The sequence below is a fragment of the Zea mays genome, chromosome 4 (genome assembly GCF_902167145.1).
Source record: "Zea mays cultivar B73 chromosome 4, Zm-B73-REFERENCE-NAM-5.0, whole genome shotgun sequence".
NCBI lineage: Eukaryota > Viridiplantae > Streptophyta > Magnoliopsida > Poales > Poaceae > Zea > Zea mays.
This window is the reverse complement of record NC_050099.1, coordinates 136,978,924-137,051,012: the sequence shown is the minus strand read 5'-3', so window position 1 is coordinate 137,051,012 and position 72,089 is coordinate 136,978,924. Positions and strand designations below refer to the sequence as shown.

At 47.7% G+C, this 72,089-nt stretch overlaps 1 protein-coding gene across 1 annotated transcript; it reads right to left on the bottom strand.

Annotated features, from left to right (window-relative positions):
- Positions 1–45,505: 45,505 nt before the first annotated feature.
- Positions 45,506–46,528, bottom strand: LOC109945818 (uncharacterized). Its single transcript, XM_020552175.1, has one exon. It carries the CDS (start codon positions 46,526–46,528, stop codon positions 45,506–45,508), a length of 1,023 nt encoding a protein of 340 aa, XP_020407764.1.
- Positions 46,529–72,089: the final 25,561 nt, after the last annotated feature.

Below are 72,089 nucleotides of genomic sequence, written 5' to 3'. Positions count from 1 at the left end.
GAGCAAGTGGTTTTTGACATTGTTGACATGGAATACCCATATAATGCAATCATTGGTCGAGGGACACTTAATGCCTTCGAAGCAATACTTCATCCAGCATACTTATGCATGAAGATACCTTCGGAGCAAGGGCCCATTGCTATTCACGGAAGTCAAGAAGCTGCTAGAAGGGCTGAAGGAAGTTGGACAGATTCAAAGGCAATACATAACATAGATGGAGCTGAAGCTTGTCAACAATACAAACACAAAAGAGAGAAGGATGCTTCGGTAGACCAGCCAAAGCCTATGCTTTTATGTGAAGATATAGTAGATCAAAGGGTACTGCTGGGATCTCAGTTATCTGATGAGCAGGAAAAAACCTTGATAAGATTTTTATTCAACAACAAAGATGTCTTCGCTTGGACAGGTAATGATCTATGTGTTGTCAACAGAGATGTCATCGAGCATTCACTTAATGTGGACCCATCTTTCAGGCCAAGAAAGTAAAGGCTTCGGAAGATGTCTGATGATAAAGCCGAAGGTGCTCGGAACAAAGTAAAGACACTTCTCAGTGCTGGTGTTATCAGAGAAGTAACATATCCAGAATGGCTAGCTAACACTGTTATGGTGAAGAAGGCTAATGGCAAGTGGAGAATGTGTATTGACTTCACAGATCTCAACAAAGCATGTCTAAAGGACAAATTTCCACTACCAAGAATAGACTCACTTGTAGATGCAGCAGCTTCTTCAGAGCTCATGAGTCTATTGGATTGTTACTTAGGCTATCATCAAATTTGGATGAAGAAGGAAGACGAGCCAAAGACTAGCTTCATAACTCCTAGTGGCACCTATTGCTATCTTCGGATGCTTGAGGGGCTCAAGAATGCTGGAGAAAGCTTTAGCAGAATGACAGCCAAGGTCCTTCATTCTCAAATAGGCAGGAATGTACTAACCTATGTTGATGATATCATAGTGAAAAGCACGAAGCAAGAAAATCACATTGTTGATTTGCAAGAGACATTCGCAAATTTCAGGCAAGCTGGCCTGAAATTAAATCCAGAAAAGTGTGTTTTTGGAGTGAAGAAGGACAAGATCCTTGGCTGTTTGGTATCAACGAAGGGAATTGAAGCCAACCCGAGCAAGATTGAAGCTATCCTTCGGATGGAGCCACCAAATTCAAAAAAGGGGGCTCAACGATTGGTAGGAAGGCTTGCGTCATTGAATAGGTTTATATCAAGATCAGCAAAGAGAAATTTACCATTCTTTGAAATTCTGAAATCAGCCAAAGTTTTTCAGTGGGGTCCGGCTGAGCAAAAGGCTTTTGAAGAGTTGAAGCAATACTTAATAGATTTGACAACTCTAACTCCACCTTTGCCAGAAGCTCCATTGCTCCTTTATCTAGCAGCTTCTCACTCTGCAGTTAGTGCAGCGCTTGTACAGGAGAAGCAATATGGCCAAATCAAGAAGCAGGTTCTAGTATACTTCGTCTTCGAAGTTCTAAGTTTATCAAAGAAAAACTATACAGAATTGGAGAAGGTACTATATGCTGTGTTGATAGCCTCCAGGAAGCTTCGACACTACTTTCAAGCATATCATATAATTGTTCCTTCGTCACAACCTCTGAAGGACATAATGAGGAACAGAGAAGCTACTGGAAGGATTGGAAAACGGGCTACACAACTTAACGAATTCGGTATTGACTATGTACATAGTTCCTCAATTTAGTCCCAGGCGTTAGCAGACTTCATTGCTGATTGGACGCCAGGGGCTCAGAAAGAAGAAACAAATAAAGACGCCGAAGCTTGGACAGTGTTCTGCAATGGTTCCTGGGGAACCTTCAATGCAGGAGCGGATGCTGTCCTAGTTGCGCCTTCTAAAGTCAGAACATGTTATGCAGCAAGGCTTGACTTCAGTTGTACAAATAATATTGTTGAATACGAAGCACTCTTGTTGGGGCTTCGGAAGTTAAAGGCAATGGGAATAAGAAGGGCCATCCTTAAAACTGACTCTCAAGTTATTTCTGGACATGTAGACAAAAGTAGTAAGGCAAGAGATCCGAAGCTTGAAAATATATGGATACAGTTCGAAGGCTGAAGGCTTCTTTCGAAGATTTTTCCGTCAAGAATATTCCAAGAGCAGAAAATGAGCACGCAGATTTGTTAGCCAAATCAGCGGCACAGGGGCTCCCCCTACCTTTGGAAGTATTTTTTGAAACAATAAAAGCACCTTCGGTTGAACTTATGGAGAGGGCAGTGCTTGCAATTTCCCCTGTACATAGTGAAGATTGGAGGACTGAAATTATATATTTCCTCCAAGGTAATTGTCTTTCGGATGACGAAGCTTATAATAAGAGAATGGAAGCAAGGACAAGACCGTATGTGATAATAGAAGGGGAATTATACAAACAGGGAGTCTGTTCTCCACTGCTCAAGTGTTTATCCAGAACCGAAGGTATAGAATTAATGAAGGAAATACATGCAGGTCTGTGTGGATCACATATTGGGTATAGACCCTTGCTGGAAAAAGTTTTTAGACAAGGATTTCATTGGCCGAAGGCAGCTTTGGATGCAGCAGAGCTGGTTCAAAAGTGCGAGAATTGTCAAAAATGAGCAAGAGATCAGAAGCAACCTTCGTCTCTCACGCAGCTGATACAGCCTACCTGGCCATTGCAAAGATGGGGCCTGGATTTGTTAGGCCCACTTCCACTAGCGCAAGGTAATTTGAAATATGTTGTGGTGGCTGTAGAATATTTTCTAGGTGGATTGAAGCAAAGCCTTTGGCTACAATAACTTCGGTTACAGTACAAAAATTCTTCTGGCAAAATATAGTTTGTCGCTTCGGCGTGCCAAAGGCTATAACTGTGGACAATGGAACACAGTTTGATGCCAAAACGTTCAAAGAGTTCTGTAACCAGATTGGTACGAAGATCCATTTTGCATCAGTTAGGCACCCGGAGTCAAACGGGCGGGTAGAAAGAGCAAATGGCATTATAATGACCAGAATAATAAAAATAATCTTTAATCGGCCCAGAGGAAAGTGGCCAGATGAGTTGATTAAAGTGGTGTGGAGCCACAATACAACCATGTCAAGATCAACAGGATTTACACCTTTCAAACTATTATTTGGTGACGAAGCTATAACTCCAGAAGAAGCTAAAGCAGGATCAATAAGAACAATAGCTTTGGCAGAAGACGAAGCTGATTATCATGTAACAAAAGATACTATAGAGGGGACCAGACTTCAGGCTATAGAGAACATCAATAAGTATCAAGTCGAAACAATAAAATGGCGTGACAGAAAAGTTCGATTGAAAAATATCAAGCCAGGACATTTGGTGCTTCGAAGAGTAGCCAATCCAGACACAGTAGGCAAATTGCAGCTGAAGTGGGAAGGACCTTTTCTGGTGGTATCTTCGTCAAGGCTCGGTTCTTATAGATTGAAGGATATGGACGGCAACGACATACCCAGATCTTGGAATGCGGATGAGCTTCGCTGATACTATGTGTGATATTGATGTAATCTTTTTTTTCATTTTTTCTATGGTACCCTTTTCCTTTCAAGAGGGGAGAAAGGTTTTTAATGGGGCCATAGCTCGTAATTTTTCATTCTTATTTAGCCCCATGAGGGCCAAATCCCCCAAAAGATGTAATATGTAAATCTGAGCACGCACCATCGAGTGCAAAAAAGGAAAACAGGGAGAAGCTCAAAAGACGTCCCCAAGGGGATGCAGAGCATGACGAAGCTACAAAAAGTCGTTCCTAAGGGAGCGCAGCGTATGTTTTCTGCTAAAACGTCGTTCCTAAAGGAATGCAGAACCAAATACCGTCGAAATATAAGCCGAAGAAGTTCAAAAGTCGTTCCTAAGGGGATGCAGAACTTATACCGCCGAAATAGAAGGTGAAGAAGCTCAAAAGACGTTCCTAAGGGGATGCAGAGCTTAAGACTCAAAAGACGTTCCTAAGGGGATGCAGAGTCTGGTGTGGCTTCGTGTGCGTGTCTTTGGACATTCATTTGCACATTACATTACATCATTCATTGCATTCATACACATTCATGTAGACATCCGTAGGATCATCATCATAACATAAAGTACAAACAAATACTTTGGCTTTGATGACAATGCTTCGATGAGCATAAAGAAGCAAAGATACGCTTCGTTGTGTACGAAAAGAAGGGAAGGTGTTTTTCGCCTTCGGCTCAAAAGATACAAGTTTTGTCCACATCAAAGCAATTCACACATGATTGGAAAGGTAAAAATATATTACAAGGTATGGACAAATTTACAGAGTAATGTTTGATTCCTAAATTACAATATCTTTTACAAAGATAATTCAAATGTCTCTAAAAGCTTTGTGCAGCAGCTTCATCAATCTTCGAAATGAGCTTCGGACTACTGACCTTTGGCATCGTCATCCTGTACACGGCAACACAGTATAAGGTAAAAAGTATTTACAAGAAAGCAAGCAACAGGTAAAAGTATCTGTCGGCGTTTCGAGACAGGGGGGTCCCTAAGCCGACGAGTGAGTGTGCTGCATGCCCCAGCCCAGATGGGTCGAGCGCGTGGGCGAGCGCGAAGGGGGGAGAGGCGAGGTGGCCGGAGTCGAGCGTGAGAGAGGTGGAAGTCCCGCGGCCTTCGTGTTCGTCCCGCGCCCAGGTCAGGTGCGCTTGCAGTAGGGGGGTTACAAGCGTCCACGAGGGTGAGGGAAGCGAGCGGCCCCAAGAGAGCGCATGTCCCGTCCTCGGTCCCGCGCGGCCAACCCTTTCTAAGAAGGCCCTGGTCCTTCCTTTTATAGTCGTAAGGAGAGGATCCAGGTGTACAATGGGGGGTAGCAGAGTGCTACGTGTCTAGCGGAGAGAGAGAGAGCTAGCGCCCTGGGTACATGCCAATGTGGCAGCCGGAGAGGTCTTGGCACCTTGCTGGCGTGATGTCGTGGCTGTCGGAGGAGCGACGGAGCCTGGCGGAGGGACAGCTGTTGGAGCGGTCGAGTCCTTGCTGACGTCGCTCTGCTGCCGTAAGAGAGCTAAGAGCCGCCGTCGTCACAGAGCTTGGGGGGCGCCATCATTGCCCATCCGGCGGAGCTGGCCAGATGGGACGCCGGTCTTGTCCTTCGTGTCCCAAGTCGGCTCAGGGTAGGTTGGTGATGGCGCTTCCTGTTGACGTGGCGGACCTGTGCCCTAGGCAGGGCGACGTGGGGGCTCCTCCGAAGTCGAGGTCGAGTCTGCCTTCCGTTGCCGAGGCCGAGCCCGAGCCCCCGGGTCGGGCGAGGCGGAGATCGTTTGGCCGAGGCCAGGGCGGAGTCCGAGCCCTGGGGTCGGGCGAGGCGGAGATTCGCCGTCTTCCGGGTCTTAGCCCGAGTCCGAGTCCGAGCCCTGGGGTCGGGCGGAGCGGAGTTCGCCGTCTTCCGGGTCTTAGCCCGAGTCTGAGCCCTGGGGTCGGGCGGAGCGGAGTTCGCCGTCTTCCGGGTCTTAGCCCGAGTCCGAGCCCTGGGGTCGGGCGGAGCGGAGTTTCCCATGGCGCCTTTGGCTGGGCCCGACTGCCTGTCAGACTCACTCTGTCGAGTGGCACTGCAGTCGGAGTGGCGCAGGCGGCGCTGTCCTTCTGTCAGACTGGTCAGTGGAGCGGTGGAGTGACGGCGGTCACTTCGGCTCTGCCGGGGGGGCGCGTGTCAGGATAAAGGTGTCAGGCCACCTTTGCGTTAAATGCTCCTGCAACTTGGTCAGTCGGTGTGGTGATTTAGTCAGGGTTGCTTCTGAGCGAAGCCAAGGCCTCGGGCGAGCCGGTGATGTGTCCGCCGTAAAAAAGGGGGGCCTCGGGCGAGATGGAAGTCTCTCGAGGTCGGCTGCCCTTGGCCGAGGCTAGGCTCGGGTGAAGCGTGATCGAGTCACTCGTGTGGACCTGTAACGCCCCGAATTTTGCAGTTGAATTTTTTCTTTTCTTTACTCGCCAAAATTCGGGCGTTACCTTTCCCTTTTCTTTTTCCCCTCGCTAAACCTTGACCTTTTTCAAAGTTTAGCGGGATTCGGTTTGGAATTCCCGTAGGTATAAAAAAACCCTAAATACTTTATGTTGTTTGATGCACCATGCCGCCCTTGCATTTTTGGTTGTTTGAAAGTGCAATCGCATTCATCTAAAAGATCGGATTTCGAGAACAAGCGGAAAATCTTTTATCTTTCTTTCTCTCTCTTTCTCTCTCCCCTTTCTCTCTCTCCCGCGCCCTGGGCCGACCCCGGCCGGCCCAGCCGCCCCCTGGCGCCCCCCTTGGGCCCAATTGGCCCATGCCGCCCCCCTCCCTTTATTTTCCCCAAAACCCCCCAATCCCTCTCCCTCTCTCTCATTTTCCCTCTCTCTCCCCTAGCGCCGCCCCTACCCGCCCCTGCCCTAAGCCGCCGCCGCCCCCTGCTCGGCCGCCGCCCCCTGCCGGCCGCCCCTCGCCGTCGCTCCCCAACGCCGGTGAGCCCCCCCTCCTTCCTCTCTCCTCCCTCCCTTTCCCCTCGCCCGCTCGGCCCCTTGGCCGCGCCCCCGGCCCCCCGCGCGCGCCCCCATGGCCGGCTCGGCCGCTCGGCCGCCCCGCGCCCTGCCCCGCGCCCCTGCGCGCCCAGCGGCTCGGCCGCCCCGCCCCCCCTGCTCGGCCGGCTCGGCCGCCCCCTGCGCCGCCCGCCCTCGCCAGCCCGGCCGCCCCTGCGCGCCCCGCCTAGGGCCGGTTCAACCGCCCCTAGGGCCGGTTCAACCGCCCCCCCCCCCTCTGTTTTTTTTATTTTTTTATTTTTATTTTATTTACTTTCTGTGATCATAATTACTGTATTTTAAGTAGGCTAATCACTGTTCATGCTATGGGAAAATAGGAAGTTTAATTTAAAATTCCGTTATGTTATTGATTCACGTAGTTAATTGTTTACCCTGTGCAATGTTGATCAACTAAAAGTGATTAGGTTTCCATTAGTATATATAAATATATATAACAGAATTATTTTGTTAAAAACCAATTGTGTCATTAGTGCATAAGATTTAACCCCCTGCGAGACCTTTCCCGTTTCTTTCTAACCATAACAAATGCGTTACCGAATGTCATACTTGATGCATATTCGCTTTATTTGTTATCTTGTATGGTGTACTGTTCTTTTGTATTAAATATGTGGATGGATGTATGTATGTTTGCGCTCGCATAGAGAACGATCCGGTCGAAGAGCCCGAGGAATTTGCAGGAGAAGCCCCTGAGCAGCAGTCGTTTGGTGGAGGCAAGTGTCCTTTGACCTATCTCTGTCCTATTCATTCTTTAATTCACCTCCCGCATTACACATTTATACCTAAGGATTGACTAGCTTTTGTTATCCATGTCCTTGTTTACCTATTTGGGTCGGATTATTACTACTTAGTCTGATGCTATTGCTCAACTCTAATCAATGAACATGATGTGATTATCTATGATACGCTGTTTTCCCGTTCTTCTTTATGATTATACTTGTGGTTTTCAAGGGGACTCGAGCGGTTTCTCGAGTGCCTCTCCGTAAGGACCTGTTCTATGGATGACCGCCCGGGAAAACAGTGCAACCATGAGGGTGGAATGGGGTGCCCTTAGCTGAATAATTAGAGGATCCGGGATGTAGTTCACTTAGCCGTCGTGCCGTCAATGGGGCTCGGTGTATGCGGCTCGCTCTGCCAAGTTTGGGTTCGCCCCTTGGGGAGGAGTGCGGTGCATTTAGGAAACCTAACGGGTGGCTACAGCCCCGGGGAATCTTTGTAAAGGCTACGTAGTGAAACCCTGCCTATTCACCTTGGTAGTGTTTAAGGGTTTGATCGGCCCGAGGCAAGAGGGAATCACGGCTTGTGGGTAAAGTGCACAACCTCTGCAGAGTGTTATGAAACTGATATATCAGCCGTGCTCACGGTTATGAGCGGCCAAGGGAGCTCCAATGATTAGTGGTACTTGATCAGAGACGCTGTGGTACAGGTGGTTATGAGATCGATGGTTCTGGTTATGATTATGGTATTGGTAAGTGGTATTCTTTCCGTTTGGAAAGGATACATTGGGTTAATAACTTGGGTTAATGTTAAAACCTGGCTTTCTACTAGTAAGTAATAACCTGACCAACTAAAAGCAACTGCTTGACTTATCCCCACATAAAGCTAGTCCACTATAGCCAAACGGGATGCTTGCTGAGTATGTTGATGTGTACTCACCCTTGCTCTACACACCAAACCCCCCCCCCAGGTTGTCAGCATTGCAACCACTGCTCAGGCGAAGATGAAGCTGTGGAAGGAGACTTCCAGGAGTTCCAAGATTACGACGAGTTCTAGGTGTGGGTTAGCGGCAACCCCCAGTCGGCTGCCTGTGAAGGCCGCGTTATCTACGTTTCTTTTCCGCACTTTGATTTATTGTAAGAACTATATGGACGTCTCAGACGTATGATGTAATCGACTATTATTTCCCCTTTTAATACTATTTGAGCACTGTGTGATGATGTCCATGTTATGTAACTGCTGTGTACGTGAATAACTGATCCTGGCACGTACATGGTTCGCATTCGGTTTACCTTCTAAAAACCGGGTGTGACATAAGTGGTATCAAAGCCGTGCTGACTGTAGGACCGCTAACCTAGAGTAGAATGGTCGTTCTAAGGACTATAGACCTCTGTCCCTACCTTGACTTTGATATCTCTTCAAAAGTTGGTCCTACCGACCAAACCTATGTTCTACTATATATAATACCTTGCTGAAAATCATGTTTTATTCTAATCCTTCATTTACTTATTACTTGCTGGTCATATTAATTCTGTTCTCACCCTTTTGCTTGCGATGTCTTTTGTAGATGGCTCGACTTAGACACACTGCACGAAAGTCAGTCATCCCCTTCTTACCCTCCCGCCTTGCTGAGCGTCCGCTTCGCCGTCCCGTGGCCGGACAGTCCAGCCACTTGGAGAGACTACACCACCGCCTGCGTGAGGAGCAGGAGCGTCGACGACAGGAGCAGCAGAGCTCTTCCTTCTCGCTCCACCAGGAGATAGAGTCTGTGAGGAGCTGCTCCCCTGTGCTTCCTCTGGAGCCGCCCCCTGCACCACCACTGGGCGCCCCAGCTTCTGGAGTAGCTGCTGGAGGAGACCCAGACGACGGAGATGGCGACGACAGCTCGAGCCACGACACCGACTTCTCTGCTAACCCTGAGCCGGAAGGATGGGTTGCTCGACCCATCACTCGCGACGCCGCTCGCGGGTGTCACTTCCACGATGCGCTCGACACCCTGCTACGTCGGGCATTTGACCGGCATACTTGGTCCGTCGAGTATCGCTGTGTGGTCTACCAGCACAGTCGCGGGGTCTACCCGGATCGCTGGGAGGCAACTTGCTTGGTGCGCTGCCCGGAGAACAGTCTCCAGGGAGCGGAGGCTTGCTCAGAGCACTATTCTATCTCTGAACGGGACTCAGCTGAGGCAGCCATGCAAGATGCTGCACGGCGTGCGCTTTCGCACTACTGCTCGGTTTTCGGTGGGGCAGCTGACGGTCTTGACCTGAAGTATTACCCCCGCCGTTCATCTGGCAGCACAGGAGGCGTGATTGTCTCACCTGTCGGTGAGGGCAATCCTAGGTTGAGCAGCACAGTCAACCTAGCCGCCGTGCTAAACACGGAGCTGGACCATGCATTAGACGAGCTGAGTAGGGCTCGTGCTGAGATCGCCCTGCTGCGGGCTGAGCGCGCGGAACGTCGTTATTTGGACGGTGGTTCCCCCGCTCCCGTTGGGACTCAGCACCCGTACCGCTCACCTCAGCGTGGACACCAGTCTTATGGCAATCCCGCCTGCAAGACCAAGATAAATCTAGAACCATAGATCGTTAGAGTTGGATCTTGTAATTAATACGAAATAAATATATACATGGAAGCTTCGGTCTTAGCGTTAGTCTCGGTCTTAGTTAGTTTTAGTTAGACAGGGTAGTTTGCTATATCCTGTGCATTTATGTTTGTCATGATGAACTATGTTTGGTTTGGATCTTTGTAATGATTGTCACCAGAGTGTGGGTATCCCCTGCATTTTGGTTTACATACTATGTCAATAAAGTTAGTTATATAGTTGGGAAAACTTTTATTCCACTTTCCTCTTTATCTGAGAAGCTGTGTGGTCTGTGTTGGAGATCAGTGAAGATGCTCATCTGTTCAGTGCTATTGAGGAATTCTCTTCTCTTCTCTTATGCTGCAAGATTTGCCAGATCAGTTCTGATGTGTGGTTGCATTCTGCAGATGTCAGAGAACAGGCGTAGAGGAGGAAGGCGTGCTCAGCAGGAGCGAGCCGCTCAACAGGAGGAGGTGCCCCAGCAGCAGCACCTGCCGCCCCCGCCCCCGATGTCCATCGAGCAGATGTTTCTGATGCAGACTCAGGCAGTTCAAGCCATCGGTCAGACTCTGGCCGCCATTCAGCAGCAGCAGCAGCAACAGCAGCAAGCACCACCCCAGCCTCAGATGCCTCAGATGCCCAGAGACAAGCGTGCTGAATTCATGAGAGGCCATCCACCAACGTTCGCTCATTCTTCTGACCCCATGGATGCTGAAGATTGGCTGCGCACTGTGGAGCGGGAGTTGCATACCGCTCAGTGCGATGACAGGGAGAAAGTTCTGTATGGTCCCCGTCTGTTGAGAGGAGCAGCCCAGTCATGGTGGGAGTCTTACCTCGCCACCCATGCCAACCCCGACACCATCACCTGGGAAGAGTTCAGAGGTAGCTTTCGTCAGTACCATGTGCCTGCAGGTCTGATGACAGTGAAGAAGGAGGAGTTCCTGGCCCTTAAGCAAGGGTCATCGTCTGTCAGTGAGTATCGAGACAGGTTTCTGCAATTGTCTCGCTATGCTCCTGAAGATGTCAACACCGACGCCAAGCGACAATACCGTTTTCTGAGAGGCTTGGTTGACCCTCTGCAGTATCAGCTGATGAATCACACCTTCCCGACATTCCAGCACCTGATTGACAGAGCAATCATGACAGAAAGGAAGCGTAAGGAGATGGAGGATCGTAAGCGCAAGATCAGTGGACCCCAGCCTGGAAGCAGCAGTCGTCCTCGTTTCTCAGGCAATCAACCTCAGCAGTTCAGGCAGAACCAGCGTCCACCTCAGCAGCATCAGCAGCGTCAGCAGTATCAGCAGTTCCAAAGGCAGTATCCTCAGCATCAGTACCAGAATCGTCAGAGCAATCAGTCAGGAGGAGGTCAGTTTCAGAGGCAGAATCAGCAGACACCTCGTCTTCCTGCCCCAGCAAATCAGCAGAACAGTCAGGCAGCACCAGCTCAAGTTGGAAACAGGGCATGTTTCCACTGTGGAGAGCAGGGCCACTGGGTGATGCAATGTCCGAAGAAGGCAGCCCAGCAGCAGTCAGGCCCCAATGCCCCAACAAAGCAGAATGTGCCTCAGCCTGGATCAGGCAATCGCCCTCAGCAGCGCTATAATCATGGAAGGTTGAATCACTTGGAAGCTGAAGCAGTTCAGGAGACCCCCGGCATGATAGTAGGTATGTTCCCAGTCGACTCCCATATTGCAGAAGTGTTATTTGATACTGGAGCAACGCATTCTTTCATTACTGCATCATGGGTAGAAGCACATAATCTTCCAATTACTACCATGTCAACCCCCATTCAAATTGACTCAGCCGGTGGTAGAATTCGAGATGATAGCATTTGTTTAAATGTAAGTGTGGAAATAAGGGGGATAGCGTTTCCCGCCAACCTTATAGTAATGGGTACTCAGGGAATAGATGTCATCCTAGGGATGAATTGGCTAGATAAGTATCAGGCAGTTATCAGTTGTGATAAAAGGACAATCAAGTTGGTGTCCCCACTAGGAAAGGAAGTGGTGACCGAGTTAGTCCCACCTGAGCCGAAGAAGGGAAGTTGTTATCAGATGGCTGTCGATAGCAGTGAAGCAGACCCAATTGAGAGTATCAAGGTTGTGTCTGAATTCCCAGATGTGTTTCCAAAGGATTTACCGGGTATGCCACCAGAGCGGAAAGTTGAATTTGCTATAGAGCTTCTTCCTGGAACCGCCCCCATCTCTAAGAGAGCTTACAGAATATCTGGACCAGAGTTGGTTGAGCTTAAGAAGTAGATTGATGAGCTGTCAGAGAAAGGTTACATCCGGCCAAGCACCTCGCCTTGGGCCGCCCCTGTCCTGTTTGTGGAGAAGAAAGATGGCACCAAGAGGATGTGTATCGATTATCGAGCTTTGAATGAAGTCACGATCAAGAACAAGTATCCTTTGCCCAGAATAGAAGATCTGTTCGACCAGTTGAGAGGAGCCAGTGTGTTCTCCAAGATCGATCTGAGGTCAGGTTATCATCAGCTCAGGATCCGACCTTCGGACATTCCGAAGACGGCATTCATTACCAAGTATGGTTTATATGAGTTCACAGTGATGTCTTTTGGTTTGACCAATGCACCAGCGTTCTTTATGAACTTGATGAACAGTGTATTCATGGATTATCTTGATAAGTTCGTGGTGGTATTCATTGATGACATTCTGGTTTACTCTCATAGCGAAGAAGAGCATGCAGATCATTTGAAGATGGTATTGCAGAGATTGCGAGAGCACCAGTTGTATGCAAAGTTGAGCAAGTGTGAGTTCTGGATCAGTGAAGTCCTGTTCTTGGGTCACATAATCAACAAAGAAGGATTGGCTGTGGATCCGAAGAAAGTGGCAGACATTCTAAACTGGAAAGCGCCAACGGATGCTCGAGGAATCAAGAGCTTCATTGGAATGGCCGGATATTATCGGCGATTCATTGAAGGGTTTTCGAAGATTGCGAAGCCAATGACAGCGTTGCTAGGCAACAAGGTTGAGTTCAAGTGGACCCAGAAATGCCAAGAGGCCTTTGAAGCGCTGAAAGAGAAGTTGACAACAGCGCCTGTCCTAGTCTTGCCTGACGTGCACAAGCCCTTCTCGGTGTATTGCGATGCTTGTTACACAGGTTTGGGATGTGTGTTGATGCAAGAGGGAAGAGTTGTGGCTTACTCGTCCCGACAGCTGAAGGTTCATGAGAAGAACTACCCAATCCATGATCTAGAGTTGGCAGCAGTGGTTCACGCACTGAAGACATGGAGGCACTATCTGTATGGACAGAAATGCGATGTTTACACAGACCACAAGAGTCTGAAGTACATATTCACTCAGTCAGAATTGAACATGAGGCAACGAAGATGGTTAGAATTGATCAAAGACTATGAGTTGGAGATTCATTACCATCCAGGAAAAGCGAACGTAGTGGCAGATGCTTTGAGCAGAAAGAGTCAAGTCAATCTGATGGTCGCTCGTCCGATGCCTTATGAGTTGGCCAAAGAGTTTGACAGGTTGAGTCTCGGGTTTCTGAACAATTCACGAGGAGTTATAGTTGAATTGGAACCTACCTTGGAGCGCGAAATCAAAGAAGCGCAGAAAAATGATGAGAAGATCAGTGAGATTCGGCGATTGATTCTAGATGGCAGAGGCAAAGACTTTCGAGAAGATGCAGAAGGTGTGGTATGGTTCAAAGACCGCTTGTGTGTTCCCAATGTCCAGTCTATTCGGGAGTTGATTCTTAAGGAAGCTCATGAGACAGCTTATTTGATTCACCCTGGCAGTGAGAAGATGTATCAGGATCTGAAGAAGAAATTCTGGTGGTACGGAATGAAAAGAGAAATCGCAGAGCATGTGGCTATGTGCGATAGTTGTCGAAGAATTAAGGCAGAACACCAGAGACCAGCTGGATTGTTGCAACCGTTGCAGATCCCTCAGTGGAAATGGGATGAAATTGGTATGGATTTCATAGTCGGATTGCCTCGCACTCGAGCCGGCTACGATTCCATTTGGGTAGTAGTGGACCATTTGACCAAGTCAGCCCACTTCATACCTGTCAAGACCAACTACAACAGTGCAGTATTGGCAGAATTGTATATGTCTCGGATCGTTTGTCTTCATGGTGTGCCAAAGAAGATAGTGTCAGACAGAGGAACGCAGTTCACCTCTCATTTCTGGCAGCAGTTGCATGAAGCCTTGGGCACGCATCTGAATTTCAGTTCAGCTTATCACCCGCAGACAGATGGTCAGACTGAAAGAACCAATCAAATTCTTGAAGATATGTTGAGAGCCTGTGCGTTGCAAGATCAGTCCGGATGGGACAAGCGATTGCCTTATGCAGAGTTTTCCTATAACAACAGTTACCAGGCCAGTTTGAAGATGTCACCGTTTCAAGCGCTGTATGGAAGGAGTTGCAGAACTCCGTTGCAATGGGATCAGCCTGGAGAGAAGCAGGTGTTTGGACCAGATATTTTGCTCGAAGCCGAAGAGAACATCAAGATGGTCCGAGAGAATCTGAAGATAGCGCAATCAAGGCAGCGAAGCTATGCAGACACAAGAAGAAGAGAGCTGAGTTTCGAAGTCGGAGACTTTGTCTATCTGAAAGTGTCACCGATCAGAGGAGTCAGAAGATTCGGAGTGAAAGGCAAGCTGGCACCCCGCTACATTGGTCCGTATCAAATTCTCTCAAAGCGTGGAGAAGTGGCTTATCAGCTCAGCCTGCCAGAGAATTTGTCTGCTGTGCATGATGTCTTTCATGTGTCTCAATTGAAGAAGTGTTTGCGTGTGCCAGAAGAGCAGTTGCCAGTGGAAGGTCTTGAAGTCCAGGAGGACTTGACCTATATTGAGAAGCCAGCTCAGATCCTTGAGGTTGCAGATAGAGTCACCCGAAGGAAGACCGTCAGAATGTGCAAAGTCAGATGGAGTCACCACTCTGAGGAAGAAGCAACCTGGGAGCGTGAAGATGATCTGATGGCCAAGTACCCGGAGCTCTTTGCTAGCCAGCCCTGAATCTCGAGGGCGAGATTCTTTTAAGGGGGATAGGTTTGTAACGCCCCGAATTTTGCAGTTGAATTTTTTCTTTTCTTTACTCGCCAAAATTCGGGCGTTACCTTTCCCTTTTCTTTTTCCCCTCGCTAAACCTTGACCTTTTTCAAAGTTTAGCGGGATTCGGTTTGGAATTCCCGTAGGTATAAAAAAAACCCTAAATACTTTATGTTGTTTGATGCACCATGCCGCCCTTGCATTTTTGGTTGTTTGAAAGTGCAATCGCATTCATCTAAAAGATCGGATTTCGAGAACAAGCGGAAAATCTTTTATCTTTCTTTCTCTCTCTTTCTCTCTCCCCTTTCTCTCTCTCCCGCGCCCTGGGCCGACCCCGGCCGGCCCAGCCGCCCCCTGGCGCCCCCCTTGGGCCCAATTGGCCCATGCCGCCCCCCTCCCTTTATTTTCCCCAAAACCCCCCAATCCCTCTCCCTCTCTCTCATTTTCCCTCTCTCTCCCCTAGCGCCGCCCCTACCCGCCCCTGCCCTAAGCCGCCGCCGCCCCCTGCTCGGCCGCCGCCCCCTGCCGGCCGCCCCTCGTCGTCGCTCCCCAACGCCGGTGAGCCCCCCTCCTTCCTCTCTCCTCCCTCCCTTTCCCCTCGCCCGCTCGGCCCCTTGGCCGCGCCCCCGGCCCCCCGCGCGCGCCCCCATGGCCGGCTCGGCCGCTCGGCCGCCCCGCGCCCCTGCGCGCCCAGCGGCTCGGCCGCCCCGCCCCCCCTGCTCGGCCGGCTCGGCCGCCCCCTGCGCCGCCCGCCCTCGCCAGCCCGGCCGCCCCTGCGCGCCCCGCCTAGGGCCGGTTCAACCGCCCCTAGGGCCGGTTCAACCGCCCCCCCCCCCTCTGTTTTTTTTATTTTTTTATTTTTATTTTATTTACTTTCTGTGATCATAATTACTGTATTTTAAGTAGGCTAATCACTGTTCATGCTATGGGAAAATAGGAAGTTTAATTTAAAATTCCGTCATGTTATTGATTCACGTAGTTAATTGTTTACCCTGTGCAATGTTGATCAACTAAAAGTGATTAGGTTTCCATTAGTATATATAAATATATATAACAGAATTATTTTGTTAAAAACCAATTGTGTCATTAGTGCATAAGATTTAACCCCCTGCGAGACCTTTCCCGTTTCTTTCTAACCATAACAAATGCGTTACCGAATGTCATACTTGATGCATATTCGCTTTATTTGTTATCTTGTATGGTGTACTGTTCTTTTGTATTAAATATGTGGATGGATGTATGTATGTTTGCGCTCGCATAGAGAACGATCCGGTCGAAGAGCCCGAGGAATTTGCAGGAGAAGCCCCTGAGCAGCAGTCATTTGGTGGAGGCAAGTGTCCTTTGACCTATCTCTGTCCTATTCATTCTTTAATTCACCTCCCGCATTACACATTTATACCTAAGGATTGACTAGCTTTTGTTATCCATGTCCTTGTTTACCTATTTGGGTCGGATTATTACTACTTAGTCTGATGCTATTGCTCAACTCTAATCAATGAACATGATGTGATTATCTATGATACGCTGTTTTCCCGTTCTTCTTTATGATTATACTTGTGGTTTTCAAGGGGACTCGAGCGGTTTCTCGAGTGCCTCTCCGTAAGGACCTGTTCTATGGATGACCGCCCGGGAAAACAGTGCAACCATGAGGGTGGAATGGGGTGCCCTTAGCTGAATAATTAGAGGATCCGGGATGTAGTTCACTTAGCCGTCGTGCCGTCAATGGGGCTCGGTGTATGCGGCTCGCTCTGCCAAGTTTGGGTTCGCCCCTTGGGGAGGAGTGCGGTGCATTTAGGAAACCTAACGGGTGGCTACAGCCCCGGGGAATCTTTGTAAAGGCTACGTAGTGAAACCCTGCCTATTCACCTTGGTAGTGTTTAAGGGTTTGATCGGCCCGAGGCAAGAGGGAATCACGGCTTGTGGGTAAAGTGCACAACCTCTGCAGAGTGTTATGAAACTGATATATCAGCCGTGCTCACGGTTATGAGCGGCCAAGGGAGCTCCAATGATTAGTGGTACTTGATCAGAGACGCTGTGGTACAGGTGGTTATGAGATCGATGGTTCTGGTTATGATTATGGTATTGGTAAGTGGTATTCTTTCCGTTTGAAAAGGATACATTGGGTTAATAACTTGGGTTAATGTTAAAACCTGGCTTTCTACTAGTAAGTAATAACCTGACCAACTAAAAGCAACTGCTTGACTTATCCCCACATAAAGCTAGTCCACTACAGCCAAACGGGATGCTTGCTGAGTATGTTGATGTGTACTCACCCTTGCTCTACACACCAAACCCCCCCCAGGTTGTCAGCATTGCAACCACTGCTCAGGCGAAGATGAAGCTGTGGAAGGAGACTTCCAGGAGTTCCAAGATTACGACGAGTTCTAGGTGTGGGTTAGCGGCAACCCCCAGTCGGCTGCCTGTGAAGGCCGCGTTATCTACGTTTCTTTTCCGCACTTTGATTTATTGTAAGAACTATATGGACGTCTCAGACGTATGATGTAATCGACTATTATTTCCCCTTTTAATACTATTTGAGCACTGTGTGATGATGTCCATGTTATGTAACTGCTGTGTACGTGAATAACTGATCATGGCACGTACATGGTTCGCATTCGGTTTACCTTCTAAAAACCGGGTGTGACAGGACCGATCCCTGACTTAATCGTACCCATCAGGCCTTTGCAGCTTTATGCTGATGGGGGTTACCAGCTGAGAATTAGGCGTCTTGAGGGTACCCCTAATTATGGTCCCCGACAGTAGCCCCCGAGCCTCGAAGGGAGTGTTAGCACTCGCTTGGAGGCTTTCGTCGCACTTTTTTGCAAGGGGACCAGCCTTTCTCGGTTGCATTTCATTCCGGTGGGTGCGCGCGAGCGCACCCGCCGGGTGTAGCTCCCGAGGCCTCGGAGGAGTGGTTACACTCCTTCGAGGTCTTAATACCTTGCGTAATGCTTCGGCTGGTCTGGTCGTTCCCTCATGCGAACTGGCCGTAGCCCGGGTGCACGGTCGGGGCCCAAGCTCTCGGGCTGGTATGTTGACGCTGTCAACGGTTCGGCCAGAGCCGGTTTTCGCGAGAGCAGCCCCCGAGCCTCTGCACAGGGCGAGAGGACGATCAGGGACAGACTCGGCTTTTTACATACGCCCCTACGTCGCCTTTCCGCAAGGAGGAGGGGGGGAGTGCGCCATGTTACCCTCGATGGGCACCGAACATGGTGTCTCCGGTGAGCTGCAAGCGGGTAATCCGAGTGGACGTCCGTGCCCCGTTCGTTGGGGGTCGGCTAGGGGCCCAGAGGCACGCCCAAAAGTACCTGCGGGTGATTTGCCGGACCCGGTCCCCTGGCGACGGGGTCCGAGGGCTCGATGCCTCCCTCCGATGGGATTCCGTTACAAGATCGTTCCCGCTGGTCTCGGAAATGTCCTAGGGTACCTCGGGAGCGCAGCCCGAGCCTCGGTTATGTATCGAACGTACCCCTGGTCATCCCTCGCTCGGTGTCTGAGGCGACTGTGAACCCTTCGGGGGCCAGCCTTCGAACCCCTGATCAGTAATGGGCGCGGAGCCCGAGTAGCCTGAGGCGGCCATGGAACCCTTCGAGGGGCTGGCCTTCGAACCCCTGACCAGTAGTGGGTGTCGGGCCCACGCGATCTGAGGCGACTGTTGAACCCTTCGGAGGGCCAGTCTTCGAACCCCTGATCAGTAGGGGGGCTCGGAGCCTGGTTCCTTCGCGGAGAAGGGTCCTTTTCGGGGTATCCCCCTTTCCCGGTCCCTGTTGCAAGAGATAGAGAAAGAGGAAAAATGAAAAGGATACGAAATCGAACGACGTGGCGTACCTCTTTTTGACGCGGTTATTACGGCGAAGGCGAAGCGTCGCGCGCTTCTCCCGCCAGAGGCGCCGCGTGTCCCGCCGCGGAGTTAATGCGACGGGGCGTGTAGTTGGCGGGGCGGCCGTTACGCGTGCGCGAGCCGTTCGAGGATCGGGTCACGGGTGCACCGTCTTCACGCCGTGGGAGGAGGCTCTCTTGCTGTCCCAGGATGAGACGTGAGCCTGGCTGACGACGTGACTGCTGCGCCCGCCCGCCTGCCACCGCCTGCTCGGACCTGATGCTGTTCAGAGGTCGGACCTCGATCCACTTGGAGAATTTATCGATGGCGACCAGCAGGTGCGTGTAGCCCCCGGGCGCTTTCTGCAAGGGACCGACGAGGTCCAGACCCCATACAGCGAAGGGCCAGGTGATGGGTATCGTCTGCAGAGCCTGAGCGGGCAGGTGAGTCTGCTTCGCATAGAATTGGCACCCTTCGCAGGTGCGGACAATTCTAGTGGCGTCAGCCACCGCCGTTGGCCAGTAGAAGCCTTGTCGGAAAGCATTCCCGACAAGGGCTCGGGGCGCTGCGTGATGGCCGCAAGCCCCCGAGTGCATTTCTTGCAGCAGTTCCCGACCTTCGGCGATGGAGATGCATCGCTAGAGGATGCCCGAGGGGCTGCGATGGTAGAGCTCCTCTTCATCGCCCAGTAAGACGAACGACTTGGCGCGTCGCGCTACCCGCCGAGCCTCGACTTGGTCGGGGGGTAGCTCTCCTCGGCGAAGATACTGCAGGTACGGGGCCTGCCAATCTCGATCTGGCGTGGCCCCGCTCTGCTCTTCCTCAACGTCCAGTGCCTCGCCCTCGGGGGCCGAGGGTACCTCGGGCTGTGCCGAGGGTGCCTCGGGCTGAGCCGAGGGTACCTCGGGCTGAGCCGAGGGTACCTCGGGCTCGGGCGCGTCGTCGAGCTTGACAGAGGGTTGATGTAGATCCCGGGAGAAGACGTCCGGGGGGACCGTCGTTCGCCCCGAGGCTATTTTAGCCAGCTCGTCTGCGGTTTCGTTGTAGCGCCGAGCGATGTGGTTGAGCTCGAGCCCGAAGAACTTGTCTTCCAGGCGCCGAACCTCGTCGCAGTAGGCCTCCATCTTCGGGTCGCGGCAGTGGGAGTTCTTCATGACTTGGTCGATGACGAGCTGCGAATCACCGCGGGCGTCGAGGCGTCTGACCCCTAGCTCGACGGCGATCCGCAACCCGTTGACCAGAGCTTCGTACTCGGCCACATTGTTGGACGCCGGGAAATGGAGGCGCAGCACGTAGCGCAAGTGCTTCCTGAGGGGCGAGATGAAGAGCAGGTCCGCGCCAGCTCCTGTCTTCATCAGCGACCCATCGAAAAACATGGTCCAGAGCTCCGGTTGGATCGGAGCCGTCGGCAACTGGGTGTCGACCCATTCGGCCACGAAGTCCGCCAACACCTGGGACTTGATGGCCTTCCGAGGGGCGAACGAGATCGTTTCGCCCATGATTTCCACCGCCCACTTTGCGATCCTGCCCGAGGCTTCTCGGCACTGGATGATCTCCCCCAGGGGGAAGGATGACACCACAGTTACCGGGTGAGACTCGAAGTAGTGTCGCCTTGTCAGGATCACAGCATACAGCAGTTTTTGAACTTGTGGGTAGCGGATCTTGGTCTCGGACAGCACTTCGCTGACGAAGTAGACCGGCCTCTGAACGGGCAATGCATGCCCTTCCTCTTGCCTCTCAACTACGATCGCGGCGCTAACCACCTGAGTGGTCGCGGCGACGTAGACCAAGAGGGCTTCTCCATCCGCCGGGGGCACCAAGACAGGCGCCTTCGTAAGGAGCGCCTTCAGGTTGCCGAGGGCTTCCTCGGCCTCAGGGGTCCAAGCGAAACACTCGGCCTTCCTTAAGAGGCGGTACAGAGGCAGACCTCTTTCGCCGAGGCACGAGATGAAGCGGCTCAGGGCCGCGAGGCATCCCATGACCCTCTGTACACCTTTTAAGTCCTTGATGGGTCCCATGCTGGTGATGGCCGCGATCTTCTCTGGGTTGGCTTCGATGCCTCGCTCGGAGACTATGAACCCTAGGAGCATGCCTCGGGGCACCCCGAAGACACACTTCTCAGGATTGAGCTTGACTCCTTTCGCCTTGAGACATCGGAATGTCACTTCAAGGTCGGAGAGGAGGTCGGAAGCCTTCCTTGTCTTGACTACGATGTCATCGACGTAGGCCTCGACTGTGCGACCGATGTGTTCGCCGAACACATGGTTCATGCACCGCTGGTACGTCGCGCCCGCATTCCTCAAACCGAACGGCATGGTGACACAGCAGTACATGCCGAACGGCGTGATGAAGGAAGTCGCAAGCTGGTCGGACTCCTTCATCCGGATCTGGTGATACCCTGAGTAGGCGTCGAGGAAGGACAGGGTTTCGCACCCAGCGGTGGAATCCACGATTTGATCGATGAGAGGCAGAGGGTAGGGAACCTTCGGACATGCTTTGTTGAGACCAGTGTAGTCTACACACATCCGCCATTTCCCCCCTTTCTTCCTCACAAGCACAGGGTTGGCAAGCCATTCAGGATGGAATACCTCTTTGATGAACCCTGCTGCCATTAGCTTGTGGATCTCTTCGCCAATCACTCTGCGCTTCTCCTCGTCGAATCGGCGCAGAGGCTGCCTGACGGGTCGGGCTCTGGCCCAAATATCCAGCGAGTGCTCGGCGACATCCCTCGGTATGCCGGGCATGTCCGAGGGACTCCACGCAAAGACGTCGGCGTTTGCGCGGAGAAAGTCGACGAGCACTGCTTCCTATTTGGGGTCGAGCCCGGAACCGATCCGGATCTGCTTGGTGGTGTCGCCACCGGGGTCAAGAGGGACGGCCTTGACCGTCTCCGCCGGCTCGAAGTTGCCGGCATGGCGCTTCACGTCTGGCACCTCCTTGGAGAGGTTCTCCAGGTCGGCGATGAGGGCCTCGGACTCGGCGAGGGCCTCGGCGTACTCCACGCACTCCACGTCGCATTCGAACGCGTGTTTGTACGTGGGGCCGACGGTGATGACCCCGTTGGGGCCCGGCATCTTGAGCTTTAGGTAGGTGTAGTTGGGGACGGCCATGAACTTCGCGTAGCATGGCCTCCCTAGTACGGCGTGGTAGGTTCCTCGGAACCCGACCACCTCGAACGTCAGGGTCTCCCTTCGGAAGTTGGAGGGTGTCCCGAAGCAGACGGGGAGGTCGAGTCGCCCGAGGGGCTGGACGCGCTTCCCAGGAATGATCCCGTGGAAGGGCGCAGCGCCTGCTCGGACGGAGGATAGATCGACGCGCAGGAGCTTGAGGGTCTCGGCGTAGATGATGTTGAGGCAGCTGCCCCCATCCATCAGGACCTTGGTGAGCCTGACATTGCCGACAACGGGGTCGACGACGAGCGGGTATTTCCCCGGGCTCGGCACATGGTCGGGGTGGTCGGCCTGGTCGAAGGTGATGGGCTTGTCGGACCAGTCTAGGTAGACTGGCGCCGCCACCTTCACCGAGAAGACCTCCCGGCGCTCTTGCTTGCGATGCCGAGCCGAGGCATTCGCCGCATGCCCTCCATAGATCATGAAGCAGTCGCGGACCTCGGGGAATTCTCCTGCTTGGTGATCTTCGTTTTTGTCGTCGTCGCGGGCCCTGCCACCCTCGGCGGGTGGCCCGGCCCTATGGAAGTGACGCCGAAGCATAACGCACTCCTCGAGGGTGTGCTTGACGGGCCCCTGATGGTAGGGGCACGGCTCCTTGAGCATCTTGTCGAAGAGGTTTGCACCTCCGGGGGGCTTCCGAGGGTTCTTGTACTCGGCGGCGGCAACAAGGTCCGCGTCAGCAGCGTCGCGTTTCAATTGCGACTTCTTCTTGCCTTTCTTCTTGGCGCCGCGCGGAGCAGACGCCTTGGGAGCCTCTTCCGATGGGCGGCCCTAGGGCTGCTTGTCCTTTCGGAAGATAGCCTCGACCGCCTCTTGGCCAGAGGCAAACTTGGTAGCGATGTCCATCAGCTCGCTCGCCCTGGTGGGGGTCTTGCGACCCAGCTTGCTCACCAGGTCACGGCAAGTGGTGCCGGCGAGGAACGCGCCGATGACATCCGAGTCGGTGATGTTGGGCAGCTCGGTGCGCTGCTTCGAGAACCGCCGGATGTAGTCCCGGAGCGACTCCCCCGGCTGTTGCCGGCAGCTTCGAAGGTCCCAGGAATTCCCGGGGCGCACGTATGTGCCCTGGAAATTGCCAGCGAAGGCCTGGACCAAGTCATCCCAGTTGGAGATCTGCCCCGGAGGCAGGTGCTCCAACCAGGCGCGAGCAGTGTCGGAGAGGAACAGGGGGAGGTTACGGATGATGAGGTTGTCGTCGTCCATCCCACCCAGTTGGCAGGCAAGGCGGTAGTCCGCGAGCCACAGTTCCGGTCTCGTTTCCCCCGAGTACTTCGTGATAGTAGTCGGGGGTCGGAACCGGGTCGAGAATGGCGCCCGTCGGATGGCCCGACTGAAGGCCTGCGGACCGGGTGGTTCGGGCGAGGGACTCCGATCCTCCCCGCTGTCGTAGCGCCCCCCACGCCTGGGGTGGTAGCCTCGGCGCACCCTTTCGTCGAGGTGGGCCTGACGGTCGCGTCGATGGTGCTCGTTGCCGAGGTGGCCCGGGGCCGCAGGCGCGGTGTTGCGCGTGCGCCCGGTGTAGACCGAGGCTTCCCGCATGAATCGGGAAGTCGCGGCATGAGGTTCCGAGGGATATCCCTGCCTTCGGGAGGCAGTGCTTTCGGCCCGTCGGGCCGCAGCGCCTTCCAGGAGATTCTTGAGCTCTCCCTGGATTCGCCGACCCTTGGTGGTTGATGGCTCCGGCATCGAGCGGAGGAGCATCGCTGCGGCTGCCAGGTTCTGACCAACCCCGCTGGATGCGGGCGGCGGCCTGACCCTGACATCGTTGGCGACGCAGTGCTGGAGACCTTGGGGCAGGTGACGTATTTCTCCGGCCAGGGGTTGGCCCGCCCATGCCTGTCCGACGTCCCGACGGATCGGCTCAAGCGCTCCTGTTCCCTCGTTGAGCCTGGCCTGCGCCTCGCGGACTTGCTCGAGTTGTGGGTCGTAACCCCCCGCCGGAGCGGGGACCACAGCTAGCTCCCGTGGGATGTCGGCGCGAGGCACCGGCCTAGGAAGATCACCGTCCTCCGGCATGCCGAGATGGTTGCCTTCGGAGGGATCCCCTAGCTCGATGTGGAAACATTCGCGGCATGGGCCGCAGCTCTCGTCGCCAAGGCTGCGGCTTCCGTCGGAACAGTCGGAGAGGCAGTAGTCACATGCGGTCATGAAGTCCCGCACGGCACTGGGGTTGCCAAGTCCGGAGAAATCCCAACAGATGCTGGGATCGTCATCTTCCTCGGACCCAGAGGGCCCGTAGGTCGAGACGTCTGTCAGCCGGTCCCAAGGCGACCGCATACGAAACCCCAGTGGGGTTGCACTCGCCTCAATGAGAGCGCCCGCCAAAACGAGGTCGTTTGGCGGGTTGAGGCCGAGTCGAAATGACGCAAGATGGGAGTTAGTTGGTACCTTTTGGTCGACGAGGAGCGACGTAGTCACATCGGGGACTGGTTGCACCGTCATCTCAGGTACGAGGGCGACGTCCTGCAGGCTTTCCGCGAGCGCGCTGGCGTCGTCTTCTTGTTCGGGGTCAGCGTGTCGCGGGGGGGACAGCGCTTGCCTCCGTCTTGAACGCGAGGTCGACGTCCGGCGTGCCTTCCGTCGGGGCGTCGGGGGCGTCGATTCGCTCGACGGCCAACGAAGCGCGGCCTCCCGCCTGGCCTTGACGGCCCCGCCTCCTCCTCCGTTGGCGGGGGATAGAACGGAGCGAGCTCGAATGTAGCTCTTCCACCACGCGGGGAAGATGTCGTCGATTCCACCGCCGGCGGGCGGGCTGTCGGTCGCCATTGTCGTCGTCGCGCGGCGGTGGAAGAAGTATCATGTCGTAGCTGCCGTCGAAGGACATGAACTCAAGAGTCCCGAAACGAAGCACCGCCCCGGGCCGGAGAGGTTGCTGGAGACTGCCCATCTGGAGCTTGACGGGGAGCTGTTCGTCAGCACGCAGCAGGCCCCTACCTGGCGCGCCAACTGTCGGCGTTTCGAGACAGGGGGGTCCCTAAGCCGACGAGTGAGTGTGTTGCGTGCCCCAGCCCAGATGGGTCGAGCGCGTGGGCGAGCGCGAAGGGGGGAGAGGCGAGGTGGCCGGAGTCGAGCGTGAGAGAGGTGGAAGTCCCGCGGCCTTCGTGTTCGTCCCGCGCCCAGGTCAGGTGCGCTTGCAGTAGGGGGGTTACAAGCGTCCACGCGGGTGAGGGAAGCGAGCGGCCCCAAGAGAGCGCCTGTCCCGTCCTCGGTCCCGCGCGGCCAACCCTTTCTAAGAAGGCCCTGGTCTTTCCTTTTATAGTCGTAAGGAGAGGATCCAGGTGTACAATGGGGGGTAGCAGAGTGCTACGTGTCTAGCGGAGAGAGAGAGCTAGCGCCCTGGGTACATGCCAATGTGGCAGCCGGAGAGGTCTTGGCACCTTGCTGGCGTGATGTCGTGGCTGTCGGAGGAGCGACAGAGCCTGGCGGAGGGACAGCTGTTGGAGCGGTCGAGTCCTTGCTGACGTCGCTCTGCTGCCGTAAGAGAGCTAAGAGCCGCCGTCGTCACAGAGCTTGGGGGGCGCCATCATTGCCCATCCGGCGGAGCTGGCCAGATGGGACGCCGGTCTTGTCCTTCGTGTCCCAAGTCGGCTCGGGGTAGGTTGGTGATGGCGCTTCCTGTTGACGTGGCGGACCTGTGCCCTAGGCAGGGCGACGTGGGGCTCCTCCGAAGTCGAGGTCGAGTCTGCCTTCCGTTGCCGAGGCCGAGCCCGAGCCCCCGGGTCGGGCGAGGCGGAGATCGTTTGGCCGAGGCCAGGGCGGAGTCCGAGCCCTGGGGTCGGGCGAGGCGGAGATTCGCCGTCTTCCGGGTCTTAGCCCGAGTCCGAGCCCTGGGGTCGGGCGGAGCGGAGTTCGCCGTCTTCCGGGTCTTAGCCCGAGTCCGAGCCCTGGGGTCAGGCGGAGCGGAGTTCGCCGTCTTCCGGGTCTTAGCCCGAGTCCGAGTCCTGGGGTCGGGCGGAGCGGAGTTCGCCGTCTTCCGGGTCTTAGCCCGAGTCCGAGCCCTGGGGTCAGGCGGAGCGGAGTTCGCCGTCTTCCGGGTCTTAGCCCGAGTCCGAGCCCTGGGGTCGGGTGGAGCGGAGTTCGCCGTCTTCCGGGTCTTAGCCCGAGTCCGAGCCCTGGGGTCGGGCGGAGCGGAGTTTCCCATGGCGCCTTTGGCTGGGCCCGACTGCCTGTCAGACTCACTCTGTCGAGTGGCACTGCAGTCGGAGTGGCGCAGGCGGCGCTGTCCTTCTGTCAGACTGGTCAGTGGAGCGGTGGAGTGACGGCGGTCACTTCGGCTCTGCCGGGGGGGCGCGTGTCAGGATAAAGGTGTCAGGCCACCTTTGCGTTAAATGCTCCTGCAACTTGGTCAGTCGGTGTGGTGATTTAGTCAGGGTTGCTTCTGAGTGAAGCCAAGGCCTCGGGCGAGCCGGTGATGTGTCCGCCGTAAAAAAGGGGGGCCTCGGGCGAGACGGAAGTCTCTCGAGGTCGGCTGCCCTTGGCCGAGGCTAGGCTCGGGTGAAGCGTGATCGAGTCACTCGTGTGGACCGATCCCTGACTTAATCGTACCCATCAGGCCTTTGCAGCTTTATGCTGATGGGGGTTACCAGCTGAGAATTAGGCGTCTTGAGGGTACCCCTAATTATGGTCCCCGACAGTATCTGAAAGGGAAATGTGCCCTTGGGCCATTTCTAAGTATTTTGGTGATTTAGTGTCCAACACAAGTGCTTAAGTGATAAACTATGTCAAATGATGGATAAGGTGCAAATCAATACAAAGGTATGATTCTAGACTTAGTACATTGGTTTTTGTGTACTAACATCTTTGTCTAAGTGTTAGAATCAGAGAAAATGCAATTGAAAAAGAGTGGCTCGAAGCAGCCAAGAGTCTGCTCAGTCTGGGTGCACCGGACTGTCCGGTGCGCCAGGCTGACATCTGCGAACTTGCTGCTCTCGGGTCTTTGTCGGCGATGTACGACTAAAAATCACCGGACTGTCCGGTGGTGCACCGGACTGTCCGGTGAGCCAACAGTCGGCCGGGCCAACGGTCGGCCGAGGAATCCGCGCGCGACGCGTGGCAAGCGCCAACGGTCGGATGGGGCACCGGACTGTCCGGTGTGCACCGGACAGTGTCCGGTGCGCCAACGGCTCCCAAGTGCCAACGGTCGGTGTGGCGGAACTGCCCGAATTATTCCGACTTAAGTGCCTCAGTCCCGCCTTAGAGGCAAGACCACACTTAAATGGGATATAACCCGTCAATCCCTCGGATCTAGTCCGACGAGGCCACTAACAGGATCAAGTACCACAATCTCACTCGATGGTGAGTCACAGAGCAAATACAATACAGCATAAAACCATACATTAAGGAGTATTAAATTATTACATCATCATCATCGGAGTTTTTGCAAAAGTGGTCATCATTGTTCGAAGTGCAGCGGAATAAAACTAACGATAGATAAATAGAGAGATGGGGAAGCCTGTCCCATCACTCCTTATGCTCCTCCTCCGCCGAGGCAGGATCCCACTCGACAGTCCAACCCGGTGGCAAGATGGACGGCCAAGTCACTCCAGCAACCATGTCCTCCAGAGAACCTATAAAATTATGCCACAAGCAAGGCTGAGTATACTAATACTCAGCTAGACTTGCCCGGTGTGAGGAGTCTACTCCTCTACCTCTAGACATGCAGCTGTTTGGCTGTAGGGTTGGGTTGCCAAAAGCACTAGCTGAGTTTCTAAATCAGATTTTAACTTTGTCAAATTTAAGTGTGACTCTCTTAAGGCTAAATATGTACTATCTACTCATACATAGTAGCAAACATTTTTAGCAATCAACATCTTGTATCAACTCATCATAGTTCCACTTGTTACTCAATGTAGTAGCATGGATCAAGCAGTCTCATTAGCTGCGAGAAGAAGACGATTTGAATCGGGTTTTTATCCTTGCAAGGTAAACCTAAACACACGACATGTAGGGGCACTCCGTCCCCACACACATCAACCGTCCCCATCGATTCCCTGGCAACAGATCAGGGCTCACCGCCTTGGCGTACAATGCCTCACTGACCCCGAATGCCGTCGTGCAGTGACCGCACTTGTACCCACCATAACCGGAATGGGAGACCACGTCTCAAAAGCTTGACTCACGGTACCACACCTTAATCCTTATTCAAATTTTTATCCCGTGGACAACTAATCTCCATGGATTGTTGTCCACAACCAGCATCATTATGAAAAGAAAGTGGATACAACCAATTTCCTGACCTCGAGTGAGTGCTAGAAAAATCACTCGACTTCTACCGAGATCCTAATAAATAAAGCAGCTACCTCGACCTAGCATACTAGTATTCATCTCAACAGGAGTCCTGAGATCATGCAACTAGGGTTTCAATCAACTCCTACACCTAAGTGCACAATCAATCCTACAATCATTAAGTGTAGTAAAATAGCATAAATAACAGGTTATGCATAAAACTAGGGCTTGCCTTCCAAAGCAGTGGCAGGCAGATCCTCTGGTGCAGGCTCTGGTGCTGGATCCGGGGCTACCTCCTGAGCAGCTCCTTGCTCCAGCACGAGGACGTACTCTCCATCAGTGAGGTTACAGTCTATCGAAATGCAATGAATATGTATGTCATGATTATGCAGGATTTAATAACATTACGCTAAAGGAAGAAAAACTAAGTTAATGAGTAACTTAGGGTTTTCTTGGTCATACGTGGCTTTTAGTGGTTTATGCTCATCACTCTTGGTTTAGGTTTTGTTAGGGATAGGCATAGTGGATTGGTATTTCCTTTATATATTTCAGTGGACAATTTACAAAGGGTTTTAAGATGACACTAATCTCCATTATTCATTTTCCCTTTTTTTATTTGCTATTTAGGAGTTCTAGGGTAGGTTTGAACTACAACAGTGAATTAACCTTTCCCAAAAATTCTGTAAAAACTACAGTGGCTTGCCATTGGTCAATATAGTCTGTTCTAGGAATTTGATGTTCAAAATAAAAAGGCTATGCTCTAGACAAAAATAACAAAAGTTGTGTAAATGGGCCACTTTGTACTACAACTCTCAACTAGGAGTCGGTTCTGTCCTAAGGGTTATTTTTGTTGGCATCTAACAGTAATAATAAGCTTCTGTGCCAAAAATCACAGAAGGCTAAGGGATGGTTATTTAGTGGTGATTTTCCAAAGTTTAATGCCAAAAAGGCACTTTCTACTACCTTGCTTTTTGAAAAATGTCAAACAGCAAATTTCATATATTTCCTAAGTTCTTAATAACAAAACATTAACTATCCCAAGGGTTGGGGTGTTTTCACCTTGGGGTTATTTTTGTAGGGTTTTTCTAAGTTTTCCTTGTTTTCTTAAAATTAAAGGTATCCTATTTATTTTGTACTAAACTAGAGTATAATAGATTTTTCTAGTAAACTACACTGAATAAGTACCTTAACAAAAATAGGAGTGCCCCTGGTTCATTATTTAAATCACCTTTTCTATTTTTCTTAACCTTAAGCATATTGTAAAATAAATGGCAAAAGCTACCTTAATGGGGTGTACAGAGAGGTTTAGCATTTTTAAACAGGTCAGTAGGTGGACATAAACTTCTCCAAATTTTCTTAACCTTAGTCAAATAGTGCAACTATTTTTCTTCCTATTATTTAGCTTTTGGCCAAATCAGTATTTAATTCAGAACCCTAAAGTTTTCTGTAGTACATAGGGGTTTTATATTTTTCTCAAGTAGTTTGTATTATTTAAGATCTGACAAAATTGGTTTGACTAAATTTGGATGGATAAACAGAAGATATGAATTATTCAATTCTGTTCAAATTTTAAATTAGTTTTAATAAAAGGTTTCCTGGAAAACCACTTTGCACCGAAGTCCCTGGGTTATTTCCAAACTAACTCTCTCAGTTATACCCCCGCGCTACTATTCATCTGAGTCGCTGACATTGCGCAAAACCCCCTAGCTTTCTCTTCTTCTCCCCCGCGGTCCCTCCCTAGGTTTAAATAGTACCCACAAGAAAGAAAAGGGCGGCGGCTTACCGGCGGTGAGAGAGGTCTGGCGAGGGGCGGGGTTGGCTCGAGGAGGCTCTGGCGGTCACAACGGTGTACGGCTCGACGGCGGGGGTGGCCGGAATCGCCCAGTCCACGTGTGCAGGCAGGTGCTCTCGTCGGCGGCGGGTGTGCCGGCCAAACCACGTTGACCTGGTTCAATCCAGTGGCACGGTGAGCTTCACGGGGTGACGTAGAGGCCGTGTGCACAAGGAATCGAAGAATGACGCAGGGGATTACCCGGTCTACGCTCGCCGGTGGTCGGGTGGAGTCCGGCGTCCGTGGACTGGCTTCTCCGGCGAAGCAAACTCCGATTCCTCGCTCGGGGAGCTTCAACGAGGTGTGCACAGTCTTCACCGAGGGTTGGACGGGGTTGGGAAGGGCTTGGTTGGCCGGTCTACGGTGGCAGGGGCTCGGGTGGTCGCGGACACGCCGTGCACGGGCAAACGCCGGTGAGTTTGAGCTCCGGTGAGGTTGAGTGCGTGCGGATGGGTACGGTTAAGTCCCTGGGCGTTTTATAGGCGCGGGCGCGGCCATGGCGTCGGCTGGTCTTTGGTGCGACGCGGGGCACGCGGGGGCACGCGCGGGTGTGCTCTGGCGAGCTCAGAGCGCGTCGAACACGTGGCTCTTTGCTTCTGCCCGTGTTCTTCCCTCTGCCGAGTGGCCAAAACGTACGAATCTTACCCTAGAGCCTGTGAGAGATCTCTTCCCTGCACCTAGAGCTACCTAGTTCATGTGAGTTCCAAGGGTAGATGTGGTCGGGTTAGAGAGATATGTGGGTGGGAAGTCGGCTATGTCAGACATGTCCAAACCAAGACAAAAATGGTGCCAAGTCGTGTCAAACGTCTAAGGGTAGGTGTCAACTTTTTCCATGGCATTCTAGGGTTAATTTGGCGCCACTTTGTCAATTGGGTCGAAGTGGTTTGAAGTTTGAATGAGGGTGAACATGTGTGATCCTTAGATTAGGTGTATATTTTGACTTAGAGAGAATTAGAGAGCTCTAGCTCTTTCTCTACTTAAGGAATGGATTTGGGGTTTCTTAAGGGGTCTTTTAGCAATGTTTCCTCTCTATATTTGTATCTTAATAATTTACTTAACTTTATGCCAAAGGTTTGGTCATGATTTGCACCTTTGCTTAATCTCTCCCCTTTAACCAAGGTGTTTAGGAGATAGGGGTTCAAGAGAGGTCTAGGGTTTACTCCCTTCTTGTCCAAGGTGATAAGTGCACACAACTTGGGTAATGCTTTTGGTCATTCACACCTCTTGGTTAAAACCTAACCTCCAAGGCTCCTACACCCTGCTCCTTAAGTTTCTTCCACATGTGATCCTAGTCATTAGTGCATAGATGTGCCCCAGCCATGGTAACACCTGAGGTGTTACAACCCTCCCCCCCTTAAAGGAATCTCGTCCCGAGATTTTAGGTAGAGTCCCTTGGAGGGGTGCTTGAAGGTGTGTTGGTGTGCTACTCTTCCTTTTACCCAAGTTTCTCTTGTTAACTGCTCTTCGAATGTCATTCTCTTTGCAACTTCAGAAGGAAGTCCTTTTTAAGTTAAATCCACAACTTAGACTACCCTTGTTATCTAAGTTTTGCTTATAATTGTATTCAAAGGGCAGGTGGGGTGGGGTTTTGGGGTTACGTACTGACTCCTTTGGGCAGAAAGTCGGGGAAGCGAGAGCGTAGAAAATCCTCAGTCTCCCATGTAGCTTCTTCTACTGAATGGTGACTCCACTGAACCTTATACATTCTGATTGACTTTGCCCGCGTTGATCTCTCCTTCTGATCCAATACCTTGACAGGGTACTCTTGATAGGACAAGTCTGGTTCTATCTCAATGTCTGGTTCAGATAGCACTTCAGTGGGTAGTTGGACACATTTCCGCAGTTGAGATACATGGAACACATCATGCATAGCTGACATACTGGGTGGCAAATTCAATTGATAGGCTACAGGTCCACAAGCCTCCTTGATCTCGTAGGGTCCAATGTAGCGAGGAGCTAACTTGCCCTTGATCCCGAATCTCTGGACACTCTTGGTGGGTGACACCTTAAGATAAACATGGTCTCCGACTTCAAACTGTAGAGGCTTCCGCCTCTTATCATGATAGCTGTTTTGTCTGGCCTGAGCAGCTTCTAAGTTCTTCTTGATGACTCTGACCTTTGCCTCTGCTTCAAGTACCAAATCTGGCCCAAAAATTTCCCTCTCTCCTGTTTGAGACCAATTCAGCGGGGTTCTGCATCTTCTCCCATACAAGGCTTCAAAAGGTGCCATCTTTAGACTGGACTGGTAGCTGTTATTATAAGAAAACTCTCCCAAAGAAAGACACTTGTCCCAATCTTTTTCGTAGTGCAGCACACATGCCCTTAACATGTCTTCCAAAATCTGGTTTACCCTTTCTGTCTGGCCATCTGTTTGAGGATGGTATGCTGAGCTTCGTATTACATGGGTCCCAAGTGATTCCTGCAATTGTTCCCAAAATCGTGCCACAAATGGTGCTCCTATGTCTGATACTATAGTCCTTGGTATCCCATGCAAACGAACTATCTGGTCAATGTAGATCTCTGCATACTTCTCTGTCCTTTGGGTGGTGTGTACTGGCAAGAAATGAGCTGACTTGGTCAATCTGTCCACAATGACCCAAATGGAATCATGGTGCCTAGAGGTATTGGGCAATCCCACGATAAAGTCCATGCAAATGTCCTCCCATTTCCAAGATGGTATGGGAAGGGGTTGCAAAGGGCCTACTGCCTTCAAATGACTAGCTTTGATCCTCTGGCAGGTGTCACACTCGGATATGTACTTGGCAATCTCCCTCTTCATACTGGTCCACCAGTATAAGGATCTGAGATCATGATACATCTTGTTGCTACCAGGGTGCATGGAGAATTTGGAAAGGTGAGCTTCATCCAATATCTTCTTTCTGAGCTCAGGGTCCTTGGGAACAACCAATCGATCTCCAAACCATAAAATTCCCTTGCTGTCCTGACGGAAGCACTTGTATTTCTCTGCCTTCTGCTTGATCATGTCTTTGATAACCTGAACACCCTTATCTTCAGTCTGTGCCCTGACTATTTGCTCTTTCAATGTGGGCTCCACCGAGATATAGTTTAAGTCACCAGAAGAAACAACTTCCAGGTTCAATTTGCACAACTCATCACACAGGGTGGTAACTCTTGCATCCATCCTCATACAATTGCACTGGGCCTTTCTGCTCAAGGCCTCTGCCACAACATTGGCTTTGCCGGGATGGTAATGCACCTCCAAATCATAGTCCTTGATTAACTCCAACCATCTCCTCTGCCTCATGTTCAGATCTGCCTGAGTGAAAATGTATTTGAGACTCTTGTGATCCGTGTAAATGTTACAGTGAGCTCCCATCAAGTAGTGTCTCCATATCTTGAGAGCATGAACCACAGCTGCTAACTCCAGATCATGTGTAGGGTAGTTCTGCTCATGGGGTCTGAGTGCTCGGGAAGCATAAGCAATTACTCTATTATCTTGCATTAAGACACACCCCAATCCAGTACCAGAAGCATCACAATAAACTTCAAAGGGCTTGGTGTTATCAGGTTGCGCTAGCACTGGGGCTGTTGTCAAATGCTGCCTTAGGGTATGAAACGCATCTTCGCACTTCTGGTTCCAATCATACTTGACCCCTTTCTTCAACAGTTCAGTCATTGGTTTGGCAATTCTAGAGAAATCCGGAATAAATCGTCGATAATACCCTGCCAATCCCAGAAAACTCCGAATCTGCCTCACTGTAGTCGGGGGTTTCCAATCCATCACCTCTTGTACCTTCTCAGGATCAACAGATATCCCATCCTGAGAAATTGTGTGCCCAAGAATTTAATCTCCTTCAGCCAGAATTCGCATTTAGATAATTTGGCATACAACTGATGGTCACATAGCCTCTGAAGTACAGTATGCAAATGTTTGGTGTGCTCGGCTTCATTCTTGGAATAGACCAGAATATCATCAATGAAAACGACCATGAATTTGTCCAGCTCTGGCATGAATACTGAGTTCATCAGGTACATAAAATAAGCCAGGGCATTGGTCAGCCCAAAAGACATTACCAAAAACTCATAAAACCCGTATCTGGTTGAGAAAGCCGTCTTGGGAATATCACTGGTACGGATCTTGATCTGATGGTAACCTGAGCGAAGATCCATCTTGGAGAATACCTTGGCTCCTACCAACTGATCGAACAATACATCAATGCGGGGCAGTGGGTATTTGTTCTTGATAGTCACCGCATTGAGAGGGCGGTAATCAACACACATTCTCAAACTCTCGTCCTTTTTCTTCACAAATAGGGCTGGACATCCCCAAGGTGAAGTACTTGGGCGAATGAACCCCTTGTCCAACAACTCCTGCAGTTGCTTTTTTAGTTCTGCCAATTCCGCGGGAGGCATCCTATATGGTCTCTTGGAGATTGGGGCAGTCCCGGGTTGCAATTCAATGGCGAACTCAATGTCTCGGTCAGGTGGCATCCCTGGCAATTCATCCGGAAAAACATCTGGGTAGTCACGGACTACTGGGATCTTTTCCACTGGGGATTCTATCATAACGAAGGCACAAGAACGGGTGCATCCCTGGTCGGGAAAATATAATGTGGTTTCACCACAGGTCGGTGAGTGCACTTCAATGGCCCTAGCTGCAATATCCATCACAGCCTGATGTTTGGTCAACCAGTCAGTTCCCAATATGATATCCACACTATCCAAACCCAAAATGAGGAGGTTAGTTTTGATTATCAGACTACCAAACTTTACAGGCACATTCTTGTTGATTTGGTAGGTGGCAACCCTGCCTCCAGGTGTTGAAATTGTAATACCCCCATTGGTGTGGTGAAAAGGCAATTGACACTTGGCACTAAATTTTGCACTGATAAAACTATGCGATGCACCAGAATCAAAAAGAATAATAGCAGGATAATTCAAAACTGTAAAGATACCAGTCATGACGGGTGCTCCATCTAGAATATCAGCCATGGTGGTGAAGTTCAGCCTGCCCTGCCTCACTTGCACCTTCTGTCTCTTGCCTTGATTCTGATTAACATTCTGCCCCTGCCTCTGCTGGTTCCTGGGGCAATTCTTGGCATAATGTCCAGTGTTGCCGCATGTGAAACACTTGTTGTCATTTGCCTGGCGATACTGCTGCTGCTGTTGATTGTTCCTCTGAGCTGGAAACCGGGTGCGGTTGGGTGCCTGCTGCTGCTGCTGTGGTCGGATCACCCATCGCCCTTGCTGCTGCTGAGGTCCCCTGTTCTGAGTGTCAGACACGATCCTGAAGCGCTGTGGCTGAGCTGAAAGTCCTGCCACAGGGGTCTTCCTCTTCTTTTCTGCCTGACGAGATGTGATACAGTCCTCCTGGGAGATAGCCATGTTGACCAACTCATTATAGCTGTTGGCCCTGACGGTGTTGAGATGGTCAAAGAGCTTAGTGTTGAGCCCCCTCCTGAACCTGTCTCTCTTCTTCTCGTCCGTATCTGCATGATATCCAGCATACTGGCACAGGTCATTAAAAGCCTGAGCATACTGCAACACTGTCCGGTTGCCCTAAGTGAGTGCCAGAAACTCGTTGAGCTTTCGGTCCATAATTCCGGCTGGTATATGGTGCCCCCTGAAAGCTGCCTTGAACTCTCTCCATTCCACCTCTCGGTCATCTGGCTGCATAGCAAGAAAATGGTCCCACCAAGTCCTTGCGGGTCCGCGAAGCTGCTGGGTGGCGAACCTGACCTTAGTGACCTCTGAGCAAACTCCATGGAGTAGCGGGAATTTGGATTCCACTACTCTCAACCATACATCTGCATCAAGTGGGTCCTCTGCCCTGGTGAACAATGGGGGTTGGGTACTGAGGAACTCCTGGTAGGTAGCTGCCGCGGGGTGACGTTGATGATCTCCACCACCATAGTGCTGGGGTGGTGGCTGGCGCTGAGCTAGCTGCCTCAAGATCTCATTCTGTTGAGCCATTAGCTCCTGCAGAGTGGGAGGCGGTGGTGGCGGTGGAGGAACGCGCTCATTCAGACCACGACGCGCTCTCCCGGCCATCTGAAAAATCACATATATTCTCAATAACACATCTTCAAGTTTAAGGTTTAATCGCGGTGAAAGAGTCAAAAGGCGAATTGATAGATTCCGACATAAACATAAAAGATTTCAAAAGGCATAAACTTTTCTTCCCAAAAACTAACATCATCCGCCAACCATGCTTCCAAAAGAGTTCATCATGATTACATCAACGGCCCAAAAGACTCAACTCTATCTAGCCTAGTACGCCAAGGGTGCAAAAGCTAAGCTAGCTGTGAGGAGTCCTACCATCACCGACTTCTAACCCTACTCCTGATACCTAGTGAGCGAACGAGGCAACACTCGACTCGGGGGAAGGTGGTCTCCCTGAGCCAGTAGTGTCCAAGCTGGAGGCAGGCTCCTCTCCTCCCTCAATGTCGACGTCCTCGTTGGCCTCCATATCCTGGATCTCCTGGTGATGCATATCCAGGTGCTCATTAGCCTCGGCAAGCTGCTGCTGGGTGTTGATAAGCTGATCCTCGAGAACCTCGATGGTGTTCTCCCTTGTTCCCACTAATTCCTCCAGCTCTTGAATCTCATTTGACAGCTGCTCCACCTGCAAGTCCTTTTCCACCATCTCAGTGGACAAATCAACTACAAGCTCCTCTCTGTTGTCCAGGGTGATCTTTGTTTCCTCCAACAATGCCATCAGATGGGACATTGCCTCACCACGCATCACTTGCAGACGGTACAGGGCATTCATGCACCGCACTGTCAAGTGAGCAGTCTGACCTGGGTAGATAGCCCAGATGTCCTTGGCATGCTCCACCCGATCCTTCCACATTGGGTCGTCCTCCCTTTCTGCGGGGAACAAGCCAATGGGGTGGGTAGACAGCTCCAAGGGATGGAATCCGCAGAAAGTGGTCAACCCGTGCAGAGCAATCGCCTCGATCGTGTCCTCAGCCCGGTATCCAAAGGATTCAGAGTCCAGCGAACGCCAGCCTAGCTGCAGGGGATGAGGCTCCAAGGTCATCCTCACCCTACAGCGGGGCACTCGGTGCTTCTCGAACTGCTGCACCGTGTACTGAGGAGGCGTCGTGTATTCGGCCCCCTGAAGTACCTTCCACAAAATACGGGGAAAGCCCTCTCGTGCAAGCCCATCAGTGTGGGACAGTGCATTCCCATCGTCTGAGGATCCGTGGGAAGTCATCTGTGTACGGTTAGGCGTAAGTAAAATAAAAAGAATTATAAAAAGAAGAAGGAAACACAACTCAGCCTCTATCTAAATATAACAATGGTACTGGGGTACTTAGTTGGTCATCATTTTGTATTAAAGTCCTTACTTAATTATCCATTTGTTTAATTTAAGAATGCATGCATGCTCGTCCTGAACGACCTCACATCAATATAAAGGGAATAGGGAAGAACTATCATCCCTTATAGTAGCCTGTAGGGCTTAATCACTTAGCCACCTAGCTACCCTTCTATCATCCTAAGGCTTCACGTCCTAGGTCTATCCTGATCGTCCTACGATCTATCCAACATTGTTTATATCAAGTTTTACTTCGGAAAAGGATGGTATTTATATTTTATTGATTCCCCTGTGGTGGTACAAGCTCCGATACCAGCTGTGGCGGAACTGCCCGAATTATTCCGACTTAAGTGCCTCAGTCCCGCCTTTGAGGCAAGACCACACTTAAATGGGAATAACCCATCAATCTCTCGGATCTAGTCCGACGAGGCCACTGACAGGATCAAGTACCACAATCTCACTCGATGGTGAGTCACAGAGCAAATACAATAAAGCATAAAACCATACATTAAGGAGTATTAAATTTTTACATCATCATCATCGGAGTTTTTGCAAAAGTGGTCATTATTGTTCGAAGTGCAGCGGAATAAAACTAACGATAGATAAATGGAGAGATGGGGAAGCATGTCCCATCACTCCTCATGCTCCTCCTCGGCCGAGGTAGGATCCCACTCGACAGTCCAACCCGGTGGCAAGATGGACGGCCAAGTCACTCCAGCAACCATGTCCTCCAGAGAACCTGTAAAATTATGCCACAAGCAAGGCTGAGTATACTAATACTCAGCTAGACTTACCCGGTGTGAGGAGTCTACTCCTCTACCTCTAGACATGCAGCTGTTTGGCTGTAGGGTTGGGTTGCCAAAAGCACTAGCTGAGTTTCTAAATCAGATTTTAACTTTGTCAAATTTAAGTGTGACTCTCTTAAGGCTAAATATGTACTATCTACTCATACATAGTAGCAAACATTTTTAGCAATCAACATCTTGTATCAACTCATCATAGTTCCACTTGTTACTCAATGTAGCAGCATGGATCAAGCAGTCTCATTAGCTACGAGAAGCAGACGATTCGAATCTGGTTTTTATCCTTGCAAGGTAAACCTAAACACACGACATGTAGGGGCACTCGGTCCCCACACACATCAACCGTCCCCATCGATTCCCTGGCAACAGATCAGGGCTCACCGCCTTGGCGTACAATGCCTCACTGACCCCGACTGCCGTCGTGCAGTGCCCGCACTTGTACCCACCATAACCGGAATGGGAGACCACGTCTCAGGTCGCGTGAGGGGATATGTCTGCGGGCAGGTTCACTCAGGTACTAGGCTTACCGATTTACCATATTTCTCGGTATGTGTTTAGTACGTTCAAACGCTTGACTCATGGTACCACACCTTAATCCTTATTCAATTTTTTATCCCGTGGACAACCAATCCCCATGGATTGTTGTCCACAACCAGAATCATTATGAAAACAAAGTGGATACAACCAATTTCCTGACCTCGCGCGAGTGCTAGAAAAATCACTCGACTTCTATCGAGATCCTAATAAATAAAGCAGCTACCTCGACCTAGCATACTAGTATTCATCTCAACAGGAGTCCTGAGATCATGCAACTAGGGTTTCAATCAACTCCTACACCTAAGTGCACAATCAATCCTACAATCATTACGTGTAGTAAAATAGCATAAATAACAGGTTATGCATAAAACCGGGGCTTGCCTTCCAAAGCAGTGGCAGGCAGATCCTCTGGTGCAGGCTCTGGTGCTGGATCCGGGGCTACCTCCTGAGCAGCTCCTTGCTCCGGCACGAGGACGTACTCTCCGTCAGCGAGGTTACAGTCTATCGAAATGCAATGAATATGTATGTCATGATTATGCAGGATTTAATAACATAATGCTAAAGGAAGAAAAACTAAGTTAATGAGTAACTTAGGGTTTTCTTGGTCATACGTGGCTTTTAGTGGTTTATGCTCATCACTCTTGGTTTAGGTTTTGTTAGGGATAGGCATAGTGGATGGGTATTTCCTTTATATATTTCAGTGGACAATTTACAAAGGGTTTTAAGATGACACTAATCTCCAATATTCATTTTCCCTTTTTTTATTTGCTATTTAGGAGTTCTAGGGTAGGTTTGAACTACAACAGTGAATTAACCTTTCCCAAAAATTCTGTAAAAACTACAGTGGCTTGCCATTGGTCAATATAGTTTGTTCTAGGAATTTGATGTTCAAAATAAAAAGGCTATGCTCTAGACAAAAATAACAAAAGTTGTGTAAATGGGCCACTTTGTACTACAACTCTCAACTAGAAGTGGGTTCTGTCCTAAGAGTTATTTTTGTTGGCATCTAACAGTAATAATAAGCTTTTGTGCCAAAAATCACAGAAGGCTAAGAGATGGTTATTTAGTGGTGATTTTCCAAAGTTTAATGCCAAAAAGGCACTTTTCTACTGCCTTGCTTTTTGAAAAATGTCAAACAGCAGATTTCATATTTTTCCTAAGTTCTTAATAACAAAACATTAACTATCCCAAGGGTTGGGGTGTTTTCACCTTGGGGTTATTTTTGTAGGGTTTTTCTAAGTTTTCCTTGTTTTCTTAAAATAAAAGGTATCCTATTTATTTTGTACTAAACCAGAGTATAATAGATTTTTCTAGTGAACTACACTAAATAAGTACCTTAACAAAATTAGGAGTGCCCCCTGGTTCATTATTTAAATCACCTTTTCTATTTTTCTTAACCTTAAGCATATTGTAAAATAAATGGCAAAAGCTACCTTAATGGGGTGGACAGAGAGGTTTAGCATTTTTAAATAGGTCAGTAGGTGGACATAAACTTCTCCAAATTTTCTTAACCTTAGTCAAATAGTGCAACTATTTTTCTTCCTATTATTTAGCTTTTGGCGAAATCAGTATTTAATTCAGAACCCTAAAGTTTTCTGTAGTACATAGGGGTTTTATATTTTTCTCAAGTAGTTTGTATTATTTAAGATCTGACAAAATTGGTTTGACTAAATTTGGATAGATAAAACAGAAGATATGAAATATTCAAGTTTTGTTCAAATTTTAAATTAGTTTTAATAAAGGGTTTTTTACATTGGTCCCCTTAGTTTCGCCACGGTACTCGTTGCTACCCTTAGTTTTTGTCCTTACTCAGTTTTACCCGATTCTCGTTCCCGTTGCTCACAAATACGCCTGGACGCCGTCTCCGTCTACTTTCACGTGTCTTACAGGTCGGGCCCACTACGAAAAAATCCCCACTCCACTCGACACCATAGGAACCGCGCCCGCGCCCGAGCCCTCAACCGGCCGCCGCCCAGGAACCGCGCCCGCGCCGCCGCCCACCCACCACGCACGCGCCCGCGCCCGAGCCCTCAATCGGCCGCCGCCCAGGAACCGCGCTCGCGCCGCCGCCCACCCACCACGCCCGCCACGCCATTGGTAGGAGCTGCCACGCCCGCCGCGGGAGGGAGCAAGCGCCTGGCCAGAGCTGGGCGGTGGATCTCGAGTTCGAGGTCCTCGCGGCGGATCTGGAGCCGCCACGCCGAGCTCGAGTCTGCGGATCCGGCCGCCTCGTGCCTCCAGTCTGCGCGCTCTATTCCCGCGCTCCGTGCCTCCAGTCCGTGGATCCGGCCGCCCCACCGGGAGGGACCCGCTGCTTCGTGGGGGCGGCCCGTCGGGAAGGAGGAAGACGTCGCCTGCCTCTAGCCTCTTGAGTTGGTCCGCGCCCCACGCTTGCCTCCAGTCTGCGGATCCGGTCGCCCCGCCGGGAAGGAGGAAGACGCCGCCGGGAGGGATCCGCTGCTCACCAGGAGGGACCCGCTGCTTCGTGGGGCAGCCCGCCGGGAAGGAGGAAGACGTCGCCTGCCTCTAGCCTCTTGAGTTGGTCCGCGCCCCACGCTTGCCTCCAGTCCGCGGATCCGGTCGCCCCGCCGGGAAGGAGGAAGACGCCGCCGGGAGGGATCCACTGCTCCGTGCCTCCAGCCTCTCGAGTTGGTCCGCGCCCCGCGCTTCGTGCCTCCAGGTTAGGGTTTGAGTTCGGCCACCTGCAGTCCTCCAAGGGTTTAGGGTTCGGCCGCCTGCAGTCCTCTAGTTGGTCCTGTTTGTGATATAACAGTTGTTGCTAACTCATTGTTGCGATATAACAGTTGTTGCTAACTCAAATGCTAAACTGTTTGTGTTTACTAGCATGGATTCACGCATGTCGCGGGCAAGCGGCTCCTCCAATGGAGGACAAGGATGGCCCAGTTATGGTCCAGTGTCGCTGATCCGCTGCCCCAAATGCGAAAGGTCAGAGTCGCTCGTGAGACTAAGATCGAAAAGGTGGGAGAACGGTAACTTTGGTCGAGAGTTCGTGAAGTGTGAAAGCAAGTCATATCGAGATAATAAGGTCCATCCTTGTTTTATCCATTACGGTTGATTTCATTTTTGTGTTTACTGCTGAATTGTGAACCCCTATTTGGATTGTTTAGGTTTTTAAAATATGCAATTTTTTCATGTGGATGGACGATTATGTCAAGATGCTTGAAGGGGCAGGGTTGGTGGGTGGCTCTCGGGAGATGATGGCGTCTAATATGTGGGATGAACGAGCAGATGTGACTACGAACTGGGACAAATTTGCTGCCGAACTGAAGAAGATGAATGACAACATGGTCGAGTTGAAGAAGATGTTTGGAGCCTTTTATGCTTCTATGATTTTTATTGTATTCCTTTTCTTTGTGATGAACTATAATTGTAAGCGCTAAATATGGGATTCATGGTGAACCTGTGCTGAATATTTGTGATGTTGAATTGTGATGGACATTTGTGGTGGTGAATTGAGTATGTGATGGCATTCTAGTGTGGAATTTGTGTGCCATGATCTTTTAGTGTTAAATCTAGTGGGAGACAAATTTATTTGAATTCTGGTGTCATGAGATTTGATTCAGGAGACATACTGCAAAAAAATGGACGTTACATGATTCTGTCGAAAAATCCAAAAAAAACAGGTTCCATACTGCGCTGCAGCCATGGATCAAACCTAGGACCTCCCGCAATGTGAGAACCAGATTACCATTACACTATGTCGTATCTCATGTGAAGTTATAGGAAACTAAACTATCTATATGTTCCTAGTTTGGCTTATAAGTATGTAAAACAAGGTTCAAAAACAAGTTTATATGAAATTATAACTTCAAATTTGTACCTTTTGTCCATCTAACCTTTACAAACTTACTTCATCCATAGTTGTCCCTTTTTTTGGACTATTTACTATTTTGTGGGTTAATTGCCTTCCTAGCCAAAAATAAATAAATAAATAGCAAATTTGGTCAAAAATTAGTGAAACTTGGCATGGAGTCATGTTTTGGTCTTAGTTGCTTAAGGTAAAAAATTCAGAGGATTATGCAAAAGTTTGAATATAGGTGCTTCACAAACGGACACATACCTCACTAAGTTTCATGACATTGGACTACAACTACATGGTTTGAGCTACATTTTATCGTTTTGTGTGGTTTCTTTCCAAGGAAAATGTACAACTTGTTCATCTATCCACTACAAACTTACTTCATCCATAGTTGTCCCTTTTTTGGACTATTTACTATTTTTTGGGTTAAATGCCTTCCTAGCCAAAAATAAATAAATAAATAGCAAATTTGGTCAAAAATTAGTGAAACTTGGCATGGAGTCATGTTTTGGCCTTATTTACTTAAGGTAAAAAATTCAGAGGATTATGCAAAAGTTTGAATATAGGTGCTTCACAAACGGACACATACCTCACTAAGTTTCATGACATTGGACTACAACTACATGGTTTGAGCTACATTTTATAGTTTTGTGTGGTTTCTTTCCAAGGAAAATGTACAACTTGTTCATCTATCCACTACAAACTTACTTCATCCATAGTTGTCCCTTTTTTTGGACTATTTACTATTTTTTGGGTTAAATGCCTTCGTAGCCAAAAATAAATAAATAAATAGCAAATTTGGTCAAAAATTAGTGAAACTTGGCATGGAGTCATGTTTTGGCCTTATTTACTTAAGGTAAAAAATTCAGAGGATTATGCAAAAGTTTGAATATAGGTGCTTAACAAACGGACACATACCTCACTAAGTTTCATGACATTGGACTACAACTACATGGTTTGAGCTACATTTTATAGTTTTGTGTGGTTTCTTTCCAAGGAAAATGTACAACTTGTTCATCTATCCACTACAAACTTACTTCATCCATAGTTGTCCCTTTTTTTGGACTATTTACTATTTTGTGGGTTAAATGCCTTCCTAGCCAAAAATAAATAAATAAATAGCAAATTTGGTCAAAAATTAGTGAAACTTGGCATGGAGTCATGTTTTGGCCTTATTTACTTAAGGTAAAAAAATGGATAAAATATATTTTACTCGGACCTCTGATTCAGTGAATATATTTTAAATGGACAGCAATAGAAATGGACAAGCAACAGAAATGGACAAGTGACTGAACAAGCGCACTGAATAAGTGACTGAATATGCGCCAGAAATGGACAAGCAACTAAATTCAGCTAAACCGAGCAGGCAAACCGAGTGACTGAACAAGTGACTGAAGACAGGCAATGGACAAGCAACAGCGACTGAACAAGTGACTGAAGACAGGCTAAATTCAGTTACAAGTCCAGCAAACCGAGCACAAGCAGGCAACAGCTAAATCGAGCACAAGCAGGCAACAGCTAAATTCAGTTGCATCCAGATATTTGAGTTACATCCAGCTAAATTCAGCTACAAGTCCAAATCCAGTTACATCCAAATTCAGCTACAAGTCCAAATCCAGCTAAATTCAGTTACAAGTCCGCAACGAGCCTTTTCTTGATTTTTGCCTTCTTCATAACCTTGGTCGTTGTATTAGTCGTTGGATTGTCGTCAGTTGTACGTGCACATTCAGTTACAACCTCTTTTCCTCTCTTCCTTTTCTTTTCCCTACACAAAACATGAAAATAGTAAATAATCATGTGAATTTTAGAAACTTGAAAAAATAAAGTATATTTTAGATGAATATAACCTTGACGAGGCAGCAATGGAGGGCAGCACCAAAGCAAAGTCGGAGGGCTCTATCATAGCAACAGAGGAGGGCACGATAGAAGCAGCAGAGGAAGGCACAACGGAGGCAGCAGAGGAAGGCACAACAGAGGCAGCAGAGGAAGGCACGACAGAGGAGGGTACCACGGAGCCAACAGAGGAAGGCACGACAGAGGAGGGTACCACAGAGCCAACAGAGGAGGGTACTTGTGGCTCTAGTGGTTGTAGTGACTGATCCAGTGGCACTTGTGGCTCTAGTGGTTGTAGTGACTGATCATCTCCAAAAGTTGTATCAAGTGCCAATTGTGGCTCTAGTGGCTGATCCTCTCCAAAAGCTGGATCTACTGCATTCTTGCAATTTCTCGCAATATGTCCTAATCCTCCACACCTTTTGCATTTTCTCTTCCTTGGTCCAAGTCCACTACCCTCGGCACTTGACCTTATTCTAGTTTTTCTTGGTCTTCCTGGTGCTCTAGTCTGGATTGGAGGGTTGAGAACGAAACCAGGATTCACGACCTCCCACTGATGTTTTACCTCTATGGAAGGCACATTCTCAGCATATGTTGCTTTGAACTTGGCAATAGAGTAGTACTTATGTACATATTGATCAATTTCGCTGGCTACACCACGAAGAGAAGTAATGAAAAATAGGGCATGGGTGCATGGCAGCCCGGTAATCTGCCACTGCCTACAAGTGCATGTCCTGTTCGATAAGTCCACTGGATATCTCCATTCCCTCTTTTGTTTGTCCAACACTGTCACCTCTGCCTCAAGCGGTCTGCGCTTGATGAAAGACATTTTCAAACCTCTGGTCTTTTCATGCAATGTCTTCATCACAGCTGGGATTATCATGTGGCCATGAAACCTCTCAAGTGCAATTCTTTGACGCAACTCAAACTTTACCATAAGCATTTGTCGAATCTTATCTAGCAACTCCACCAAATGAAGCCCCTTTGTTTTTCTGATCCATGCATTTAATGACTCCGCCAAGTTATTGTTCACATAGTCCACCTTGCACCCTTCACCAAATTTGCTTCTAGCCCATAGATATTTGTGATGACTTTCAATGTATATTTTTAACCTAGAGTTTGTGTACAATTGATTCACATGATAGTTATGCTTTCTAAGGCTATATGTCAATGATGCTGGCCATAAGTTGTCATCAATCAACTTTCCCTTGAATGATTTGCCCAAGTTTGAAGCAAAATGCCTCATGCATTCCCTATGCTCTACTCCAGGAAACACATAATCCACTGCAGTTTCTAAACCCTTGCAAGCGTCTGTGTGTATAGTCAATCCATGTGGAAACCCTATAACCTGACGCAAATTCTATAGGAACCATGTCCAACTTTCTGTTGACTCTGCCTCGAGGACACCATAAGCCACTGGAAAGAGCCAATTATGTGCATCAATGGCACAAGCAGCTACTAACTGGCCTCTAAACCTCCCATAAAGAGCTGTTACATCCACTGCTAAATAAGGCCTGCAACCAGCTAAGAACCCACTCCAACATGCTTTGAATGAAACGAACACCCTTCTAAAACATTCTTTGTTCAAAATCTTGCCATTCACTTTATAATCCACCGTATGATGGTTAATCTCAACAACACTACCTGGGCACGCCTTCTCCACTTCAGCTTTGAAAGTGAATAATAAGTTAAAGCTTTCCTTCCATGGGCCATAAATCTTGTCAAGAGCCATTTCCTTGCCATAATACACTCTCATGTAAGGCACCAAAATGTTGTACTTCTCTTTAATCTTCTTTACGAGTTCAGTTGTACCAATGCATGGGTTATCTGTCACCCATTCTAATACTGCATCTGCACACCATCTACTTTTAACTACCTTATGTGACCCTTTTCTTTCACTTGGACAAGTGTGAGGAGATGGATTCACTTTGACCTGAATAATTGTACTATTCCGCATACAGGAAGCATGTATCCTCCACTGACACCTCTCAAATGCGCAATGAACAGTCATTCTTGTTGGCTCACTCTTTTCAATTACATAATCATACTCACCTTTGATGCAATAGGTAGCAAGTGCATTCCTAAATTCGGTCATCGATGCAAATGTGCTGCCTTCTTTTAAGGATGGATTATCTCTGTCATAATCATTTCTTGGTACATCATCACCCTCTCCTTGCTCATCCACCCCCATAGCTATGTTTTCCTCCTCCTCCTCTTCATCAGTCTCTTCAAATTGTGCCCCTGTGAAAATGTCTCCATCATAGTCCTCGAATTCTAGCATATCCCACTTGTCAACAAACTCAGGATACTGTCTTTCATCATCATCAGGTGCAGCAACTACTTCTATTGGTTCAACCTCATCATCGGGAATAATATGATTCATCCTATTTCATAGGAAATAACGACTTTAAGAACTCATATAGTAGCCAACATTTATAGAGAGTACAGGGCATGAGCTGAGAGAAATGGCAATGGCGTGCGGGCGGCTCACTGTGCTTCCCCAGCGGTCGCGCGCGTCGATGTTGGCCTTCCAAGTGAGCAGCACCAATTCTTCAAAAAAAAGCTGAGCAGCACCCTGACGACGTCGCGGTGGCTCTAGCACGCGGCGATGTGCAGGGCGGTGTCGCTGTCGAGGTTAATGCTGTTGACGTCGACGCCGCTGCGCAGCAGGCCCTCGATTCAATAAGACAATAACCCTGTCAAAATCGTGCAGGTCAAGATTGTGGATTTTGTGCAGGGTGAACGCTGCGCTAATTGGACGAATGAAAGTCAACCGAGAGCTTACCCCGGACCAGGAGCAACTGGCCTCCGCCGCCGGTGCCGGAGCGTTGCCGTCCCCGGTGGCCAGATGTGCTGAGCGCTGCAGCGAGCGCGCCGAGCCGGCCGACAAGACAGATAGGCGCTGGAGCGCGAGCAGGACCGACGGCTGCACAGGCTTCTCCTTCCACGACGAAGCTACGCGAGCAGAGGCGCAAACTGGGCTAGCGGCGGCCGGAGCTCGAGCAGGACCAGCGGCAGCGGTGCTGGGCCGGAACGCGAGGATCTGACAGTCGTGTGGGCGTGAGCAGGGACGCAAACCAAGACTAGTCACTGCGGTAGCCGGAGTGCGAGTAGGGTCGGCGGCGGCAGTGCTAGGCCGGACCACGGTCCGCCGGCTGTGGTGGGTGCGAGCGTGAGCTGGAATGGGAAGATCAGAGAGATTGGGGAATACGAGCGTGAGCTGGAATGGGAAGATCAGAGAGATTGGGGAATAACAGAGAATATTGGGAAAACGACGTTGGTGGTGGTGGGTCCCAAGTGTAAGTAACGGAGATGGATGGTAACGGCATTGGTGGGCATTGCTGAGTAGTTTTTGTGCAGCAAGTGTAGAATTGAGGAGGATGCAGAACTACGGGTAAAAGTGAGTAACATGTCTAAACTAAGGATATAGATGTAAAAATCCTTTAATAAAAGGTTTCCTGGAAAACCACTTTGCACCGAAGTCCCTGGGTTATTTCCAAACTAACTCTCTCAGTTATACCCCCGCGCTACTATTCATCTGAGTCGCTGACATTGCGCAAAACCCCCTAGCTTTCTCTTCTTCTCCCCCGCGGTCCCTCCCTAGGTTTAAACAGTACCCGCAAGAAAGAAAATGGCGGCGCGGCTTACCGGCGGTGAGAGAGGTCCGACGAGGGGCGGGGTTGGCTAGGCTCTGGCGGTCACAACGGTGTACGGCTCGACGGCGAGGGTGGCCGGAATCGCCCGGTCCACGTGCGCAGACGGGTGCTCTCGTCGGCGGCGGGTGTGCCGGCAAAACCACGGCGACCTGGTTCAATCCAGTGGCACGGTGAGCTTCACGGGGTGACGTAGAGGCCGTGTGCACAAGGAATCGAAGAATGACGCAGGGGATTACCCGGTCTACGCTCGCCGGCGGTCAGGTGGAGTCCGGCGACCGTGGACTGGCTTCTCCGGCGAAGCAAACTCTGATTCCTCGCTCGGGGAGCTTCACCGAGGTGTGCACAGTCTTCTCCGAGGGTTGGACGGGGTTGGGAAGGGCTTGGTTGGCCGGTCTACGGTGGCAGGGGCTCGAGTGGCCGCGGACACGCCGTGCACGGGCAAACGCCGGTGAGTTTGAGCTCCGGTGAGGTTGAGTGCGTGCGGAGGGGTACGGTTAAGGTCCCTGGGCGTTTTATAGGCGCGGGCGCGGCCATGGCGTCGGCTGGTCTTTGGCGCGACGTGGGGCACGCGGGGGCACGCGCGGGCGTGCTCTGGCGAGCTCAGAGCGCGTCGAACACGTGGCTCTTTGCTTCTGCCCGTGTTCTTCCCTCTACTGAGCAGCCAAAACGTACGAATCTTGCCCTAGAGCCTATGAGAGATCTCTTCTCTGCACCTACAGCTACCTAGTTCATGTGAGTTCCAAGGGTAGATGTGGTCGGGTTAGAGAGATATGGGGGTGGGAAGTCGGCTATGTCAGACATGTCCAAACCGAGACAAAAATGGTGCCAAGTCGTGTCAAACGTCTAAGGGTAGGTGTCAACTTTTTCCAGGGCATTCTAGGGTTAATTTGGCGCCACTTTGTCAATTGTGTCGAAGTGGTTTGAAGTTTGAATGAGGGTGAACATGTGTGATCCTTAGATTAGGTGTAGATTTTGACTTAGAGAGAATTAGAGAGCTCTAGCTCTTTATCTACTTAAGGAATGGATTTGGGGTTTCTTAAGGGGTCTTTTAGCAATGTTTCCTCTCTATATTTGTAGCTTAATAATTTACTTAACTTTATTCCAAAGGTTTGGTCATGATTTGCACCTTTGCTTAATCTCTCCCCTTTAACCAAGGTGTTTAGGAGATAGGGGTTCAAGAGAGGTCTAGGGTTTACTCCCTTCTTGTACAAGGTGATAAGTGCACACAACTTGGGTAATGCTTTTGGTCATTCACACCTCTTGGTTAAAACCTAACCTCCAAGGCTCCTACACCCTGCTCCTTAAGTTTCTTCCACATGTGATCCTAGTCATTAGTGCATAGATGTGCCCCAGCCATGGTAACACCTGAGGTGTTACAGTCGGCTTCGCCAAATAAGGAAGGAGATCCGCACCAGACAGTGTCCGGTGGTGCACCAGACTGTCCGGTGCACCAGGCGACAGAAGGCAAGAATTGCCTTCCTGGAATGCTCTCAACGGCTCCTAGCTGCCTTGGGGCTATAAAAGGGACCCCTAGGCGCATGGAGAAGAACACCAAGCATTATCTAAGCATTCCTAAGCACCAAGACTTCGATTCCGCGCATTTGATTCTTTGTGATAGCAACTAGAGCTCCATTTGAGTTGTGAACTCGCTGGGTTGTGTTGTGAGCTCTTGTTGTGACTTGTGTGCGTGTTGGTACTTTGATTTCGTGTCTTGTGTGCGTTGCTCATCCCTTCCTTACTCCGTGCTTCTTTGTGAACATCAAAGTGTAATGGCGAGAGGCTCCAAGTTGTGGAGATTCCTCGCAAGCGGGATATAGTAAAGTAAAAGCAAAACACCGTGGTATTCAAGTGGGTCTTTGGACCGCTTGAAAGGGGTTGATTGCAACCCTTGTCCGTTGGGACGCCACAACGTGGAGTAGGCAAGTGTTGGACTTGGCCGAACCACGGGATAAACCACTGTGCCATCTCTGTGTTGATCTCTTTGTGGTTATCGTAGTTCTCCTCTCTAGCCACTTGGCTTATTCGTGCTAACTCCTAATCAAGTTTTGCGGATTAAGTTTCAAGTTTTTACAGGATCACCTATTCACCCCCCTCTAGGTGCTCTCAGTATCATACCGGCTTAAGATGACTTCGTGCCTCGTCACCAGCTAAGATTCGCCCACCCTTCGTCCAAATTTGTGTTATAAATCTATTCCCAATACTTTGGGCTAGGCTGGGGATATCAACTAGGTCTGCTGGAGATAAACTGAAGTTCGGTCTATTTACTATCTTTCTGTGCGTGCAACCAGCCTTCATAAAAGCTACAGCTGTGCCGCGAGAAGCCAACAGGGCACAGAAGTCACCATGCCCAGCTATTACTTCGTCAAGCGCCTCAACTTCGGTTTCAATATGCTCGAAGGTGCTTGGAAAGTCTTCAACCGAAGGCTCAAATTTTTCAGAGCTGGCTCCCAATGAGTTGAAGACCTGTCTTAACTGTTGCACGTAGCGGTTGCCGAAGTTCAAGCAAATATTCTAAAGTTCTTTTAAGGATTTTTGTAGATTTGAGCTTTTCTCGGCTTCGGCTTCAAGCCTTGCATCAAAATTCTTCCTTTCTTGTTTGAAGCTTTCTGATTTTCGGAGGAGTTCATCGTTTAATCTAGCAACTTCGGCTTGGGCTTCTGCCAATGAACCCTCCATTGTCTGAAGAAGGAAGTCCTTTTTCTCCAGAGAAGCTTCTTGATCTTTGATTTTCTTTTCTAGGCCCTCGATTATAATCTCATTCTTTTTATCCTCGAGATCTTGTTGCATCTTTAGTGCTTTGCTTAGTAGCATACTCTATACAAAATAGCCTTCATCAGAAATCTTTGCTTCATCACAAAAGACTAAAAAGCTGAGGAAAAAGCTTTACCTTAAAATTGGAATAGAATAAGCTGCCAACGATATGTTGTCGCCGGTAACTGCTAATGTCAGCTTCAAGCTTCGGAAAACCAACACTCTTCGACAGAGTGCTAATAATCTTTGCCCCAGTGCGGTCTCGAATGCATCCTAAGGCTTCTTCATTGATTCCACCAAAGAGCATGGCTCCTGGTTGGTAGCCACATGATGCAGCATACTCCTGCAGCTCCTCCTTCTCGTTCTTGGATAATTCTTGACCAACTAGATTCTGAAAATTGAAGCCCTTTTCTTCCGAATTATCTTCGACAATTTCTTTCCCTTTCTCAGGCACTACGGCCGTGACTTCTTCTGTAGCCGCAGCAGTTTCCTCTGCAGCCATATCCAAGAGCACTTTATCAATAGCAGATAACGTACTCTCCAGATTGGTAGCTTTGGCGGCCGTAGCTTCGGCAGAAGTATCTGCTTCGGCAGCTGGTGTCATCTTTGATGCTGAGGCCAGCGTGGTGTTTCCTCAATAGCTTGCATAACAGTAATAATTCTTCGCTTTTTAGGCCCAACCGCCTTTTTCGTTGCCGAAGGCTCATCCTTCTTCTGTAAAAGCTTCGTAAGATGCGGCCCCAGAGGACTTAGCAGCTTGATAGGTAAAGATTTAGTCATTACCTTTAAAATTTCTTCTACTTCGGCAGCAGAAGGTGTTGAAGGAGTTTCCTCTTCCATCTCAACCACCTTCGGAACTGGAGCAGCTCTTCTCTTCTTCGAAGTCACCATATTTGGCTCAGGACTGGATTTTCTCTTCTTCATAGTTTTTTCGTCCTCTTTCACCATTCTAGCAGCCTGCCTGCTCAGAACACTAACAACCCTTTTTCTCTTTGTCCCTTCGGCACCCTTGCTGAGTCGCTCATAATCAGGGTATTCAAAATTTAAAGCGTCCATTACCCGATTCAACCTTCATTTTGGTCGGGTGTCGAAGGCTGCAGTCATTAATTGATCTTTTTTGGTATAATTGCCCAAAATTTCATTGCACATAGTCTCAATCATCTTCAACCACTCTGGCAGGGCTCCTTGAACTACTTCTCAAACTCAAAGCGATAAGGCAACCGCACAAGTTCAAGTGTTTTCTTCGTTCCCTTTAGCTTTGGCATGCTGAATTCACTTAACGTCGGAGACGTCCTGTTAGACAAGTATTCTTGAACTAGATCCCTGGTGCTGATTTGTTCAGCCACCACTCTAAATTCTGCTACAGCCAGTTGGCATGCTAACTTAACCCTGCCGTCATGTTGCACAAGGGTCTGGTCATCCCGATGCTTAAAACCAGTGGGCTCATCACCATCGTCATCAGTTTCCCTCTTTTCTTCTCATCGGCCTTAATGTAAAACCACTCACTCTTCCAGACAGTTGGCCACTTGGTGCGATAGCTGAGGATCGGAGCCTTTGTATCCTTGCGATACGCGAAGTTATAACAGCCAAAATTTTCATGTAGCCTGTCTTCTCTAGCCTTCGTTTGGTAGTGCAACTCATGCACTCGGCAGAAAGCTTCAGCATTTGGGTCCATCCCTTGGCTTCGAAGGGCCCAGATGAAGATGCTGAGTCTAACGATAGCGTTAGGGGTCAGCTGATGAAGATAAATTTCAAAATTATTCATAACTTCTCCTATCATCTCATTCAGGGGAAACCGTAATCCCGCTCTGTAAAAGCTTTTGAAAACTACTACTTCGTCATTCTTCGGTGTTGGAGTGGTTTCTTCTCCGGCAAAGCGAATAAGCTTCTTTTCAGCCTCTCCAAAGTAGCCCAGTTTCATCATCATGGGCACGTCAGCTTCGGACACAGTAGATTTCTCAAAATCCAAGTGGCTGGGTTTTGACGGAATCAGAATGCTAAAATCTTCCTCTTCTTCATCAGCATTCTCTTCTTCAATATCAGCCTGCTCAGCTTCGGCAGCAGAAGTACCTTCGTCAGCAATCCCCTTCATCACAACTAAGCCCGATTGTCTCATGACTTCAGAAATCGGAGCTGTCTCGGTGGCCTCAGTCTCCTCTCCTTCACGAGTCACCCTCGCAATCGAGCGTACTCTGGCCATCTGATAGATCTTTTGCGGTTTTTACGAAGCTGACATTTTTTACAGTTTTGACGAAGCTTTTTCTTTTGACGAAGCTTATTCAAAATGATGGTTCGCTCGAGAATGCAGTGAAAAAGCTTCGACTATGGTTAAATTTTTCAATAGCACAATAGTGCAATGCCAATGAATGTTGTGATAACTACACACGTACCCGTCTGTTTATATAGTGCTGCAGGTGGGAAGGTGAATCGTCAGGTCGCCCGCACCCGCTGAACAGTCGCCCGCACCCGCTGAATGGTGGACCAGTCGGCACCTGGGAAGTAAATCATCGGATCGTTCGTACCCGCTGTGTGGTGGGCCACCTTGCGCTCGAAATATTTTAATCGTTTCTCGGCAACGAGCTCAGGGAAGGTGTTTTTCGAACCTTCGGCATTACGAAGCCTTGGAGATTTTTCATGGATCAAGCTCGTTACGAAAAACGACCTAGCACCGCGAAGGGGCTACTGTTGGGGGCCTGCTTCGTCGCCGAAGGTCCTCTAAGCAGAAACACCTTCGAAAGAACGGCATATAAGCAAACACAACACGAAGGTACGCGCCGAAGCTACGATCCAAGAAGCTTCGGCATAAGCGACATGCCTTGAGACGAAGGGCTACACCGACTTAAAGAGAAAAAGACCGATCAGTCCATGATAGTTTGTATCATGATTGTAACTAGTCATCAAGGACATCAATGTAATTTTGACCGGGCTGTGTCCCGTGCCTATAAATAGGTGAACAGTACCCCCGTACTGTTCACGCTGACTTGTATTCATTCAGGCGTCACGCTTGGACTTTCTGCTTTCTGCCGAGCCGAAGGTACAAACGTAATTCAATATTATTCATGATGATATAATAAAGATATATTAATGGTGTTATACAATTATTCATGTTATTTCTCATATTTCATATGCTTCTACTTCCATTAATATACACTGTGATGATGAAAATATGTCCTTCATAACCTTCGTCAGAGGATCATTATATCCTAAAAGAAATAATGCTTCGAAGGACGAAGGTCTTTAACCATTAACATTTTGTGTTGCCTTGTTCTTAACTCATAGCATTTGAGAACAAGTCCCCAACAGGGGGAGGTTTCACTTAGTCAAAGGAAAAACATTTGAAACAGGGGGAGAAATTTCAAATCTCAAAAATGCGTTTTGCAATCAAATTTCTATACCTCTGACTATTTGCAAAAGTTTTTGAAAAAGATTTTTCCAAAAGAATTGCAAAAATAAACAAGTGGTGCAAATGTGCTCCAAAATGTTAAACAAGTTACATTTCTACACTTCATATTTGCACATCAATCTCAATTGCAAACTAGTTACATTTGTATGAAGTCTTTCATTGGTTTAATTCTAAGAAACCTATGCACATCAATCTCAATTGCAAACTAGTTACATTTCTACACTTCATATTTGCTTTGGTTAGTGTTGGCATCAATCACCAAAAAGGGGGAGATTGAAAGGGAAATGGTCTTAATCATTTCCTATAATCGATTTTGGTGGTTGACGTCGAACACAAACCACGTGAACTAACTAGTTTGTCTAGATGTCATTTATCTCAGGTGCATAAGGTTCAACACGAACCAAGAAAGAATTTCAGTTAGGGACACAATCGAAAATAGAGCAAAGGACTTGAGTGTGTTGAAATTTGGTACACCGGACACTGTCCGGTGCACCAGGCCCGAGCAGAATCAAAACAGCCACTCTTGGGAATTCGAGGGGCACCCTCTGCTATAATTTACCAGACTGTTCGATGTGGCACTGGACTGTCCGGTGAGCCAGCGGAGCAACGGCTCCCTGCGCACCAACGGTCGACTGCTCAGATGAACAGTGTCAAATAGTGCCGCGCAAAAGTCAGAGGTCACCGAACTGTTCGGCGCAGCAAAAAGACAAACAGCTCCAACGATCAACAGCTCCAAACACTAACGGACGCGCTGACGTGGCGCGCACCGGACAATGAACAGTACCTGCCCGGTGCGCCACTGGACTGTCTGGTGCGCCCATCGCCAGCAACGACTAGGATGTGGTTGGGGGCTATAAATGCCCCCAACCACCTCATTCAAAGCCATCCAAGCATTCTGAGTTTCTCATTCATTGCAAGAGCAAAGTCCAACACTCCAAGACACAATCAAAGCAATCAATCCACTCAAAGTTCCCAAAATCAACGCTAGTGCTTAAGGGCTTGTGAAAGGATCATCTGTGTTCTTTTGTTGCTCTTGTCGCTTGGATTGCCTTTCTTCCTTCCTCACTCTTTTTCTAAGTGCTTGTAAAGCTAAGAAAGAGACACCAAGTGTGTGGTGGTCCTTGCGGGGTCTTAGTGACCCGTGTGATTAAGGAGAAGTCTCACTCGGTCTAAGTGACCATTTGAGAGAGAGGGAAAGGGTTGAAATAGACCCAGCCTTTATGGCCTCCTCAACGGGGACTAGGTTCTTTGGAACCGAACCATGGTAAAACAAATCACCGTGTCTACTCACTTTGATTCTCGCTTGATTTGTTTGCCCTCTTTCCTCTCCCTAACGTTTCCTTGCTAGCATTGATTTGAGTTTGCTCCTATACGTCATCCGCATCCTTTGAGCAACTCCTAGCAAGAGAAACAATCTTTCGGACTTGAATTTAATTCTATCGCTAACCCTGGCCTTAGTGTGTGTTTAAGTTTATAAATTTTAGGTTTCGCCTATTCACCCCCCTCTAGGCGACTTTCACCGTCACGTCGGCCGTCTCAATACGTCACGGTCTGAGTCAAGACCTTCACCTTCTTCGCCTTCGGCGCACTAGAAGACGCCGAAGCAACTATTTTCCTTTTCCCCTTTGTTTCCGAGCAGGAAAACAGTAGTCAGGGTAGATAAACTCGATAACACTAAAAACCCTATTCAGTCTCTTTTTCCCTCGAGCGCCGAAGGCCACTATCATAGCTTCGTCTTCGGCCCTCGAGTAGGCTCCAAGCAGTTCATCAATTGTTGCTTCTATAGCATCCAACCAGTCATCATTCGATTCGTCAAACCGATCCCTAAATTGAAATGTGTACTTCAGATAGATCAGGCCACTTTGGCTGGAGCCACCGACAACTTCCTTCGGCATTTCCCATCCACTCGCAAGGGGCCATACTCTGTAAGCAATATGCTCTTGAATCAAATCCCTTATGTCGATGTAGGTGTATATAGTATTGAAAGCTGTCTGGCGCGCTTGCACATCATTTGCGAGTGTGACTGAAGGTCTTCTAATGCCAAAGCGAGACCATATAGGACGTTGAATGATGCCCCTTATATCCTCCCTCTAGTCTATATCATTTTTCACATAAAACCACTCCTGCATCTAAGAGCCTGGCCACTTCTTCCGAAATGTAGGCATAGGGTAGTTGGTCCCAGAGCGGGGCACGAAGTTGTAGCAGCCGAAGTTATTGTGATATTGCTCTTTCCCAGTTGCTTTCGTATGATAGGATAATTCGTGAATATTACAGAAGCACCTGGCATCTGGTTCGAACCCTTGGCTCCTCATGGCCCATATGAAAACCCCTACTTTAATAAGAGCCTTGGGGATAAGTTGATGAAGATATATTTTGAAAGTTTTCAAAACTTCGACCAACATCTTATGCAGTAGGAAACGAAGCCCCGCTTTCGCGAAGCTTCTGAAAACCACCACCTCATTAGCTTCGGGAAGAGGAACGGTGCTCTCCCCTCCGGCGCTTACAATAAAAATATCACGAAAGTATCTACCTTTAATTGCTTTGATCTGACCTTGCTTAACAGATGATGTGGCGGAACCGCCCGAATTATTCCAGCTTAAGTGCCCAAGTCACACCCTTAAAGGCAGCAACACACTTAAACCGAAATAACCCGTCAGTCCCTCAGATCTAGTCCGATAAAGCCACTAACAGGATCGAGTACCATTAGCTCACTCGAAGGTGAGGCACAGAGAAATACAATAAAGCATAATACCATAAATTATCATTAGTGATTACATCATCGGAGTTTCAGAAATAATAACCATAATTTTTAATGCAGCGGAAATAACTAACGGAGAAAACCGAGTAACATGCAGCTGTTTAGCTGAGGGGTTTGGTTTGCCAAAAGCACTAGCTGAGTCTAAAATCAATTTTTAGCTTTTCAAGTTTTAGTATGATCCTTTTAAAACTAGATGTCTACCTAGCTAGTCATACATGGTATCAAACATTTTTGTCAATCAACATCCTTTACCAGTCACCTCATTTCCACTTATTACTCAATGTAGCAACATGGATCAAGCAGTCTCATTAGCTGCGAGAAGCAGACGATTCGAATCGAGTTTTAACCTTGCAAGGTAAACCTAAACACACGACGTGGCGAGGCACTCCTTCCCCACACACATCAACTGTCCCCATCGATTCCCTGGCAACAGAACAGGGCTCACCGCCTTGGCGTACAATGCCTCACTGACCCCGACTGCCGTCGTGCAGTGACCGCACTTGTACCCACCATAACCGGAATGGGAGACCACGTTTCAGGTCGCATGAGGAGTAAAGTCTGCGAGCAGGTTCACTCAGGTACTAGGCTTACCGATTTACCATATTTCTCGGCATGTGCTTAGTACGTTCAAACGCTTGACACACGGTACCACACCTTAATCCTTATTCCAATTTTCGTCTCGTAGACAACGCATCCCATGGATCATTGTCCACGGACCATCATCATTGCGATATAAAAATGGATACAACCAATTCCTGACCTCGCGCGAGTGCTAGAAAAATCACTCGACTTCTACCGAGATCCCTAATTAGTAAAGCAGCTACTCGACCTAGCATACTAGTATCCATCTCAAAGGAAATCCTGAGTTCATACAACTAGGGTTTTCAGACAACTCCTACACTTAAGTGCACATTACAAACCTACAATCATTAAGTGTAGTAAAATAGCATATATAACGGTTATGCATAAAACCGGGGCTTGCCTAGAATTTAACACTTAGATAGTGTTTGCTGGGTGGCACTCGCTTTGCGAGCATCCACTGGTTATGTCCATCATTCTTCAGGTTGTCCACCAACAGCATCTTGTGGTTGGCACCACATCACTTGCACGATCGTCATCTCTCGGTCCTAAATGAGATGCAAGATGCATATATATGAATATCTCAAAAATATCACAAGATATTCCAATACATGATAGCGAACTAAACACTAATTTTAAACACTAATTTGTAAGACACTGCAACGATTATACGCAAGCGCTAGCTATTCGTACGTTATCGGCGTTCATTCTTAACACCATTAAAAAGACGACAACATTTTAGATATTTACGCAACACAAATACGACATCACAATCAACTAGAGAAAGAAACATATAAAACAGGACACATATGTTATCTCAAACTTAGCCATTACAAGTCTATGTCCGTTAAGTGCTAACTAAGCATTTTTAGCCAAAAGGTTGAACTAACAATTAAATAAGCACATGCAGATTTTTAGGACAGCAGCACAACAATTATTTGTTTTAATCATAACTCTTCAAATATTAATCCAAAAATATCAAACTAGAACTTTCTGGAAAGCTTAGAAAGTTCTCTACAACTTTGGTATTTTTACTCAGCATGATTCAACACTTAGCAAGGTCAAAAAAGTGCTAACACAACAGCTCTGTCCAGATTTGGACAGATTCAGACTTGCAACTTCAACAACTCACAACTAAAGAATCAGACATCCAAACAAAGTGATCTTAGACTTTCTGGAAAGATAATTAAATGTTCTACAAAATATTTACAAACATCCCTGGCTGGTTTAATATGTATCAAGGGTAAAATACACAATGAAGGCTGTGCTGTCCAGAACTGGACAGATTCAGTCTTCACACTTTCAACATCCATAACTTAATCTTTAGACCACCAAAAAGAGTGATCCAAGACTTTTTGGAAAGCTTGGAAAAAGCACTACATAATTTTTATAATCACCAAGAAGTGATTCTAAGTTTAATCAAATCAAACATTGCAGTTTTCGAAATCTGTTCTGACAGAGGACAGAACATAGCAACCAGTTTGTAAAATTCATAACTCCTAAACTGTCAGGCCTATGGTTATGAAATTTTAACACAAGCAAGATAAGAAAAGCATCTACAACTTTCTTATAATCGACAAGGACCAATTCTAACATTAACTTAAGCAAACAATGCAGTTTCTGAAATCTATACAGAAATTGGACAGATTAAGTTACTGAATTCGTAAAAAGCGTAACTCCTAAACGATCAGACTTATGGCTGTCAGTGTTTAACACAAGTAAGATAATAAAGTTATCTACAACTCTTCTATAGGACTTTTCTACAAAAAACATAATTTAGTTCATCAAAGATACAGCACGGGGAAATCACTATGTGCAGTCCAAAACAGCATTTAATAAATTTCAGCTCTTATTTACTTCAAGAATTACCATGTTGTAGAGGCTGGAATTATTCTAACTTCAAGGCACACTTAAGGATAGTCACACAATAGATGACGTGATGGCTACGTAGTCATGCCATCACTTCACCACACAATCCCAAGTAACAAAACAACTCTAATCGAACTTGGCATTTAGCCGATCGATTTCTACCCATTTTTTTTCATACCACCACTACACGACATCCAAATACATTGAATGACTCGTTCACAATTCACATACATCTTTACCAAAACATTCCCACATCGCTTGCAACTTAACCTAAGCTTCACTACACAATTTCAGGACATCTACTTAATTCATGAATCTCATCGTCACACACATCGACTCGATTTGAATTAACCGCACATGTCTATCACATGAATGGAGCATTTCAACAAATATCCTAAAACAAACTAACTGCATCACACATCTTTTATTACAAACCTACTTGGCCACTCAAAAACATCTATTCGAAGTAATGAACACAACCGTACACTATGCGTGATGTGAAATTCAATAAACGCATAAGGTGTATTGGCTCGACTTATAAATATAGAGGAAGTGATGACTACTTTGGCATGTCACCACCTCTCTAATTAAGCTAAGACAATTTCCACCTATAACGACCAAACATTCATGTCGAGCACACTCTACTTTACCATGTCTCGCATACAACCATATTGTGGCATGCACTCGAGACACTTCGGTTCAACTTAACACAATCACTACTACAACGCATTTCGACATACACGTTTGACAACATCGTGCTCAAACAAACCCACATTTCCAATCTACTTATCACATCCAACCAACACCACGTTTGATAGCACACCTTTCTAACTAAACATATCTCGTCTTCCAAACACCCCTCATATGTCACATAATTTACATTTTCCACTTAATCTAACCTACACCAACGATGAATACATAAATATAATTATTGTAGACTGACTCACTAGCCGAGTGCGGAAGTCACCAAGCATGCTTTAGGATTTACCAAATTTTTGCCGCACTAACACATTAATGTACGATGAAGCATGTTAGCAAACAATTAACACATTCGCGACCAAATCCCTACGACGCACCAAAGAACTATCACAGCCACATATCTATCCAATCCAACAACAAAATAACACCTCGGCTCACCCACGCACCTATGTGTCCCCATAATACGCACAAGGCATCAACCCCACAAGTGACTCCAACCGGATTACTCATACTCTCATTTGCATCGACTATCACAATCACCGATCACATGCATAAAACCAATACACTTTTCACATAAACATCTATCAATGTATTCCCTAAAACATCATCCACATTTATTCGTTTATTTATTTAAACTTAGTCTTCGCATCAAACAACACATCACATATATTCCTATCGAAATATAAAAACATCCGAGTTCTTTTCTACTTCTTTTTCTTTCGCCACAAACTTCAATCCATACCAATACAATTTTTACAAATATACACACATGCACCACATCGACCAATTTATACGAATCATCAACCACCAATCTCTAACTCGAAATCATGAACACAACCATACTACGACCTATCGCCGAAACATTTCAACCACATCTATACAATTTATTAATAAAGTCAATCGATAGCGACATGCATCGGCTCACCATAAACAAACCCAATCGGTGTTTGTAAGAACGATGGCGATTCCGATTTGTGCATCGCTCCGAACATCGACGAGCGTTGGGCGGCTTGCCTTCTCCTCCACGCAAAACACGGGATTCCTCTCCTTCACAAAACAAAACAAAACAACACACATACACAACACAGGAAAACAACACCGATGCGGAATCGAATAAGGATCGTCGTGGTCTCACCGGGGGTGAACGATGTCGCGGATGGGGCTGCACAAATCGGGCAAAGTGAGACGCGTAGACGGTCGAACTGCGCAGATCGACGACACGGCATGGGCTGTCCCAAACACCAATGCGATGGCGTGGGTCGGGACTGCATAGATCGAGCGAAGCACACGGTGCAGAAGGGATCCGAGGCTGCTGTTTTGGACCGACATCGCTGCGCAGAAAACTTGGACGCCATGGCTGCCGCACTAGGGGGGAAAGGAGGAAGGGGGCAAGCAGCAGCAGGGGAGGGAGGCCGACTGGGAGGAAGATGAACAGGGAGGGCGCTGTTCCACCCAAACCAGAGAGAGGGCGCGAGTTCTGGGCGTTGAAACATGGAGAGGAGCATGGGGACATTGCAGGGGGCACCATGGAGCAGGGGAACAGGGAGCTCGGCCATAGGTGGAAGAAAGAGGCGCCTACTCTTCCCTGCGCGATGGCAAGGCCGAGCTGGGCGATGTAGCGTGTGCGAGGAGTAGGAGGGGGGCGCTGGCCATGGAGCACCTGCGCTGGGCGCCATGGATCCAGGGAGAATGAAATTTCTCTGCCCAGCGCGCTCAGGAGCATGGGGAGGGCGACGCCCATGGGAGCTTCTCCTACTACGCAAGGGAAGCCATGGAGGATAGAGCTCGCAGGGAGGGATGCCGAGCACAGGGAGTAGCGGTCCAGCCATGGGAGGAGCTTGGCTCCTAGGGAATAAGGCAGGTGCAGAGGGAGGCACCTGCTTGCTTGAGAAAGAAGAAGGGAAGGAGGGAAGGACGCCATGGGAGGAGAGGGAGCTCCCTGCGCACTGCCGTGTGGGAGGAATGGGAGAGCTGTTGCGCGAGGGAGGAGACAAGGAGGAGAGGTTGTGGTGGCTGGAAAAAATGGAGGGGTGGGAATGAAAAATTTCCAAGTGCAAGGAAGGAGCACCCCTATTTATAGACATGGGCTAGGGTTAGGGTTTCTTAGTGGGCCAATTAGGCTAGAATGGGCTTTGCCCAAAACGCTAAATTGGACCGCGCTAAATTATTTACAGAGTAAAAATGCTCCTGCGGAATTCGTCTCTACAGAGAACAGAGCGAAATAGAGTTCGGACGAACGGACGATTGAGCGATTAATTCGACCGAGAGTCTGATTTGATTTCGCTCGAAAATAATTCCCTACGCATGATTCGAAAATAAATTGTCTTGAGATATGACCGGCTTTTGGATTTATGATTGAAAGTGACAAATCGCGACATTTAAAATCATCGCCGATGTTGATTTTTGAATCTGGATCGAACACAGAGGTATTAAGCCGAGTCGGATAAAATTTGATTAGAGGACGACATATTGAGTATTCCATTTGAGAGTACGGACTCGGATAAAATAGTCAGACATAGACCAAGGTTCGAGGAATTGGATTCGGACACAGCTCGACTAGCAACTGTCGAGCGTTTGATTTAATGAGCTTTAGACGAGATTTATAAATCGAGATTGATTATCATGTTTGCATTCGCGCCGAGAATAAAAGTTTTAACATGCTCCAAATTCGGTCTTCTGGGAGACTGAATAACTCCAAATTCGGTGAAATGAGGATGAATGATCTGGATAATCAGAGACATACGTGAGCGAGAAATAGAAATTTTTACTAAGCATCCGAGATTAGGACAAATCTCCCGATATAACACGAAATAGACACATGGGGTGTCACAGATGACTTTCCAAATACAACATGGCTTGGCCTCCATGGCCGGTCTTCGACTTCTTCATTTCCACTTTCTATGTCAAAACTTTCCCTATCGCTGGAATTTTCAGATAATCCAGCCAGCATCTCATTGGTGATTTTCTCCGTATTGGTCTTCTCCATAGCTTCGTAAAACCTGGCCAGTGCAAGGTCAGTGATCTTCTTATCCTCAGCCATTTAGACAGTGGTTGCGCAAATGCCGAAGCTCAAAAGTTAATCGAACTCAACAAAGCAAAGAAGGTTAAAATGGCATGCACAGTACAAGCAGCTAGATAGCACAAAAAATACTCATGACACAGGTCTCTATATATACACTCAGAGCCACGCAGCGTGGTGGGTCCCAAGGCTCCGAATGACTCACTATTCTAGCGAAGGGAAGGTGTTTTTTTGAACTTTCGGCTAAAGGCCTACGTTCACGTCGCAGTCTAAATTTGTTACAAAGAAACAAATCAATACTGCGAGGGCTACTGTTGGGGGCCTTCCTCTTTCGATGGTCCTCAAAAACGCGACTAACCATATGTTTTTAGTATGACATGGATCGTTACATGGGGGACTTCGGCTTAAGGATGAAGGTTTTCTCTCGTGGTAGGGTGAAGATGTAGCCCAAAGGTAGTAAGAATGGACGATGATGCTATAGCCAAAGAGCTTTGGCTTGATGTGATGACGAAGACCAAGTATGATGATAACCGAAAAGGGACAAAGACTATTCAATCCTTAATGATTCGTGTTATACCTATAGGTGAATGTCAAGGGCATAAATGTACTTTTACTTGGGCTGCGTCCCGTGCCTATAACTAGATGAACAGTAGCACTGTACTGTTCACGCTAAATTGTAATCACTCTCCCGCGTATTCACCTTCGAGCAACCCGAAGGTATCAATGTAATACTGATAATGTCAATATTCATACATGTTTTATGAAATGCAAATATGCATGGATTAATGAAATGCAGTTACTGTCTTCATCCTTTTACATTTTCATTCACATATTAAATGATGAAGGTAAGTCCTTCTTGACCTTTGTCTGATGAGCATTATTCCTATGTGAAGATAATGCTTCGGAAGACGAAGGTTCATAATAATTAACAATTATGTTGCCTTGTTCTTGATCTTCAGCATTTGAGAACAAGTAACCAACATCATTTCCTTATCGTCAAGGCCAAAAATGTCAATGGTTTCCTTCTTGCTTGGGCTCTCCTCCTCATTTGTTGCCTTGAAGGCAATGGCATGTGGCTCAGTGGAGGAGATGTTCCCGCCAAGTCATCGATGTGCTTGGAGTCCTTGACCATCATCTCATGGCTAAGGAACTTCTAAGTACCTCATTGGTTGACATCTTCTTGTACCAAGGATTCTCACAAATCAACGTAAAAAGAGTAGCATTACAAGAAGTGTTGAACTTTAACAAGAGCTTTATGACTTCATGGTCCATCCACTTCTTGCTCCCAAGGTTGCAGACTTGGTTCGCCAAGGAGTTGAGCCGGTTGTACATCTACTGTGGCCCTTTTCCCTTGTTCATTGAGAACCACCGGAGCTCCCCTTCTAGGAGCTCCATCTTGGTGAGCTTGGTGGTCTTTTCACCTTCATGCGCCATCTTGAGTGTATCCCATATCTCATTGGTGCTCTCCAACCCATTCACCTTGTTGTACTACTCCATACACAAAAATCAAGAAGTATTGTGGTGGATTTGCGGTGGATGATTTGTTCTGCCTCCACTAGGTTGTAGTCCTCGTTGTCTCTATTAGGGATCTCCATTCCTAATTCAACAACATCCCAAATACTTGGTGGAGTGAGTATAATTGACCTTTAATTTTGTGAATCCACCAAGAATAATCCTCACCATCAAAGTGTGGTGGTTTACCTAGAGGAACAGAAAGTAAAGGGGTAGTTGTATTGCGAGGAATGCGAGAGTAATTGAAAGACATTCGACAGTAGCTTAGTTTAACCATCTTTTGAGGATGGTGATGCTTGGAGGTGGATTCACTGCTACTTGAAGACGATGGTGATGTCGAGGCGACGATCTCATAGTATACCACCTTCTTGATCTTCTTCTTCTTGCCATCTCTCCTCTTGTAGTACTTGGAGGACTTGGAACCCGAGTAGGCGAATTCTTCGCCCTTCTCCTTGAGCCTGTATCCCAAAAGAACATCCTCGCTCTTGTGGGATCCCTTGTCTGACATCTCTTTAGGTTGTTAGACCCAAATTAAGAGCTAGGCTTTGATACCAATTGATAGTTTCCTAGAGGGGGTTTAATAAGCAACATCTAAAAATTCAAGACTTAAAAACAAACTAGATGCCAAGCTAGATGTTAGAGATAGAGATAATCGAATCGGAGTTGTAGGGAGAGAGTTCTTGCCAAGTGTGCTCAAAGGATTGCAGAATTAATTTGGTAGCAACACTCAAGGATATGAATTAAGATTCAAGCAAGAGAACTTAGGGAGGGTGAGAGGGAAGAACAAATCACAAGCAAATGCAAAACACACAAAGAGAGACATGTGATTCGATTTACCGAAGTTCGGTTCTAAAGAACCTACATCTTTATTGAGGTGTCCCTAAGGATGTGCTCTCTTTCAACCCCCTTGAATGATTACAACATTCAATCTTAAGCCCTCAGATCTTCTGATGTGAGAGATGGCATCTCCACAAGGCACCCCACAACTCGGAGCCTCTTGCTAGCATTTACAATCAAAAGAGCACCAACACAAGAGCGCAACAACACAACTCCTAGAGCACAGCACAACACAAATGCATATCACAAGCACACTAACCTTCTCTTCACTATAAAAAGACTATCTCTATGCACGTCTACTCAAATGTGGCACCCGAATCTACTGGAATGGCTTGAAGGTGTTGCACAAGTGTTTGGGAATGAAAGCACATCTCTTGTGATTTGTCTTGGCTGGCTAAGAGGGTATTTGTAGCTCAAAAGACCCCAATTAGCTGTTAGGTGAGATTCTAAAAATCTACACCTGCTTCGAGTGCACTGAACCTTTGTCGTATATGTTTGGTGTGCCACTGGGACCTCTTGTTCGCCTGCACTATCAACGGAAAGTTGTCATGTCAGGTGGCACCAGATCAACCTGGTGCACCACCAGACCTTGCAACGTCAGTTGCCATGTCAAGAAGCTATTGGAGTAGCCATTGGAGAAGGAACTAGTCATTGCACTTGACGGGTCTAGTGCACACGGGACTGGTCCGATGTGCTAGACATCTCAACTCTTCAGGAATAGACCTCACTAAATAAGTGGTTAGGTGCACCAGGCCACCGAAGCCCTGTTGAAGCCTTATCTACGTAAGTGGTTCGGTGCACCACCAGACTAGTCTAGTCCACTAGGTCATCGAAGCCTTGAACTGCCTTGGTCCAGTGTGCCACCAGACTGGTCCGATGTGCTGCAGATCTGATGAGTTGAAGTCCTACTTGGTAAATTCTTCTTCATTTTGATTTGGCTATCCATGAGAGAATTCATATGACTAAGATAAACGTATCTAGTGTATATCCAACTAGTCTAAGTCATATTTCTTCACTTGATTGATCCATCCAACTCAGAATCATATTTGGGCTCAAACTAGGCTCTAAATGCACATTTTCCAAAATCCAAACTTTTGAACTCTCTAATATGCTTAAATAAGTTTCTAAAGACATTTAGAACTTATCCAAACTTGTGAACTAGTCATAGCTCATCTTATCCAAGTTTTGCCTATCTAAGCCTTGATTTAAGCCAAATGTTGCATTGAATCCTTCAATTAATTATTATGAACATGCACATATACACCGAGCAAACTTGTTAGATCACAATACTGTGTTGGTCATCAAACACCAAAACCAATATAGAAATGGTATATATCACATTTCCCTTTCAGATTCAATTTTCTAGCAAACTTTTGTAATCATTTTAGGAGCTAAATAATTTAGATTTAAGAATTTTTAATTGAGCCTTTTGTTTAGTGCAAACCTCCTAAAAATTTAACAGCATCCACAAGTTCATATATTGAGGTTTTTTCATCACTACTATCATTATAACTATCATACTCAATAGAAGATGAATCAATTGTGTTACCTTGTGCCATAAGGCATTTGTGAGATGATCGTGAGGTAGAGCATGATGAAGAGCAATGATGGTCATGACTCCTTGGTGGGGCTTCATCCTCACTTGATGAATCCTCCCATGCCTTGATTGTTGTGCATGTTTTGCCTTTGCTCCTCCTCTTCTTGGGTGTGGTCTTGTTTGGGCAATTATCACTAATGTGACCCTTCTCCCCACATGTGAAGCATCCCTTTTTTTCTTTGTTCTTTTTTGTCAATGGTAAAAAAGAAATCCTCCACCTACAGGGATACACCGATTATATTAATCTTATGAATCATCCTCATTACCTTTCTGAACCTTTGAATTGTATCTTCGTCCTCAAAGGATGATGTTGGGGGCTGATTATCTTCATCATCATCGTCATCTTTGTCTTCATATTCCTCTTATTCACTTGAGGAACTTGATCTTTCAACCTTATTCCCCTTCATCATTTTATGGTCTTCACATGTGAAAGCATATGTCCTTGATGAAGCAGTTTCTTCTTGATCCATCTTTTGCCAATTGAAAGGGAAGTGGGCATGAAGCCATTTATATATTGGTTTTGGTGTTTGATGACCATCACAACCTATTGGAATAACTAATTTGCTAAGTGTTTGGTGGCAAAATCAATACACTAAATTTAGAAGACCAACTGCAGAGATATAGCTCAGACTTAGAGAAAAAGATCATTTTAAGTAGGGGATGTACCTTGGGTCATTTGGTTAAGTTTTAAAAGGCCCTAGCAACATTTTGGAATCCATTGGAACTATAGGAAGGTTCAAATGTAAGATTTGGAGTTCTAGAGTTTAATTAAAGCCAAGTCTGAGTGGAGGGGCAAAAGGTTTAAAAGAATAAAAGAGCCAAGACCTATGACTTAGAGTGGTTGAATGGATATAAGATATATTTACCTAAGTCATAGAAGTGCCCAAGACACTTGTAAAATAAAGCCAAGCAAATAAAGCCAAGGATAAAAAATTCAAAGTGTTGCAGCCCACACCGAACCTACAGTAACAGGTCAGGTGTGCACTAGACTAGTCACTGGACTCGGCACATTGAGAGGATGTTTCTAGAATTTTGGTAGATGGGTGCACTGGACTGTTGTAGCGTGCCATCAAACTTCCCTCTAGACTGTGCATGCATAGAGCTTGTTTTCTAGGCTTCGACGGCTGGTGCACTAGACTAGGTCCAGTGTGCACCAGATGCATAATACACCTAATTGGTTGAAGCAAAAGATCCAATGGTTGGCTGATGTGGCAGGTTCGGTGTGCCACCGGACTGGTTTCGTGCATACTGATAGCTGACATCTTTACCCAACTGCCATTGATGGGACAATGCTACAGTCTACAGCGAGAGGTCCGGTGCATCGAACCCAGGTCTGGTGACCAATTTTTGTAGTGGACTTCCAATGGCTATATGGGCAATGGGGCCTATAAATATGACACCAAACAATTGGTATGAAATGGAAGAGCTGAGATATAAGTCATACAACTTAGAGCCACACCTCCAAGCATCAAAGTGATCCAAGTGCTCCAAATAAAGTGGTGTGCATAGTGATAGCCATACTTTGAGTGATTTGCAAGTGAGCACTTGTATTGAGCAACATTGTGGAGTGTGTTTGTGATCTTTGAGCCTTGAATCTAAGCTCCCATTGAGCAAAGTTGTAAAGCAAGCAAGATCCTCCAAGTTGTGGAGAGCCTTGCAGAGACTCTATCTCACCATTGAGCAAAGTTAAAGGGAATTCAAGTTTAATACATGTGATCACTTGAGTGAGGAAAGGGTTGAGAAAGACCGATCCTTAGTGGGCTCCTCGATTGAGATGTAGGCTTCACATCAAACTCCAGCAAACAAATTACCATGTCTTGTGTTCTTTCTTTGCGATTTGTTCTACATCTTTCCTCCCTATGTTCATACTTGCTTTACACTTAATTTATCTTGCTAAGTTCATTTTTGCTCTGAAATTTATTAGCAACACATTGCAAGTATTGTGCTTAAACTTATCCTAGACTAACTCGCCTTGTTCTAACACTTAGAATTAAATATCTTGGATCAAGTTTTGTCATATTGAGTTAAAATTTCAAGTTTCTCTTATTCACCCTGCTCTAGGTGATTTTCACTGATCAATAGAGTCGGGGTCAATTAGCATAAGTCCTCCATATTATGAAAGATGGTGATGATGCTCCCATATTTTTGTTATGGTAGCTAGGAAGTGAGATGATCTTTCGCACAATGTCCGCATCACCTAGCATATTAATCCCAATAGAATTGAGCTCATTAATCTAGAATAAGATTTCATTGAAAATAGCTTGTATTTATATAAAGCTAGGCAATGTTTTTGCTCACGGGCATTGCTTGTGCCATCATGGAGCTCATATAATTTAAGCCAAATTTCATTATCAGCTTTCAATGTAAAAAATTGATTAAATATATCCATGCTAAGAATTCATACAAGCAATTTTAGCACAAACCTTTAAATGAATTTCTTTGTGTTCAGTCGCGGTGAGTTTATCAAGATTACAAGGGGTTTCATCCCATCAAAAGTGACTCTCTAAACACCTAGATCAACAACTCCTAGGATAGTTGTATCCTTGATCACTTTCTTTAACCTAATAATGTTCTGTTAATCACCGTGGCACAATTACGTTAAGCATATGGGACCTAATAGATTACCTAGTTTTTTACCCTACACCTTGCAAACAAATGAACTATTGGGTAGTCTTGCTATTGCTCTACCTGGTTTTGGGATTAGTATTAAATCCAAATTATGATCATGCTCTATTATTATTGTTGGATTACTTATTATTCATGATAAGATTATTTTTTGTTAATTGGAACATGGAGAACCACCCTAGAAAACAGTCTACCACAAGGGTGAAATGGGACGCCCTTGGCCATGTAATTAGGAAAGCTAGGGAGAGATTACCTTACCCGAAAGGGGCAAGCAAGGAGTGCGTCTCTGTAGAGTATAGGGAGGTCCTTGGGTCAAACTATATGTAATAACTTTTCGGACGATGGATTCATATGATTCCTTCTTCTTGAAACCATAGCGAGTCTTCTCAAACTAGTGAAACTTTAGAAAGGCCTCGTAGTGCTATCCTGCCTCGCCTCCTCGGTAGAGGTGTATAGGATTCATGACCACGTGGCAGATGGGTATAATGGCTTCTGGGTAAAGATGCACAACCTCTACATAGTGTAAAACTGGTATATCAACCCTGCTCACGGTCAAGAGAGGCTCGAACTCTCACATGAGTGATCTATGGAATTAAACTTAACCTGTCATTTGCATTGCATTGTGTGATTTATTACTAATTGTGATCAATTATTTAATTGGGTTGGTACATACTTATACTTAGTAAATGCTAATAAAATGACCAACTTATTAAAAGCAATGCTCAGCCTTAACCATCTTCCTTGGTAAACCTTGCACTCCACATGAGCCCCCACTGTAAGTGAGCTCATGCACATTATTTCCCACACTTGCTGAGCAATGAACGTATGTGAGCTCACCCTTGCTATACTCACACCAGGTCAAGAATAAGTACCACTGGAGGAACATGAAGGTGCTACGATGAGTTCGGAGAGGTCTAGGTCGTTGTCTCTCAGTCAACTATGGTTGCGGAGGATCATTGTCTTCATATGATGTATTTATTTAGCTAATTTGTACATAACTTCTATTATATAATAAAGATGTGACATTGATTTCTGTATCATTAGTCATCACATATGTGTGAATCGATCCTAGCACACATTTGTGGCATGCTTGGGTTTGCTCGTAAATCCGGGTGTGACAAAAGTGGTATCAGAGCAATGTTGATTGTAGGACGTAACCTAGATAGAACTGGTCAATCCATTACCTACTTACCTTTGCTACTCTGATTCTTTCCAAAGTTTTCTTGATCTTTTCTCACCTATTGCTGCTTTAATCTGATTATTCTCACCTCATCTCTTCTAAAGGCAATATAGGATATCACACTTTGGAATCCGACACCCAAAGTAACCCTTCGGAATAGGACACCTAATCCTAGAAAAAACTATTTTATAGGTATTTATACCTTGAATATTTGTTCTTATGATACATGTTTGATTTGGTTATTTGATTGAGTGTGATGAATTATGGAGTAATGTTAGCAATTGCATCTGCATAGACAATTATGCATAAAAATATGTTTTCAAGATAACTAATCAAGTTAGATTATCCTCATTAAAATATATCTAGCTTAATAGATTCTATCTTATCCTTATAGATTCATCTTATCATAATAAGCATACTTATTCCACCCTAGTGCAGCAACCATGATCTAATCCAAATTAATTAGATCTAATCTAGTCTAAACTAGTCAAACCAATCTAATCTAGATCCCATCTAATCTAATATGATCTAATCTAAAGTGAGTTACTTATACAATTTAGGTAACACTGGCGAAATAGATTAGACCCTACTCCTATAAAAATGCTTTAACCTAAATTGGTGCCTTAGACCAACTCGACCATGAACAAACAACCTAACCTGACTGATGGGTTGCCTAACCTATCTATTCCAACCTAACAGCAAATATGATCCTAACCTACCTACCCAATATAGTCTATCCTATCCACGTCCATTTTAACTGATATCTTAACTATAAGTCCCTAACTCGGGTAGCAACACTAAGACCAAACAAGGAATATATCAACCTCATCAAGAAATAATAAAAATCAAACCAGATCTTCAGATGCATCACCACCCAAGATGAGTCTTTCCTTACCATGATCTTTCTTACCCCAACCTATCCATCTCTTATCCCACATGTTAGGTGGCTGGATACCTATGCTCTCCTAATCACCCACTAATGATTACTAAAAATGGGACTCTTAATTTTTGAACCAACGAGAAAATATAAGCTAAATTACAAACCAATCTTTCTATATCTCTTTCCTTACTAATCTCGAGGACGAGATTATTTTTAAGGGGGGTATAATTTGTAACACACCAAAACCCTATTTTTGGGATTCAATAAAATTCTCTAAGTATCATCTTGGTAAAGCAAATGTTGTAGTTGACACATTAAGCCAGAAGAGTCAAGTCAGCATGAGGATGACTCATTTAGTGTCACAAGATTTATGTTTGAAACTAGAACGACTCAACCTTGGTATGGTCATCTACACAGAGGCAACAATTATGAAAGTAGAATCAACCTTGGAACAAGAAATCCACAAAGGTCAAGAGTCAAATGAAAAGATTAAAGAAATCAAAACCTTGATTAGTGTGGGAAAAGCCCCAGAGTTTACAAAAGATGATCAAGGTACCCTTTGGTTCATGAATAGAATCT

Coding starts and splice junctions, on each gene's coding strand:
- LOC109945818 (XM_020552175.1), bottom strand. CDS start 46,528: ATGAATCATATTATTCCCGATGATGAGGTTGAACCAATAGAAGTAGTT.